Raw genomic sequence first — 72,089 nt, forward strand, 5'->3', positions numbered from 1 at the left:
AGCTGATTGAAAACCTGGGCCAGGCACGATTCCTAACAACCCTGGATCTTACAAAAGGGTATTGGCAGGTTCCCTTGTCTGCAGAATCAAAGGAGAAGACAGCCTTTGCCACCCCGGGAGGTCTTTGGCAGTACCGTATGATGCCCTTTGGTCTGTTTGGAGCTCCCCAAACCCCAGGAGGCAAAACTCTGTGCAATCCAAGACTGGCCAAAACCGGTGACCAAGAAACAGGTGAGATCTTTTTTGGGCCTTGCCAATTATTACCGAAGGTTCATCCCTGACTTCTCTATGATAGCAGCCCCTCTCACAGAACTAACGACCAAGAAACACTCCCGTATGGCGACATGGTCCCCGGCGGCAGAAGAAGCATTTGGCGACCTGAAGAGGGCCTTGTGTTCGAAACCAGTCCTTACTGCCCCCGACTTCAGCAAGGAGTTTGTGGTCCAGGCAGATGCTTCTGAGGTGGGTCTGGGCGCTGTGCTAGCCCAGATAAAGGAAGGTGAGGAACACCCCGTTCTGTATTTGAGTCGGAAGTTGCTGCCAAGAGAGAAGAACTATGCCACAGTGGAGAAAGAGTGCCTAGCCTTAAAATGGGCCCTGGAAACCCTCAAATATTACCTGCTTGGAAGGAGGTTCACTCTGGTGACCGATCATTCACCTTTGCAATGGATGGCAAAAAACAAAGAAACCAACAGCAGGGTAACTAGGTGGTTTTTAAGCTTCCAGCCTTTTAATTTCTCTGTCATTCACAGGCCAGGACGGCGCCATGGAAACGCAGATGCCCTGTCACGCCGTGATGCCTTCTGGTCCTCATTCACCCTGCCGAGGACGTCAGACCCGGGGGGAGGAATATGTGGCATCACAAAGGGACAGGTTGTGGAGGGGCGCTACATCCTCACCCAGGATCAGTGCCCACAACCCAAAATGGCCGCCGGGCTAGAGACTACAGCTCCCAGACTGCCTCATCATGCACCCAGCTGCAGGTGCTTAAGGCCCCTAATTGAGGCAGGGCTGGGAAACTGAATAAAGGGGAGAGCACCACGGCAGAGGAGTTGGGCCCGGAGTAGGAGAGAGGACGCATACCTGGAGGAACAGAGACCAAGGACTTTGCAGGGTGGGAGTACTTTGTTGGATGAAGAAACCCCTTTCTCCTCCGGGACGCTTTATGTTTATTCATGGGCTTTTTTGTTTGAGGTGTGATTTTGGAGTTAAAGGAACTGCCAGTGGGATGGACCAATAAAACCTTTATTTTTGTGTATACGGTCTGATTGTGCCTGTTTTACGCTCTCTTTTGCACTGCCCCACCCTAGGGACAACCCCTGACACTACAATATACACACACACACACAGACAGGACAAGCAGGAGGCACGGCCTGGCCATGACACAAATGCTTTTGGCAACAATAAAGAGAACGACAATATATATAATTAATATCAGATTTCACACTCCATACTGAGTTGTGCGGAGTACAGAAACTGTGTGTGTGTAGGTGTGGTGATGGGACTACCTCATAAAGGACTTTGTAGCAGATGGTTGTCTGCCCGGTCAGGGTGAGAGGTGGTTCTCCCCGCCTTCGTCTCTGACCCAGTCTCATCCTCTTCTTGAACGGTGGGCTGCTGAAGGCCAGTGAGCTCATACTGGACCGTGTCCTTGAAGCAGAACACCAGCAGGCCTTTTCAGACCTGTGAGAACACTCTCCCTCACAGACCCTGTGTCATTACATCAGGCTCAGTTGTGAGGTGTTGACGACGTTAAGATCTATTATAGGCTCTGAGCTCCTGCTCTCATAGTCAGCCTTGTCGAGACTATGTCTTAATTCATCCTCCAGATTTTACATAATTTTGTCACATCACAGATTCAAGGCTTTGTTTCGGGGATGTTGGCCTTAGTGAGGCTGTTTTAAATTAGGCCCACCCTAAGCCATACTATTTATAAATTCTCTAATCAAGATGGTATTCCCCAATATTGTTTCAGAGAAGCATTTCATGGGACACAGACCGTACAGCGGAGACTGATGTTCCACACACCCTGCATCGAGAGAAAGAATTTACCACAGAGCGATCAAATATTTATGATGCGTTTGGAACAAATCCCATCATGTATTCGCCTTTGGAATTTCCTTTGAATGCGGCGCAGAGAGAGGGAAAAAAAGAGGCGCTGCTCTCCCTAGAGATGCCTGTGGACAAACGCGGGGCGATATCAGAACTTCAGTGAGGGAGGTGACAGTGTCGGCCTGCTGAGCTGTGGGGGAGTGCCCAATGCAGGCGGAAAAAATAAATGTTGGAGACTCAGGCAGGTTTCTCTACTGACACCTAATGGTTAAAGCGATGTGAGGTATTCAAATAGACATGACACATACTTCTCAATCCTCACAACATCAAGGGCTGCCCGAATAAATCCACTTTTACAGGGCCTTCGCCTTTTGCCACATTTCTTTTTTCACCTCCTTGCTATAAATAACAAGCAGCCCCTTTTCACGTTTTTCCTCACACCTTTTGTGCACTGCTTTATTTATGGAAAGAAAACCGAGGACTCGTATTTGACCAATTGCTAGTGCTCATTATTTAATCAGTGACTTGTCAAAATCAATTTGCTTTACGCCCTTAATCCTGTTATGTGGTGGTGTAGTAGATGGACCCAAACGCACGCTCACACAGCAGATTAATCCTTCAAGATCTTTATTTTGTATTGATATATCTATATATATAGATCTATATAGCTGCAGACTTAAACAGACAACAATATCCAAACAGACTACGGCACGTGTCCAGTGGCCAAAGCCTGTCCGTTCTCCCTGAGTCGGGAGGGAAACTCAACCGAGGAAGAATGAGGCAGCCTCCGGAGTCGGGAGGGAAACTCAACCTACTCACGGCTGGAAACGGTCCGGGATGAAAACAAGGGAAGCCGACCGGTGAACTCCGTGGTACTACTCGGATCGGCCTCTGCGCACAGGTGAATTCCCGGGGATCGACTCTGCGCGGCAGGAGTGCTGCAGACAGCCAGAAAGGTTAGAAATCACTCGTCATGAAAACACTGCTCCAACTCACGGCGACGAGAACCAGACTGGTAACGGTACGGACTGACAACGTGCCGGAGGACAGCTGGGGGTATTTAAGTCAGTCGGCGCTGATCACCGGAATTCCCCACAGCTGAGCCTGGGGAGAGGGGCGTGGTTGGAGATGGAACTCGGGGGTGGAAACTATAGGCTGACACAAAAACAAAACATAAGCACATGGCCTTCAACCAACAACACTGACAGGGGGAAAAAAAGAGGAGCACACACTAGGTCAGACCGAGATCCTAACAGTACCCCCCCCTCAACGGGAGCCTCTTGGCGAACCGCCCGGCTTACCGGGGTGCTGTCGGTGGTAGGCGCTTATGAGCCCCGGATCAACGATCCTGGACCGTGGCACCCAGCACCGCTCCTCAGGTCCATAACCCTCCCAGTCCACCAGGTACTGAAACCCCCTACCTCGACGGCGGACATCCAGGAGGCGATTGACCGTGTAGACGGGGCCCCCCTCGATGAGACGGGGGGGTGGAGGGGGTGCTGGCGGAGGATTTAGGGGACTGGAGACAACAGGCTTGAGGAGGGAGACATGGAAGACCGAGTGAATCCTCATGGAGCGAGGCAACTGCAGCTTGACCGATACCGGGTTGATGATGGAGATGATGGGAAAAGGGCCGATGTATCTGGGGGAGAGCTTCCTTGACTCGGTGCGTAGGGGGATGTCCCTGGTCGAAAGCCAGACCAAGTCTCCAATCTGGTATGCCGGAGCTGGGACACGACGCCGATCCGCCACTCTCTTATTCTGCTCAGCCGTGCGGAGCAGAGCCACCCGAGCCATTCTCCACACCCGTCTACAACGCCGGGCATTGTGTTGGACTGATGGAACTGCCACCTCGACCTCCTGGCTAGGGAACAGGGGAGGCTGATAGCCCAAGGAGGCCTCAAAAGGGGACAGTCTGGTGGCAGTGGACGTGTGGGAATTGTGGGCGTACTCCACCCACGGGAGGTGATGGCTCCAAGAGGAGGGATTAGTGGCGGTCACACACCTGAGGATGGCCTCGAGCTCCTGGTTCAGCCTCTCCGTCTGGCCGTTAGTTTGCGGATGGAATCCCGAGGAGAGACTGGCCGTGGCGCCGAGGGTGTGACAGAATGCCTTCCATAACTGGGATGAGAACTGCGGGCCACGGTCCGAGACTATGTCCGCAGGAATGCCATGAAGCCGAATGACGTGTTGGACTAGTAGGTCAGCGGTCTCACGGGCCGATGGCAGCTTGGGCAGGGGAATGAAGTGGGCCGCCCTTGAGAACCGGTCCACCACAGTCAGAATGACGGTGTTACCGTTTGACGGGGAGAGACCCGTTACGAAATCCACTGCAATGTGGGACCATGGACGTTGTGGCACCGGGAGTGGCCGTAGTAGCCCCATGGGGGGTCGGTGCGAGGCCTTGTTCCGGGCGCACGTAGTGCAGGCCCGCACATACGTACGGGTCTCCTCCTCGAGGGACGGCCACCAAAAGGTGCGGCGGAGCCAGTCTATAGTCCGCCGGATGCCGGGGTGACCAGAGAGACGCGAGTCGTGGGCCCACCGCAGGACTTGGGAGCGGACGGACGGAGGGACAAACAGACGATTCGGAGGGCCCCCTCCAGGGTCAGGTTGAGCCTGCTGGGCCTCACGTACCACCCTCTCGATCTCCCAGGTGACAGCACCGAGCACGTACGCAGCAGGCAGGATGGTGTCGGGAGTAGAGTTCCCCTCTTCCGGGGCAAACTGACGGGAGAGTGCATCCGGCTTGGTGTTCTTGTGACCCGGCCGATAGGTGATGGTGAAATTGAAGCGGGCGAAGAACAAAGCCCAACGGGCCTGGCGAGAATTGAGGCGTCTCGCCGTGTGGATATACTCCAGATTTCGGTGGTCGGTCCAAACGATGAAGGGGACCACCGATCCCTCCAGCCAGTGCCTCCACTCCTCCAACGCGAACTTGACAGCCAACAGCTCTCGGTTGCCCACGTCATAGTTTCTCTCAGCAGGGGAAAGTCTACGAGAGAAGAAAGCACAAGGATGAAGCTTAGAGTCGGAAACTGACCGCTGAGATAGTACGGCTCCGACTCCGGTGTCGGAGGCATCCACCTCGACGACAAACTGCCGTGTCTCGTCTGGGTGGACCAGGATTGGAGCCGAGGCGAACCGCTCCTTGAGAGCAGAAAAAGCCCTGTCGGCCTCTGGGGTCCATGAAAACAACACCTTGGAGGAGGTGAGTCGCGTCAGCGGTTCTGCCGTTCGGCTGTAGTCCCGGATGAACCGTCTGTAGAAGTTCGCGAACCCCAGAAACTGCTGGAGCTTCCTTCGCGAGGTGGGCACCGGCCACTCCATTACGGCCTTAACCTTCTCGGGGTCTTTTCTCACCTGACCCTCCTCAATGAAGACGCCCAGGAACTGCACAGAGGAGACGTGGAACTCGCACTTCTCAGCCTTAACGAAGAGCTGATTCTCCAACAGTCGTTGCAGCACCTGGCGGACGTGGTTAGTGTGCTCCTGGGGATTCGGGGAGAAGATCAGAATGTCGTCAATATACACAAACACGAAACGGTTGAGGAAGTCGCGGAGGACATCATTAACCAGTGCCTGAAAGACGGCAGGGGCATTGGTCAATCCAAACGGCATCACCAGATATTCAAAGTGTCCCAAAGGTGTGTTAAAGGCCGTCCTCCACTCGTCTCCCTCGCGAATTCGGACCAGATGATACGCGTTGCGTAGGTCCAGCTTGGTGAATATCTTAGCTGAGGCTAAGGAGTCGAAAACAGACGAGATGAGTGGCAAAGGATATTTATTCTTGATGGTAATTTGATTCAAACCTCTGAAATCGATGCAGGGACGGAGGCTCTTGTCCTTCTTGGAGACGAAGAAGAAACCCGCTCCCACAGGCGAGGATGAGGGACGTATGATTCCTGCGGCGACTGACTCAGTTATATATTTCTCCATAGACTCACGTTCTGGCCGGGAGAGATTATATAGCCGACTAGTGGGAAGTGGGGCGCCCGGGAGCAGGTCAATAGCACAATCGTAGGGGCGATGAGGGGGGAGTGAAAGAGCCCGCTCCTTGCTGAATGACTCTCCTAAATCCCAATACTCCCGGGGCACGGCGGAGAGGCTAGGACCGGTCTCAGGACTGCTGGGGGGAGGAGCTTGCCGGGGGACCGCAGATCTGAGGCAGCGAGAGTGACAGGTGGAGCTCCAGCCGGTGATCCTACTCCCAGCCCAATCAATTTGGGGATTATGATCCTTAAGCCAGGGAAGTCCCAGGACCAGGGGTGTCTGAGGGGTAGGAAACACGTAGAACCGGGTCTTCTGGCTGTGATTACCGGACACGAGCAGGGAAATAGGCTGAGTCTGGTGTGTTATCTCTGCCAGTGAACTGCCATCCAGTGCGCTCACTAGCTGAGTGCCCTCCAACGCCTCCACGGGAATCCCATTACGTCTAACAAACTCAGTGTCCAAAAAGTTCTCTTCAGCCCCAGAATCCATGAGTGCCGACAGGTGCACAGGCCCAGAAGCTAAACTCAGGGTGGCAGGAAACAGTGCACGAGGCTTAGAAGGGGGAATTCTCTCTGCATCGCTCACCAGCATCCCCACTCTTACTGGCGAGCGCTCTCTTTTGGTCGAACAGGGCAGACGGCCCTGCGGTGTCCCGACTCACCACAGTACAGACAGCCTCCTGAGCGGATGCGTCGCTCTCTCTCCTCCGGAGAGAGATTAGTCCCCCCGAGCTGCCTTGGCTCCTCCGGCTCGAAAGGGGGAGGGGCCGAGGTAGGAGAATGGGGGCGTGCAGAGCTGTACCGTCCGGACGGGCTCGGGAACTGAAGGCTGGGACGGAAACCCCACTGACGCACCGGATTGGACGACCGGAAGTCCCTCTCCCGGCGGCGTTCCCGGATACGGTTATCCATATTGATGACCAGAGTGTAGAGCTCCTCTAAAGACTCTGGCTCCTCCCGGACTGCGAGCTTATCCTTCAACAGATCCGAAAGGCTGTGGCGATATATCCCCTTAAGCGCCTCCTTGTCCCAACCGGACTCCGTGGCCAGAATCTGGAAGTCCACCGTGTACTCCGCTGCGCTGGTGGAACCCTGACGAAGACTGAGCAGGCGCTGAGCAACGTCCCTGGTGTAAACTGGGTGGTCAAATACCCTCCTGAACTCCTCCGCGAAGAGCTCGTAGGGAACCCGGCTTGGGCTGCGCCTGTTGAGCCAAGCCTCCGCCCAGACCAGCGCCTTGCCGCGCAGCAACCCCACCGTAAAGGCCACCCTTGCATTGTCCGAAGCAAATGTGCGGGGCTGCTGGTTAAAAACAAATCCACACTGGAGCATGAACCCTCTACACTCCCCGGACGCTCCATTATAGGGCACCGGTGAGGGAACAAAGGACTCACGGGTGCTGGATGCGTCCTCAGGGACCGGCTCCGAGGGAGGAGAATGGCGTAGCGTGAAGTCCTGCAGCAGGCCTCCTATCTCCGCTACCTGGGCCCCGATAGATCGCTGCGAGTCCGCTAGGTCCCGCAGAACCTGATGGTGTTGCCCGAGGAGCGCGCCCTGGTTGGCCATCTCCCTCTGCAGCTGATCCACAGAAAGAACATCTGCTGCGGCGGCTGGGTCCGACATGGTCAGTCCGTTCTGTGGTGGTGTAGTAGATGGACCCAAACGCACGCTCACACAGCAGATTAATCCTTCAAGATCTTTATTTTGTATTGATATATCTATATATATCTATATATATAGATCTATATAGCTGCAGACTTAAACAGACAACAATATCCAAACAGACTACGGCACGTGTCCAGTGGCCAAAGCCTGTCCGTTCTCCCTGAGTCGGGAGGGAAACTCAACCGAGGAAGAATGAGGCAGCCTCCGGAGTCGGGAGGGAAACTCAACCTACTCACGGCTGGAAACGGTCCGGGATGAAAACAAGGGAAGCCGACCGGTGAACTCCGTGGTACTACTCGGATCGGCCTCTGCGCACAGGTGAATTCCCGGGGATCGACTCTGCGCGGCAGGAGTGCTGCAGACAGCCAGAAAGGTTAGAAATCACTCGTCATGAAAACACTGCTCCAACTCACGGCGACGAGAACCAGACTGATAACGGTACGGACTGACAACGTGCCGGAGGACAGCTGGGGGTATTTAAGTCAGTCGGCGCTGATCACCGGAATTCCCCACAGCTGAGCCTGGGGAGAGGGGCGTGGTTGGAGATGGAACTCGGGGGTGGAAACTATAGGCTGACACAAAAACAAAACATAAGCACATGGCCTTCAACCAACAACACTGACAGGGGGAAAAAAAGAGGAGCACACACTAGGTCAGACCGAGATCCTAACAAATCCCCCCCAATCTTGCTACTTTTAGAATGTGAAATTAAATAAAGTATGACATTAACATTGTATACATACATATGTAATACATGTATAATCCACAATTAAGCATGTAAAATAAATTCTTAAATATAATGCTGCAGTTCTATTGCACGTCCTAATCTTACACATCAACAACTCCGGGAGTATGAGCCCAAAAAAAATAGAACATGGCGCCTGACTTTTCAAGTCCTCAAAGGTTAATTATTCAAGAATTCCCCTCTTCCCTCTCAAGATGCTCAAGCACAGCAGGATAGCGCAGTGTGCTGCAGCTTCTTCCTTATTCCCTCGTAGAGTGTCAGAAGTTTAAAACCAACTGTTCGACTGTAATTGAAATGCACACGTTGTCTGAAGTCTGGCGCCGTCGAGCAAAAGGAAGACAGCAAAAAACACGGCACAAACATAACCTCAGATGCTCCCTCCCGGTGAACATCGGCAATGTTGTTCTAATCAGCAACAACGCTAATCTGCCCTCTTATTTTCATTATGCATGCATTGTGAGTGTGAATTATGTGTGTAAATTAGTTGGTTTGTCTGATTAAAGATTAGAAAACATACCGGTACTCTATAATGAATGTGATGGCCATGTGAACAACAACACAGCAAGTATAATTAATTAGTACAGTTAAAAAAAAAAAAAAACATAAATTCAAAGCAGTTAAGATTCACATATCTGTTTAAAAAAAAAAGAAAAGATGCATTTGAATAAAAAAGAAATAGGGGCAAACGGGAAACTAAATTTCTTTATCATCTTTTATTCTGCATTCGTGACATTCTCCCAAAGCTTTTCTCATCCTCAACAAAAATATATATAAATATATATATATATATATATATATTTTGACATCACGAAAAGCAAAATTGTAGCACAGACTGTGGTATTAAATGGACCATTGGCAACAACAGAACAACTCACTGAAATGTTTAGGCCCCAAACGGCACATTCATTTGCAATCCAAAATCAACAAAACCAATACAGCATAATTCGTATTTGATTCATTATACATATCCTTTATGAGACAACTAAAGTCTTCACACCAGGTCATGTAGATGACCATTCAACACCATCAGCTAAGCAAGTGAAGAGATTTCAAAATGTGCCTCTTTCTGTTCATCACTAATTAGGAGGTTGAAGCTGTTGACCTTTGTAGTTTTACTGGAAACAGCGAAAACAGTATTGGACAACAATAGTCCAGTAAAGAGTCACCAGTAAAAGAAGAACATAAAGTAGCTACAACACAGGAATAACAGATCACAGTAACACACGGCGGTGGAACAAGTAGGTGAAAGTTGCAATATTACAGTGTAGAAATATTCTGTTACAAGCAGGGGTGAAGGTAGGCTAGATTGAAGTTCTTCGATCTTCATATTTTTCTCGTCCCACCCCCATCTTCATGCGTCACAATCCTGCCCTGCTTTTAACCCCTGTATTGTGTAGAAAGAAATAGAAAACACTTGACATCATGTTATCAGCCAATTATTTTTCTAAAAGCTGTATCTGCCACAGAAAATTTGGCAATGTCAACCAAATTCTCTAAATTACAACAATTGCTTTTGTTTTGAATTAGAAGAAAACTAGAACCAAATTAACAGTAGTTGTAGAGCAAACCATGCAACCAGAGTTAGAAAAGTAATTTGTTGAAATAAAACGGAACATTTTCGGAAGAAACGACATCCGCTGCCAAAACCCCACAGCACTCGATATCAGACAGTCAGCTGCAGCAGAAGTTGACATCCGCCAGCAGAAGCCGAACTGAGCAGTTTTGGAAAGGCAGCAAGCACGGATTAAAAACCTGCAGGTCTGTGCTGGATGCCAACACACCGACGATGGAACAATTCAGAGACAGTTATATGAAAACTCAACACGTTCTCATCCCAACTCGTCACATACCTTCGAGGCTCGGTCAGAACCCTTTGGCGCCACTTTCTAAAGCACTGGGTCGCAGCAAACATGTGGTTAACTTGAATTCAAACTAAAACGCTTGCTTTGGTTTATGCAACAAAAACACTTAGTTAGGTTTCTGAAAAAAATCATGGTTGGGCTTATTAAAATAACTACATTAACTATGTAAAACACAAACAACCTATCAGTACGGAAAACACATCACAAACACCATTAACAACGTAACGTTAGGACACGAACACTGGTCTCGAACACTGGTCTCCTGATTGAAAATCCTGTTTGTGTGACACATCTTTTGTCTTTTTTTCAGTCTTTATACTACAGTATGTCATCACACGGCCACATAAAATGACGTGGCGGGCCGGATCCGGGAATCTTCCACATCAATGGGCCCATAGAACAAGTGCACTAGTGCTTCCTTTAAGCCCGCCTCTTAGCCCTCGGTCCTCTGCCGAACTGAAGGAAATCTTACTTCAGGCCATGTGGAAGAGAGGATTTCACTCAGCGCTGATTGAACAATGCCTCCACTCCTGCTGGGCAACACATCTAAAATACTTAGGGGGATTTAATTCAGAAACATAAAGTGACCTTGTATTTTTGAGCGCACCCTCGATCCATCTTAAATCAGGGAAATCACCTGCTTGTTTTTGGCTTGAACCGTATGAAGGTAGATTTGTGTCTTTATTTCTCAAAAGCTAAAAAAAGTTTCAAAAGCAAAAGAAAGTTTCAAAAGCAAAAATAAAAGTTTTAAAAGCAAAAACAAAAGTTTCAAAAGCAAAAAAAAAAGTTTTAAAAGCAAATATATAAACTGAGAATAATTTATTTGTTAAAAAAATAAAAGCTTTGGTTTTGAATCCAAAAGTTTTGAAACTAAAAGTTTTGAAACTAAAAGTTTTGAAACTAAAAGTTTTGAAACTCAAAGTTTTTAAACTAAAAGTTTTGAAGCCAAAAGTTGTGAAACCAAAAGTTTTGAAGCCAAAAGCTGAGTTGGGTGTAGTGGGCGGGGCATACGCTGCTGCATGTATCAGGAGTTTCTAAACTTTTAGTTTCAAAACTTTTAGTTTCAAAACTTTTAGTTTCAAAACTTTTGGATTCAAAACCAAAGCTTTTATTTTTTTAACAAATAAATTATTCTCAGTTTATATATTTGCTTTTAAAACTTTTGCTTTTGCTTTTGAAACTTTTTTTTGCTTTTGAAAAATAAAGACACAAATCTACCTTCATAGAACCACAGCAGTTTGGATTAAATAAACAAACATAAGACTCGCTTCATATTTCAAAACAGTGACATGATGTGTTTTCTTTTGGCCTAATAAAAACAGGTTCCACCCCTCCATTTCAGAGTATACCAGTGAGCATGTTCTGTAAGAGCATTATGAATGAAAGAGCGTCCAGATATCGAAGGATAAAAATCCACTGCTTGTTCCTCTTTCCTTCACACAGAAAATCTGTCAAGATTGCACAGACAACTTGGGAAAAGTGCCCTTTCTGAAGAAAGTGTTTACTTGCAAAAAGGTCTCCTGGTCCTCATATATTGCAGTATATACTATTATACCAACGTAAATAAATAAAGAAACAAACAAATGACAAATAAAGAAATAAAAATAATGTGTGGAGAAGACATTGGAAAGGAATCTAGACCCTCAAAGAAAGTTGACAGAAAAATGAACTGTTACCTCAACATGAAAATTCAAATACCAGTTCTTGAAAATGTTTTCCAGAATATTATTTGTTTCAATTTATTATTGGCAGATAGTGTTGATGATTCTTCAGAGTGGAACTCATGACCCCAGTATTTCTTGCCCTTATTATAAACACTGGGTACCCTTCACAATTTCCATGGCATATTTTTGATGTCTAAAGACTAATGAACGCTGGTTTAATTAATTGACTTCATAAAACAAGTTCATGAGGTAATTTAATTCGGAAACCGGCTGATGTTGTCTGTCAGACAAAGGCCCGCCTACTGCAATGTTGCATCAGAATCGCAATATCCGGGAACGTCATCAGCCCTTACCCGGCAACTCTGCCTGCTTACAGCACTGCCGAGATTAGCAGAAGGTATCTCTTAAAGTGAGTTCACTTTTCACTTGTTGTGGCTGACCAGGCTGTCGTGGAGAAAATGAGCGAATTGAAGGTGGACGCGAAAAAAAAGGTAATGCTTGCGTTTTGTAACCGGCTACATTTAAGTCATATCAGCGAGCTAATAGCTAGCCTAGCCTGTAGTCAGTGTCATGCTTCCCTTTTTGTCATACAAGCAATGCGGTGCTAACCTGGTGCTAACGTCGCAGCTAGCTAGATAACGTTATTTTGGCTTCACCCAAAAGGAAGCTCAGTTTAATTTTTTGTTTTAATCTGTTTTATCTGCGACATTGCAATTGAGCGAGGCTGGTTGACGAGTTTGGTTTGGCTGATGTAACTTAGCTGTCGCAAGTAACGTTATAGTTCTGGAGAATGCCTTACGCCAAACCCTGCTCATCCTTCTGAGCATTTAATGTGTGACTGCTTTATAGGTTTACACCCATGCTAGGCTTAATTTGACTAGGCTTAACTAGACTTAACTTGCGTTCGTCACTCATTTTCCATTTTTTAATCGGGACCCACCCAATGAACTAATCTGATATCTGATTGACTAAGCTCTCTTCTCTTAAAAAACTGGTCTGTAAATTACGCTCACACATTTCTAATAATAACTCTATTATGTGTTACAATTTTGTGTCGACCTTATACTTGTACTTTTTTAATTGGATCACTTGTATGCTGGATTTTTCTCCAGCACTTTTTGTGTGAGGCCTTGAGCATGATCTATGCTCTGTATTGTAGGCTATGTAACTACCAAAAAGGAAGGGCTCTTTACAATCACACATTTTTTTATAGTGATATATATATATATATGTATAAAAAAATATATATATAAATAAATGTTTGTCTAATGTTAGCAGTTTATGCTACTATTGTTATATCAAGCATAGTGTAGTTGTGCATCTCTCCTGTCTTTTTGTAAACTGTGTGTAGTTTGTGATAACTATGAAACTGTCTAAAGTTGTCTTTCATCAACTTTGTTGATAAAAGTTCTTTAACATTTTCCATAATTTTTGGACAGGGGGGAAGTGAAAGCACTAAAGATGGAGGAAAGATGAAGGCTAAAAGTGCTGTGGGGGAGTCTGGGAGCAGATCTGAGGTGAGTTTCTAACTTAGCATCAGAAGTGTGTAGATGCTAATGGTAGGTTTACAAGAACTGTAGGCCTACTCATAGATATCATTGCATGCTCACATATAAAAGCAGCTACCCATTGGCTTCATGGTTGTTGAGCTAGCTTTTTGATAATATACTAGCATAGTCAAAACATTTAATGTGGTAGAACACTGACCTTTTAAAGCATTGCACCTGGAAATCTGTGCAAACAATGTCATCACGTCGAGATAGACCAAGCTCTGATACAAGTTTGAGTTTCTGAATGGGAAATATTTCTGCAATCTAAAACACAAACTGTAAATGTGAGTTATCATTATATAATTACACAAATTTGAAGATGAGGCAAGCTGAACAGATAAAAAGATGGTGGGTAGACAAAGAAAATACTTAATTTCACAAAAATGTCATCTCAACAGCCTAAAATGCCTTATGGATTATAGTTTGATGTGCAGTAGACTTAGACTTTCAAGTAGCAGTGAAGGTAGGGCTGGTATTAATATCCTTCAGAAACTTTTTTGTAATATTTGTTGAAAGTCTAATTACGTCCTGAGAACAATAAATTAATCAAATGCCGTGATACCAGAAATAATCTGCTATCTGTGGCTGTCGCAAGACTGTAATAAGCCTGTTTAATCATTTCATTCGACCTGAATGAAATGATTGGACGAGCTGCCTGCCTGTCTACCTACCTACATGCTTGTGCATTCTGTGCGTGTGCGCTTATTGTCCTTCACCGTACTCTTCCGCTAGCATGCTAGCTTAACAGCTGTGAGTAGCCATGTTCCTTGTTTATGTTCATAATGATTATTGTGGGGACGGGCTGTCAGTGTTTCCCACTTGTTGACTTTCTTGATCATTTTAACATTGTGCTATTAGCTATTTTCATTGGAAAAGAGTTAGCAGAACTGGGCTGGGTTTTTCGATATGGATAATTAAAAAAAATCAAGTTTACTCTTGCTCGTTTCTCAAGATTACCAACCCGAGCTTTAAGAGTTACGCATATTAGTACCCAATGAAATGTATACACAGTGACAGCATTTTCCACTGTTCTCCATTTACTCACATCTTTTTTTTTTTGGTTTCCGTCTAGCTGACGCCAGCACCCGAGTACATCGATGAGCGCCTCACTCTGTACGCTCAGCTGAAAGCGGAGCACGATGCGCTGATGGCGGAGAGGGCTGCGAAGAACAGCCGAGCCATCAAGGTGACTCTGCCCGACGGAAAGGTGGTGGACGCTGAGTCCTGGAAGACCACACCATACCAGGTGGCCAGTGGAATCAGGTCAGTGCGATTATGGGATCGCTGTAGCTGTTGACCCCCCCCCCCCCCTCGCTTTCATGTAGCACAGAAAAATGAAAGAAAACCTCAAGGGTGTTACATGAATTTAATTCCCAAAGATTAGCTGTCAAGTTTATTTGTGCAGCCTGTAATCATCGCTACAGTCTCGAAAGGCTTCACAATGTCCACACTATGAAAACAGTCATTTGAAATGACTCCCGCCAACCTCAGACCGTTCACAAAGACATAAGAAATGCTGTGGAAACTTTTGGATAGTCTGAGAATTATCTCCCCACCAACATGGTCCAATATACAAGACTGTGTTAACAGAGATTAAATGTCTGACTGCACAGTAAATGCAGGGGAATTCAAGCAGCTCTAGCACCATCATTATAAGAGTGGGTGGTGCTTTACTTCCCTTACCTTCTAGGGTACCTTGTAAGACCAGTCAAGCTACATCTATCATAGGTCTGGTGGTGACAGTACATGGTGGCAAAACGCCGCTGATTTTATCTATATATCATTTATTGCCTGTCATTATACCGTAATTGTATTGTGGGATTTTTAAAATCTTGTTAATAAATAATCTTGACTTAATTCAAATACAGAGCAGTTACTATCTCAGGTTTCTCTTAATCATTTCGGAAAATAATTCAAATTGAACGCTCCGGTTTGGCTCGCTATTATCATGTAGCCATGCACACGAGTTTGTGTAGCAACAATTAGATAGTTAGCATTGGAAGGTCTTATGGTTCTTGTGATATTTATTTATGTCAGACCTAATCTAATGCCGTGTTATAATATTTTAGCTGTAGGGGATGTTACAGAAGATGTTTTTGGCCCATTTATCTGTTCAAATTGATGCCAAACTATCGCTGACGTTTTTGTGAATCTGCACATTCATTTGATGTGGAATATCATACTGTCTTTTTCGTCCAGTCAAGGCCTTGCCGACAACACGGTGATTGCTAAGGTGAACAACGGTGTGTGGGACCTAGACAGACCGTTGGAAGAAGACTGCAGCCTTCAGTTGCTCAAGTTTGATGATGAGGAGGCTCAAGCTGTAAGTCAACCTCAACCCTGGTATGAAACAGTGCTTATTAGGAATGCACGATATATATCAATCTGATATCTAAACGGTCAATAATGGGGTATTCATATTATTGTTTTGATCATTATATTTAAGCCAATAAATAGAGCTGATGAAGCAGGCTAAATTGATTGTGTGCTCGTCGTCAGTAACTCAGTGAATTACAGTACACGCTATATATATATATATATATATATATATATATATATATATATATATATATATATATATATATATATATATATATATATATATAAATAATCTTTTTTTTTTTTGTCACGGGAAAGTCTGTTAAATTCACTGAACACTGCCAAAGTCCAAAGACGGTGGTTACTCAACGGCACATAACATCTTGCAGAGTTCATTCAGCCTTATTAGTATGTAGTTAGGGCCGGCAAGGTCAAAGTGATGAATGAGGCGTTTACTATCAATAGTAAAGTGCCAAGCTCTGTGATTTACTAAGTGTCGGAGACACGGAGAGGAGACGTGAGAACGTAAAACACTGCTGCAATCACGTCCTGTCATAAGTGTCAGCGACTGGTCCCTGAGAGAATAACGAGCCTTGTTCCCAAATTAAAAGCCCAATTTCAGCTTCATTGTCGATACAATGTGCTGAATGTTTTCACCTGAAGAAGAGGTCAGTTGAAGTGAATGAATCCAAAGTCTCATAGGTCTGCACAGACCCGAAGGTCAACAATCTTAATTTCCCATCACAGTCAGGGACTGCACTGGTATTTTGACTAATTGGGGCGATTTATATATTTTTGTGTATGTTTTAGGTTTACTGGCACTCCAGCGCCCACATCTTGGGTGAAGCCATGGAGAGGGTGTACGGAGGCTGCCTCTGCTACGGCCCCCCCATCGAGAGCGGCTTCTACTACGACATGTTCCTGGAGAGCAACGAGTGAGCCACGGCGGATTTTTGTTCAGATTCATCTGTATAGTTATTGTTGTTAGTCAGCTCTCAGTGTTGTTGTGGTGTGTTCTTCAAGTTTAACGACCGTCTGTCTGATTCACCTTCTGAAACCGGTATCAAAACCGGTTTATTGTAACGACACGAATGCGGTCGAGCCGGATTTTTCTCGGGTGTGGCTTTGAGATCACGTCTTCCCATATTTGCCCACAGGATTGGAAACCTAAAATCTATTCATAACACAGAACTACAGATTACTTCTGGGAAGCTTTGAGAGCGTGTTGAGACACCCTCGGAACATTTTTGAACACTTCCTCTCCGTAAACAACTTTTTCACTTGACCTTTCCCTGAAACGGATGCATTTCTCCCGCTTCAGGCTGCAGGAGAGCGTGAGCAGTGCTGTCTAATTAATTCTACAATCTCCTTAATGAAGTCAATTTATGCTAATGACATTCTCGGAGACCAAGGATATTTTGAATTTGCGCAAGCCCTGAAGCCAAGGACCTTTAACTGTTTGCCCGTGCTCCGCTGAGGTTATCAGTTTCTGCAAGTCTAAGAATTACATTGGTGAACAAAAGGTCCAACCACGCAGTTTGCACATCCATGATGCCCTCTAAATACACTGGCAGCCTAAATTTAGCGTTGAGTGCACTTTGCATATTAATGTTGGACTGAGGAAGGTTTTTCACCTGATGTAATGTTGTGTTTTCTGACAGGGGCGTATCGAGCAACGATTATCCGTGTCTGGAGACCTTGTGCAAGAAAATTATCAAGGAGAAGCAGCCGTTCGAGAGGTTGGAGATAAAGAAGGAAACTTTGTTGGAAATGTTCAAGGTATTTGAAAACACAAACAAACCCCCACCCCCACCCCCCCCCCCCCAAAAAAAACAACCCCACCTACAATGAAAAACATTAAAGGAGTAACAGAACTGTAAAACCACATCTTCTTTACAGTACAACAAGTTCAAGTGCCGCATTCTGAATGAGAAGGTCACCACTCCCACCACCACCGTGTACAGGTGAGTCCTGGCGCCCTGCATGTAAAAGTTTTCATCGTCAGATTATAATTCTGTTGATAATGGTATTCTATATTTTTGCAGCAATCAACAAATTCCATTAAATTACCAAAACCAGAAATTCATTGATGCAGCTGACGAGTATTATCCTGATAAAGCATATTCCCTCGTGTGATAGGCCTCCTCCATTACCATGAACATGGGCATTGTATTATGCTATGATTCAATCCCGTCATGATGTAATAAAAACAAAACACACTAACTCACCAAATTTGCAACTGTAAATAGCCCCCAACAAGTTCACTTTTTACTTCTATTTGGGCAATGTTTGTCAAAAACGAGTTCCCAGCTGTACGAAGAAAATGAGCAAACCTTGTTAAAGCATTAAATCATGTATTTGTGACTTGTTTTTTAAGATTTACGTCTTCAGTAGTGTCACAAACCGGTTCGGGGAAACGTTAAGTACTGAGGGAGTAATGTGTCTTTGATTTTGCTCTTTTTATAGGATTTGATAACAAGGACGGAAATATAGTATTTATAGAGTATTGCTAGCTTTATCCTAAACACAACTCGTGTCCTCTCAGTCTTTTTAATAAATGCTCAACACTTCTAAACGTTCTGCATTTCAGGTGTGGTCCCCTAATTGACTTGTGTCGCGGTCCCCATGTGAGACATACAGGAAAAATCAAGGCCCTTAAGATCCACAAGGTGAGCAGTTTGTTTTCCCGCCATGCGTCAAGTACAGCAAACCTGCTGTTGGTGAGGATTTCTTGTCGATTTAACCAGGAAGCATTTCAAGTCCTGTAGTCTGTGCCCCGAAAGTCTGCCGGTACCCACGATTGTACGGAAGCCCCGAGAGCGCAATGCCATAAAGAATCAAATTCACCAATTTCACAACTAATGCGCATCATTTAGAAAGAGTGCTGGAAGAAGCAGCAAATTACGTTGTCAAATTTGACACTTTAAAGTTGATTTGAATATTTATCAGTTCGTCTTCCAAGTATTTATCAGTTAGGCTGCTTTCCAAAATCCACATGAGCCACTCTTCACATCGGCATTAAATATATTCACAGCTCTTATTTGAAAAAAAGGAAATTGTGTCACTTTTAAAGCTGGTTCGCCTGCTACTCCTTTTGTTTCCACCTTCCAAAACGGTGGTGAAGAACACCAGGAGCTGAGAGCTTCTTCAATAAGGAGTGGTGTGTTAACGGCATGGCAAATTGATCAGAGGACACATTGCCTCTTCCTAAGTTAACATATAACCTGTTGCTGACGATCGATGTAGCAGATAAAAGACTTATTTGAATGGAGTCAGGCAGCAGTGAGCAGTCCACATACAACGCACCGGGGCTACATTACATCACTTCCAGCAAACATCACAGAACAATGAGCGCAAACCAGCATCAGCGTCTGTTTTAACCCAATATTATTTGGACTATTTGGACTTGGCTAAAAACACTGAATCCCTCATCACATTAGCATATCGTCATACCGCCAATGTTATCTTCCCTTCACCTCTCTCTCCTCCGCTCTGTGTATTTGTGCAGACGCTAAGCACCGCCTCTTGGTAAAGCGTGAGAGCAGAGAATATATTGATGATCGTGTGAAATTTTAGCAGCGGCGCTCATAATTCTGCAGTATAGGCTCTGCTATGTTTTATTCTCCAGGGATTCGATGGACCCAAAAGACTGATGAAAGCTCACATATTCCTTTTTTGTATTTGCTGTCTGGGTCCGCTAGAATTCGTCAACATACTGGGAGGGTAAGGCGGACATGGAAACCCTCCAGAGGATCTACGGAATCTCCTTCCCTGACCCCAAAATGCTGAAAGAGTGGGAGACGTTTCAGGAGGAAGCCAAGAACAGAGATCACCGCAAACTGGGCCGGGTATGAGCTGAAAAGTGAAGAAGCTTTCGCTGACAAAAAGCAAGTTTGTCTCCATAGTGATTGTAAAACGGTCTCCTACAGGTTCTGCTCGTACAAAGGAAGGTTATTCCCCCCCCCCCCCCCCCCAAAAAAAAGGTTTTATTATATCAAGATGCAGCCATAAACTGGCTACTTATTAGTAGAATACAACTAGCAGTCATAATGGAGTACAATTATGAAATACAGGTGGAATGCTTCTAAAGCATAAGAGTCTGGGTTTGATGAGTCTGATGTAACCAAGTCACCGCACCTTCTCAACAGAGACGTGATCGTCAAAGCCTTCTCTGAACAGTGTGAAAACATTGCACTCCTGATAGTAACAAGAACCTTTGTCCTCCAAATAGTAAAGCTTTTTTTTTTTTTTTACTGTTTTCACACTTGTTCAGTCACATATTAATCTAGAAAGAAATACTGTGAATAGCAATATTAAACTATAAAATGCATTTCCTGCTGAAAATGCGTTGGAATGCTGAAAGCTGAAATTAATCTCAAAAACATTGCTGAAAATAGATATCCAATTAAAAAATAAATTGCAAAAAGCTGAATAATTCAAAAAGTTGAAAGATTACAAATATGAAGTTATGTCACCCCTCTCCTGAAAGAGCTGAACATTTTGATATTCGAACGGTTTCTGTAGCTTAAAAGAATTCCAGCAGTAGTGAATAAGTACTAGTTGTAGCAGTAGTGCTATTTGTAGTAGCAGTAGTAGTAGAAGTTGTCGTCGAAGTATTTGTAATTAGAAGAAGTAGTAGTATCAGCAGTCGTACTAATAGCTGTATTAGTACTGGTTATTAGTACTGGTAGTAGCAGGAATGGCAGTATTAGCAGTTGTGGTATCAGTAATAATAGTAGTGGTAGTGGTAGTAATAGCAGTAGTGGTAGTAATAATATTTATGGTAGCAGTAATAGCAGTAGCAGTAGTAGTAATAGTAGCAACAGCAAAAGTTGTAGTAGTGGTAATACTAGAAATATTAGCAGTAGTAGTAGTTGTCGCAGTATTAGTAAGAGCATTCATTATTTCAACAAAAAAGCCTAATTTTGAGCTCAACGTTTAAATACAGTTAATCCATGAGGCTTTTATTTTGAAAGGGTGGGACTGGGTGGGGGAGAGGAGACATAATCATCATGTTTGACACATAAACAGAGGTTATTAAATGACAGGCTTCATCACAAGCAGTTCAGTTAGAATTCACTCTCTGGGGCTTTTATTTTGAAATGGGGTGTGGGGGAGAAGGGGAGAGGAGACAGAATCATAATGTTAGATAAACACAAACCGGTTATTAAATGACAGGCTCATCACAAGCATTTCAGTTAGGATTCATTCTGTGGGGCTTTTATTTTAAAATGGCATGTGTGTGTGTGTATGTGTGTGTGGGGGGGGGCGAGGGGGGAAAGACCTCTAAAGATCCCTAAGACCTGAATGACTGTATGAGAGACACAGAGAGAGGGAGAGGAGTGTATGTGCGCGTGTGTCTGTGAGTCTGTGTTTATCAACATCACTAATTGGCTCAATCGCGAACACCTGTGTGCCTGAAGCCATTTCATGGAGATAAAACAGGGAAACACCTCTCAAACAAATCATCAAAACTCCCATAACCGTAGCTCCTATTGCTCCGATATTAATAATTGAGGGGATGAATGAGTTGAATAACTTGAGTTGAAGAACAGATTCTGTAAAAATTGTGTCTGTAGTGTAAAAAATGTGGCTTAACTGGCGATCTAGAAATGGGGTACCGTGTTCTGTGGAAGATGTTTTTGAAGCAAAATTTAACATTGGTCTCTATGGAGCAGAAAGTTGGTTTTCCTCTCAATTAACGGCTTCCGTGTCAAATGTGGAAATCGGTGGGATTCCACAGTACTTTTTCTACGACAAGGACAATATTAGCTACTTCTACATCCAGAAAGTATGCATGAAGAGTGAAGATTGTGGACACAGTGGCAAAATACAAATGTTTTTTTCACAAGAATCTCAAGCTGCTCTTCACTCTAGCGGTGACATCATGCACTCTAAGCTGCGCAATACACACCCATTATAAAGTCAGAAAAGGGCTGAAAAATCATAAAAGTTAAATTGCTGCAGTTCAAAAAGTTTAAAAGATATCAAAAAGCTGAATCATGTTGGCAATAGTTGAGGGTTTTCTCAACATTTGAAAGTTGAAATGGTGTCTGTAGCTGAAAGTATGAGGAAGTTGAAGGATTTGAAAGTTGAAGAAGTTTAAGAGGATTTGTAAATATTCTCCATAGAGATCCCATTAAAAAAATAAGTTGCAAAAAGCTTAATAATTCAAAACGTTTAAGGGTTAGAAATAGAAAAAGTCATAGCAGACATGAGCTGAAGGAGCTGAACATTTTGATAGTAGAACGGTTTCTGTAGCTTAAAAAATGAAGAAGAAGCGTTGCGACGAAACGGGGGACGAAGAAATAGTGGAATAAAGAAACAGGATAACAATAGTTGGAATGCTTAACAGCATTCCAACAATAATACCCATTTTGGGCTTTGAGTGATGGTACAATTAACCCATGTTGTAAAGCAGCATTCAATCAGAATGACCTGAGTCTTTGGAAGAGTTTCACTAGATTGTCAGGCTGCCGTCGTAGCCCAAAAGTAATCTGTGACTCTATTGTGAAACGGGAATTCACAGTTCAGGGTGTGTGTTGTTGCCATTCATTCAGTATTATAATAATAGGTGTGGAAAAGTGATCCGAGCAGGAGACGGTACAGTACAGAGTGGTGGCCATTTTCTTTTGTTTTCCATCACGCTAACAAAGCTTTATTAAATTTTTTGTTAAATTCAGGAGCAGGACCTGTTCTTCTTCCACGACCTGAGTCCAGGGAGCTGCTTCTTCCTGCCTAAGGGGGCCTTCATCTACAACACCCTGATCGAGTTCATCAGAGTAAGACAAACCTGTGTGACCCACGGCGGGTAATCGCTGTGATCTCACGCTGAACTTCAGACGCAAGAAGGAGAGTTTAAATTGGCAGGGAGGCCTGGGGAAAAGGGAAGAACCCATTTAGACCTTTAGTCGACCCGTTCAATATTAGTGGTTTTATATAATACAAGACGTATCGCTGCAGTTTTATATCACTTTAATTAAGTGCTGTATTTCTTTAATATTTCATGTCATGATCTTTAAACTGATTAATGCAGGACTAATGAATCAAGGCTTAGCAACCAGGGGCTCTGCATGTGAAATGTCATAGGTTCACATCTAAAACATGTGCACGCAATAAAATTCATATCTGTATCTTCTCCTCCCACGACAATAATGCTGTCAATAGATATTGAAACATCGAATTCAATTTCTTTTTGCCAGGTAATAGAAACACTTGGTGTCCAATTAAACTCATTTATGAATCTCAGAATATCGTATTATTTGGAGTAAATTGAATCGTTCTGTCAATCACACCTTCAAATGGATATGATTGACAGCGGTGAATAACATCTCAATTGCACCTCGGCCACAAAATCGATTTGACTTTCTTGCACATTGAAATCAATTTCACTTTGATGAGGAGGAGTAATGCGATGTGTTTATGAAACAGATCAGCCTGTACAAGCAACAAAACACTTCCAGATATGTGAAGCGTTTATGACTGCAGGGATTTGAAATATATTAGCCGATTTCGTTTTATCAACATCAGCCTTTTCTTGTATTTAAAAATTGAAATCAGACAAAAAGGCCAACTCAAGGTGCATTAAAGCACTATAAACATGACTAGCTTTCCTTTCAGTTTACCCCAAATCCCTTTCATGTGAACTGTGAATATGCAGCCGTTAAAGCTTTCTCGGAGGAAGACAGCTTGTTCAAAAGCCCAGCGTCCGCTTGCTGAGTTATGCACGTTTCAGAAGATATGCTCTATTTATCAGTTAACAGCTGTTTGTAGTTGTGAGCATGGTGAAGCGGAGTTGCTTGAGATGCTGGTAACTCATTAGTTAGGCTCATGAGTGGAAACTTGTTAGTGAGATGAACCTTGCTCCGTCTTTGGCAGAGCGAGTACAGGAAGAGGGGTTTCCAGGAGGTGGTGACGCCCAACATCTACAACAGCAAGCTGTGGCAGACCTCCGGCCACTGGCAGCACTACAGCGAGAACATGTTCTCCTTCGAAGTCGAGAAGGAGACCTTCGCCCTCAAACCCATGAACTGCCCGGGACACTGGTGAGGCCTCCCTTTTCCTCTCACTCTCCGAGCTGTTTTAAAAGTACGCTTTTTATTTGCGGCGATGAACTAGACAAGAACGAACGTGAAGTGTAGAGAAAAAGTACAACCACCTCTGCAGCACCAGGGCCACACGGCCTGGAGTGAGCAGTGCGTGTGCATAGCGGGACCTCCTGCTTACAGGTTACAGCAGTAAAACAATGGTGCCTTCAATCGGCAGTGTATTTAAATATAAAGAAATTACCAGAGAGTGCTGTGATCTGCGGATAGTTTCCTTACTGCTTACTTAAATGTAGTTTAGATGAAATAAATGTAGTTTAGATCAAATAAATGTAGTATAGATGAGAAACATGAATACGGTTGTTTAAAGATGTTTTCAAAGCAATATATAACAGATATTAACGTCCTTACACTAGTTCTAAGGAGCGTAAAACTGCTAATGACGAGATTTAAATTATCAACAAAATACAATTTCCTAATCATTTGAATTGTGTGTATTTATACAAATCACCACTAAAGATGACTTAAGCAAAGTAGAAGGAAATTGATGATGAATATTTTCGATCACTAGCTACATGCCTATTAGAAGTGTTGTGGTTAATAATCGTGAATACCATGAAACCGTGATATATTGACAATAATCCTGGTATCACAATTTCATATCGTGACATAGTGGGCCTTTGGAGTCAGTAAAAATCTTCAATTTTTAACTCTGGTAACTCAGTTACGCAGAGGTTATACGTTGGTTGACGGCTTATAGAAGAGGAAGATAAGGTTTGTACTATAAGTACTAGCGTTTTCTGAAGCCACTAGCTCCATGGTAACATCCGCTAGCACATTGTCGGGTCTGTAATGTGTCTTTTTCCATCGCAATGCTGCAAGATCCGATTTGCAGCGGTTATGGTGACTTTGGACAGTGTGTGTTTGGGCTCCCTTTGTGAAAAATCCATAAGAAATGAAAGAAAATCGATGATTTCTTTGCAAAGATGAGGATTTTGTGCATGCTGGGATACCAAACACGGCCATGTTTTGTGATGTAGTTTGCGTAAACAAGCTATAGGAATGGAAGGGGAGGGGATCGAGGACGCCGGCATCCTCGCGGAGTTGAACAGGCAAAACCCTTGTCGAATAAATGAGATGATAGAATGTGATGATCAGAAAGACATGTATTTATCATGTGTATGTAAACCTGCATACACAACAAGAAGCCCAACAGGCTTTCCCACAAGCGTTGGCTGTTTCGTCGCTAGGTGTCGCTTTATTTTTGAAGGCTTCAGTGCTTCGTTTGATAGCATTAGCCCACATTCCACACACTGAGCCCTGTGCTCTGCCTCGTTGCCTCCATTCACAAAGCCGTACTTAAGAAAGTCAGAATTGTACTTGCGCACACATTTAGACTTTTGGGGGGGGGTATGGCACCACTGTCATCTTCATTTTTTCTTTTTAAAAACGTATCCATAACTTTCGCTACAGGCTAGCGGCTAGCTGAGTGTCTTCTTCTGCTTAGTGTAGCTTGTTAAACAACTGACTGACTCATTACCACCACCAGGTGATGGGAAGCTATATTGTAACTGAGTGTCTCATGGATAACAGTAATATCTCTGGTGTCTTCAATTGATAACCTATGCGGTCCTGCGGCCCTCACATGCAAAACTGAAAGTTTTTTGAGGCCCTCTAGGTGGCACCCACGATTGGGCCGTGGCCCCATCGTTAAGAATCACTGCACTAGATTTTGTTTTTTTTTGTTATTGGTGTAGGTAAAGCCAACAGGACTGGACTATATAGACTGGTAACGGTTCAGGTTGTCAGGTGCATGATGCAACATTAATGACTAATTAATGACATTAATAATGCAGCTATCTAAAATTTGAACCCGCTCACTCACAAAAATGTTCTTATATGAGACTGTTTTGGATTCAGTCTGGATCCCCGTTGAGCTTGGTGCATTATTCAGTTAACCACAGTGCTGTGGCAAACGGGGACAACCTTCCAGCACTCTGTTACCACACTTAAATAGATTCATAAGAGTTTGGCTTTATGAAATAGCTTCATATTTCAGCACTACAACAGATCGTGGTACCGTTCCGCTCCTCATGTAATGGACTGAAGCTCTGGCCATGTTTTCAGTTGTTTAATGACCCAGTTCAGTTTCCTGCTGAATGCTGCATTGCAGTGTAAAGAGCCAGACTGCAGCTCTTTGTGTTCAAACCTTTTATCAAATTTTTTTACTGTTCCAATCTTTGTGCCGTCCGCGCTGGCAGCCCCTCTGGAGATAGTACAGAAATGGAGAATGCAAACGTATTCTGTCAAAGTGTCTGATGTTAAATCAAACTTGAAAGGCAGTATTGAAGCTGCAGAGTCATTTTCAGTCATTGTGATAACTCAAGGTCGAAGTAGACAGTTATGGTTTTCTTTCTTTTCACAATGCCTGTCTGTTTGGCTGTAGTCTGATGTTCGATCACCGGCCGCGCTCCTGGAGAGAGTTGCCCATTCGCATGGCCGACTTCGGAGTCCTGCACAGGAACGAGCTGTCGGGGGCCCTGACGGGCCTGACCCGGGTCCGCCGCTTCCAGCAGGACGACGCTCACATCTTCTGCACCATGGACCAGGTGAGCGCTGCACTGACGCACCGGCATTACTCGACTCAAGTTCACACATTTTGGTGTCACACAACTCTGATGGGAAAGAACTGCCTGATGGCACTGGATTTGACTTAATGGTAGGGTTGTAACAATACCTGTATTTGTATCGAATCGTTCCGTTCAGTATGAGACATCCTTTCACAACGTCCTGTGACCCAAGCAGCTGTTTGTCTACTGCCCGCACACGCCCAGCTCTGACCCGCAACGTGTTTGCAGCGCACCAGGTGCTGTCTGCTTGTGCAAAGCTATAAAATGCTAGTTTATTTAGCTGGGGTAGCGGGTCAGTCGAGCTCAATGGACCACGACTTGTGTCAAACTGTATGCTGACAGTGTTCAACTGAAGTCTGGTGTGTCTATGGAGACACTTCAAGCATTCCATTCACGACAGCATCTCCAGAATGTGACTATTAGCGGAACGAAGCGTTTGAGGTCAACGTTGTGCTGCCCTGTTTAAACGAGCTACAGCCCAGTGCAAATTGGCCTTCTTTGTATAATCCCTAGACATGTAGACTGTGTTTTTATCGGTGAACTATTTGTGACGGTCACATGATCGCGCCGGCTTCACTACGGTGAGTGTACAATAAGCTTCACTGTCCATTTTCAAAATACATGAACAAACAAAAGTTAATTTTTGCATTTTCCCTATTGTACCCAAAACCGAGATCCGTGCATTCTGTGTACAGTTACACCCCTGCTTAAAGGATAGTTCAACCATCTTTACAACAACTCTTACAGAGTACTACTGTAGTACTAAGTCAATTAGACTTTCTTCATATCGCCCAACACTAAACCATTCCAGTTCTAGTGTAGCAGGTAACATTTTTTAGAGGCTATAATAAGCATACAAAAGAGACTATTATCCAGTAAATCAAACTACCCCAGATATATTTCCAAGATAAAGACTTCAAAGCAAGTTAAACAATGTTTAGATGAAAATGGAGCACCCAGTGGGAGACGATCCCAGTTTACTGACGAGTGGAGAAGAATTTGTGTCTGTTTGAAGACGCCGGTTTGTGAAGGCTCTCTGTAAATCAGTGTCTCGCTGGTACAGTTCATTGAATACATTCAGGTAATGTAGCCGGTGGACAGTCTATCACACTCTCGGGTTAAGTGGGGGGGCTCTCCAGGATGCTGCAGCTTAACTTGCATGTGAAGCCCCCCCCCCCCCCCCCCCCTTCTGTTTTCTCTTTATCAGCAGCGGCAGTGGATTGCATGGTTAGTTTTCTTTTGATTGCATTTTGTACACAAATAATTTCTTCTTCATTTTGACTGCAGCAGCTGCTGGAAAGTACTGCTTGTGCCGTTACAGTCATTTGTGATTTACCAAATTGAAAGCAAACTGCAGGAGGAGAGTCTTTGCTCTCTTCTCGTACTCGCCATGACGTTTATAATCATTTCATGCAGACGGTAGCTCACGGTTTGTTTTCAGTGTCTTCTGTGTTTTTATGTTCCCTGTTGTACCACTTGTATTTTCACATCCAAGCTGCTTGCCTAAAACTTGTGGAAGTGCATGATTGCCCTACTGGGACTCAGTAGAAGTGAATTCCTCAACTACTGGAAATATTCGATCATGACATTAAATCTCCAATAAGATGAGCAGTTTATCCTATTCTTCTGATTGTGTCATATCATTTCATTCTTTGTTAATACCTGAACAAACAACGTTATCGCCACATCGAGGTGAATGATGCTAATTATCTCCCATTTTGTTTTTCACCCCCAGATTGAGGAGGAGATCAAGGGCTGCCTGGACTTCCTGCGCACTGTGTACGAGGTCTTCGGGTTCACTTTCAAACTCAACCTCTCCACCCGGCCGGAGAAGTTCCTGGGGGACCCGGAGGTCTGGGACCAAGCAGAGAAGGTAATCACTAGGCCTCCCGTTTTCCTCACAGAGAGCCAAGATGCTCATCGGTAACATTACCAAGATGGAAATGCTGTCGCCACTTCACAGGCGGCAAATGGAAATTTGATTTATGGACAGAGAGAACATTTATATTTTAATTGATTTTCATTGGGCGGAGCTGCTATCAATTGCGGAGCAGAAAACGCTGGTTCCATCTCCGGAGAATGTACATCAGTGCAGTCACTGTCCGCCTCTGCTTCCAAATCTAATTGCCTCTGTGTGGACCAGCTCTGAGTTTCACATGTCGGGTTCAGCTCTGCGTTTCTCCGTGAGAGAGCAGGTAGTGTTTAAACAAAGTAATAACAAGAGCCAGTGAGTTAAAGCGAGTGATAATGAGTCTTTATTGCTGTGTTGTTTTCTGTATTAGATGAAACTCTGCGTGTTTCTCTCTTGGGACAACTTCCAGTCCAACAGCTGAATCTGTAAAATCACTAATTGACAAGTATACTGTTTATCAGAGTGACGAGCCTCTAACACACAGGTGATCCAATCACCAATATGCACCCAAGCACACAGGTGTTTATATGAGCTCATTAGTGATGTTGATAAACACACAGGCGCTGAGACACACGCACACACACTCCTCTCCGTCTGTCTGTCTGTCTGTGTCTCTCTCTCTCTGTGTCTGTCTGTCTGTCTGTCTGTCTGTGTCTCTCTCTCTCTCTGTGTCTGTCTGTCTGTCTGTCTGTCTGTCTGTGTCTCTCTCTCTCTCTCTCTGTGTCTGTCTGTCTGTCTGTCTATTAAAAGCCCCACAGAATGAATTCTAACTGGAATGCGTGTGATGACTCCTCTCATTTTAGTGTCAAACATTATCATTCGGTCTCCTCTCCCCCTCGCTCACTCACCCAGTCCCACCCTTTCAAAATAAAAGCCCCACAAATACAAAATTCAATCCAAGAGAATGAATCTAAAATGCAGAAAAAAAAGAGTAGCACTATCTCAATTGTACCTGAATGACGCTACCGGTAACATTGGCGTGTATATATTGCGACAGGAAGTAGAAGCCACACTGTCAAAATTTCTTCCGGAATTTTAGAGTTATGATTAAGCCCGATGGATAGTATACAGTGTGCTTTGGCACAGGCAGTTTTACTGCCTTGTGCCACAAAGCCACACTGAACTAGGAAGTGCTGCGATGGTCCATGGACAGAGGGGGTCTGATGCTGTACCCATTGTAAAACCCTTAGAGGCAAATTTTAGATTTTGGGCTTTAAAATAAATTGAAAATGAATTGTAATCTGGTGCCAGATCATGTAGGTAATAATCCAAGTTAAACATGTATTCTTAAGGTAATGCAGTGATGTCACAGAAGCTCTTAGATTTCGTTGATAATCAAGAATAAAGTGATGCTTTTAATGCCTAGCTGCCTAACCATGTATCTCCCCTTTATTGATTGTTTATTTTTTTATCATATTGATTACGTTACTCTTTTTTGTGACAACACAGAAAATGCTTCATCTTGTATTTGGTCTCAGGGTCCAACACATCACATACACACAGAGGACTGTATGCACATTCCCACTTTGATAGATGATGATAAGTGGTCACATGTGAGCCAGATATCATGCAGGTACTAACTAACTGCTACGTACTAACTAAGTACTAACGCTTAAGGAGAGCTCTTCGTTTCCCTCTCTGGTTAACTGTCATTGTGTAAAGTCCTCAGTGATCGATCCTAACTGCAGGAACATTACTGATGATAGAAGTTATTTTTAACATGTTGTTTTATGAACAGTCAATCTGGTGTTTAAATATTAAATGCTGTAGTGTGCTGATGGGCAGAATAGAGCAGAGACACCGTGCTGCTGCAGACTCTCTGCATGTGTTTATCTGGAGCTGTGGATCGTTGTGGGAGCTTGTAAGTGCTACAGCTGTTTTGGTTGACCTATCGGGGCGCTTCTCTCTGAGGAAAAACATTTCCTAAATTCAGCACTGACTTATTATGATTTATGTTTGCGCGCACAAAGGTGGAAAATGATACACACACAGAAAAACAACGTGACTAGAACATAACTCGCTGCGTGCTTCCCTCACCTCGTTAACTCCCTCAAGCAACCGTAAAGTATTATTGAGAGGTTAACATTTCTCAGTTCAGTGATTAGTTCCAGATGAAGCAAATGTCAGGTCTGAATACACTGCTTTGCTGCAACTCCGCTGTTCACCCGCGTGTTGGTGAGCCGTTGATATTGTAACAAAGCAGTAAATTGTTTTTTTCCTCCTTTTTTTTTTTAACAGCAACTGGAGAACAGCTTGATTGCCTTCGGGGAGAAATGGGTCCTCAACCCCGGTGACGGAGCGTTTTACGGGCCGAAGGTGAGCCGCGGTAACGCTGCACTTTAACTGTGAGACGGCGCGAGGGCCACCGCTGATCGCTTTGTGTCGTTTCCTTCCGCAGATCGACATCGAGATCAAGGACGCCATCGGCCGCTACCATCAGTGCGCTACGATCCAGCTAGACTTCCAGCTCCCGATCCGCTTCAACCTCTCCTTTGTCAGGTAGCTCTTCCACTGCGATCATGCACGTTGTAAAGGAACGGGGGAGAGAAGCAGAATATAATTTGTGATGTTGCAAATGCACTACGCTCATTGAATTAAATGTATTGTAATAAAGTTAACATCGAAGAGAGAAGTTTCGTATAGGAATCAGTCAATGTTATTGCCTTCTGGAGAACATTGAGTGCTGATGTGAAAGCAGAAAATAGGATTGTCTTGAATGGAACTATATGATGTGCATTTCTGGTGAAGTAGCTGCAGCTGCCCCAGAGGCTTTAGAAGTTTGGGTTTAATCTTGCTGCTAAGCTGTTTATTTTTTTTACTGCGTTAGAAAAAAACAATTAATCCAAAAAAGGAGATGACACAAACGATCCCTGTTGTTTTTGTGAGAGTTAAAAAAATTCCCCCTCTTATGATTTCGTAGCCAAGATGGCGACGACAAGAAGAGACCAGTGATCATCCACAGGGCCATCCTGGGATCAGTAGAGAGGATGATCGCTATTCTGACTGAGAACTATGGAGGCAAATGGTTCGTAAACAATCCGGTTGAAAACATAGAGGAGTTTGTTTCAGTGCTCCTCCTGAGCACTGTTACTGGTCTTCAGATCATTAACTTTATTTTAACTTTAACTAGCTTCCCTGCTAACCAGCCCAACGTGTTGTTTCAGGCCGCTGTGGCTCTCTCCTCAGCAGGTGATGGTTGTACCCGTGGGACCGACCTGTGAAGAATACGCTCAGAAGGTAACCGCCGACCACAGCTGCTTTTTGTTCATATTCTCACCCAAACATGAGATTAGATTCATCTTTATAGTCAATGCACACAGAGTCCAGGTACTGAGACAACGGAATGCAGGTTAGCATCTAACCAGAGTGCTGTAGTGATGTACATACTGTACACAGTGGTAATATGCTACATGTATACAGCATTAGCAGTGTGTAATGAACATGTGCAGCACAAACTACAGTTCATGTTTCTAAAAGGTTTCATTTCTGTTGATGGCGTTGTACTCAAAGTGATTGCTGAGATCTCACAACGGAGCTGCCATACAGGTTGTGATCGAGCTCTAGATGGATTTCTTTTTCATTTTATATTCACCTTTGTTTTTCGCTTCAAACACATTTGACTAATCTGTTTGCTTGTTTACAGCCTTCCTAACTGCTTTATTATAAATGTCATTTATATTTATGTTAACGATCCACAGTCAAAAGCCAGTACTCTGTTTATGTAGTAGTGTACGTCGCTGCATTTACAACACCGTCCTGGAAATATTTCAAATGGTGGGATTCTTTCCATGGAAAGATGCCAGAGAGCTTTTATTTTGAAATAGGAAGTGTGAGATAAAAAAACTTTTTTTTCCATGTCTGTGGCATGTTCTACAGTGATGTTGATGGTGTGATAAATATACTGGCAAAATAATATTCTTCACCTCGGGAAAAATAGGAGAGACCTTGAATCTCTAGAGGAGACTCAACTGAGCGTGTGCAGGGTGGCCCAAAAAAAATGTACTAGTCCACATTTGAAAACCATCGACTTTTTTAAATTAACTTACCGTTATACGTCTCTCCGGTTAATGCGGCAGGTCCAGCAGGAGTTCCACAACAACGGCTTCATGACCGACGTGGACCTGGACCCCAGCTGCACTCTGAACAAGAAGATCAGAAACGCACAGCTGGCGCAGTACAACTTCATCCTGGGTCAGTGGCAACACACTGTTCTGTCACTCCGTCTGTTCCCTCTCTTTACCTCACCTTATCTCTTCCTCGCTGTCCATCGAGATATTGATTTCTGTTTTGTTTTTTTATGTTCTCCTTGCATGTTTATCTGCTTGTGAAAAGTGGTGGGGGAGAAGGAGAAGACCAGCAACACTGTGAACGTACGTACCCGGGACAACAAAGTCCACGGCGAGCGCACCGTGGAGGAGTGGGTGGAACGTCTGAAGCAACTCAAGACCTGCAAGAGTCGCAACACTGAGGAGGACTTCTGAGCTCTCACACTCTGTGTCTACAGTACCTCCGATCTGGTAACTTTTAAAATGGGCCATGTGGTTGAAATTAGTTTGTTGGTGAGGGGTGGAACTACTTTCACATTTGTGCCTAGTCGCTCCCTTTTGTCCTCATGGAAATCACATTATTTTACATTAGATTATTGTCGTCTTATTTTTCTGGTGTCCTGAGTCGCTATGTTTTTGGTTACCAAGTCTCTGTTCTTCATGGAATGAAGTATAATTGTTCTTGAATACAACCACTGTGATCAGGTCTTTGAACAGCTGATGGATGAACTGATTAAAACAGGGGAAATGGTTTTGCTACATCGTCTAACAGTTTGTATCTTGAAATTCTTTCTTCAGGGAATTGTACGAGTTACAATTTTGATAAATAAATGGTCTATTCTTAATTTGTGTTGCTTTTTATTTAAGATTCACCTTTTCTTTTCCGTGGCCAAACTTTAGCTGTAATTTTCTTACGGTTCAAAATTGCGTCTTCTTAATTAAACGGCAGCGAACAAGTGTGTCCATCAGTGAACTCTGTCAGGATGTGGAGGAAAATAAGGCGTTAATACGAGCATTAAAACACAAGATAATTACGACATACGGTTATAGTTCTTCAGCACTGAAATGTGTTTTTCAAGTCACAACTCATTTTACTAGTTAAACTGTGAATCACTTGATAGTCTGAGGATGGAACCATTTCATTTTCCACAAGAGAGGTGGAGGTTTGGAGCGATGAGCGTCAGAAAGGTAGAAATGGATCCATATCAGCTTCCACAAGCGCATCATCACTTAGGATGGAAACCGGTGATGTGCTGGAGGGTGAAACACCTCATTATTAAAATGTTTGCTGAAGTCAGAGACCATCTATTAACTCTGCACTGGCACACCAAGGTAGGAGATATAGTTTACATTCCAATACTCGTATATTTAAAACTGCCTTATCAAGTAAAAGTGTTAACAATTAACAGGCTGAACGAAACATGCAAAATAAATCACAAATAACTGCAAATTACTGCTAATCCCTCCGATCAGCTCATCATTCCTGCTCCAACCAGCAACATACCTGACCTCAGGTCAGTATTCACGCCACTAGTGGGAGCTGTACAGCTGGAGCAGACAAGTGAGGGCAGTGTGTTTCTGCAGTTTTAACAGGGGAAAATGGCCAAAGATACTAAAACTTTTTCGTCACTCTTAAGTACTCGACGGGTATACGATTTTGGAAACTCCTGCCCCGACGCAGGCTGTAAGACGTACTGCTGACTGTTTTCAGTTTTATTTGGAAATTACCTAGTTAAATCCCGCAAACCTCTCCTGGTAATTTACTGTAAGTAGGAACATTAGCACTAAGGGTTAAAGTTGGAGTGAAATATGTACTTGCATTAGCAGGAGGGGCCGCTGGGCGCCAGTGAAAACATTGATTTTGGCTCCTCTAGGCTGCAAATAATTAAAAACAAGTTAGAGGCCATCAGTTATTTTAGCCAGTTTGAACTTTTCAGCACCAAATGAAATGTGTTCGCAGGTTTGGTTTCTGGAGTCTGTCTGGTATTCAAAGTTATTGGTTGGATGTAAAGTTTCTGATAGCAAATACACTTAAAAACTAACAGTGTCCAGCTTACTAATCATATTGATTCTAAATTCTTAATATTTAAGTTTGGTGGGGGGAGGAGTTTTATTTGCCAGAACACAGAAATCCGATAAGTTTGTTTTAAGGGCACTCTAATATCAATTCTGACCACAAGGTGGAACAGCTGAACCAGGTTCTTTAGATTTGGGGCGGGGGCGGGGGGTGAAAAGGAGTGGGGCTAATGTCAGTGGAGTGTGGGAGAGACAAACATTTTGATAAGCGGTTAATGAAAAAGTCAATGGAGTAGGAGAGAGTCAACAGACAGCCAGAGCTCTCTGGGGAAGCGGCCTCTCTGTGAATCGGGGCTCCCTCTTGCCCCGCTGGATCCTTCCTGCACACTTCACTGACAGCCTGGGCATGAAGGGTCACGACGCTTCAGTGAACTGAGCAAACGTTTATTTTCTCTCGCTCCACACATGCGTTTTTGAAGTATCATAGATTAACATGTTAAACTGCTGAGGCTCTTTACTGGGATAAGTCATGGTATGAATGAGCTCTCTCTTTATGATGAAAAGGCTTAGTACATAGAGTATTTTCTTGTTGTCATACCAGTCTTTTTATGCTATGTGATTTGTTCTTAAGTACTTTCAAAAATCACATTTCCAAATTGAATTATTAATAAAGCTAGTAGAGATTAACTACATCCCTGACTAACCAGCTTCTGCTTCATAACGTTACGCAAAGATCTCGTGACGCCCGGGTGTTAAATAACCGAGCTAATGGTAAATGCTAGTTTTTGGATAAATTGCTTTAGGACAATGGGTTTGAACCACGGCTGAGACCTGTTTCTGAATATAAGCGGCAGGTGTAATGTTTTGACCAGGCGCTAACCTCCGGGTCTGAAAAGTGACGCCTATGCAGGAGTGCCTAAAAATTGGGTTCTAAAACCTTTTTCGACATACTATACTGTGGGTACATTCCAAGTCTCTTAATTGCATCCACGTTTCCCTCACTTGTGTCTTAGTCCCTCCCACCAGGGATGCTTGGAAAGCTGCGAGGAGAGAGGGAACAAGAAAGGGTGTTATTACAGAAATGAGATGTCCTTTCCTTATGAAGCGTCAAGTTAAGCGAAGTCTGGTTCTGATGACTGCGGCTGACGATCACAGCTGGATCAGCTGTTAGTCGGCTTTAAGAGCTGGAGAGACTTTTGATGTTGTGTGCTTGACTCTGAACGGTACCAATGAAACTGAAGACGCACAGTTATCTTTACTGCCGGAGTAGAGGTGTTTGCTTTCTGTAGCCTGTTACCTGTTGAACAAACTGCATTCTGTATTTATACTGTGTTCCTTGTCCTGTTATAAGCACAGGATATATTTCTATTGTTAGAATGCATTTGTCATATTATCATTTGTTTGCATCTGTATTTAATGATATTCTGATTGTGAAGTCATTATTAAATAACTCAGAATATGATTGTAGTTTCTTTTGAACCTGGAAAGTTTGTATTCAGCTAAATGTTTCAGGGAAACTTAAAATGATGTAACTCATTTCAAACCCGACGCTCAGGATGATCAACCTAACATTACTGAATGGAAATGACTACAAACGAAGAAATAAATATGTGTTCCTTGCTGACAGACAGACTCTCTCTGACTTTAATTGTATCCATAAAAAAAGTTATTGGGTGAAATAACGTATGAAAAGACAAATCTTTCTAATAAATGAAAACAGTCATTTTGTGGTCCTTTTGTTGTTCAAACCTAAAATTAACATATATTTTAACCAGATGGTGAATCAGAAAACAAATAAAATATAGAACTTGGGTTAAAAGACTTCTGTGAAGGCAGTTCCTCATGTATCCTCGCTCATGGCTCCTCAGAGATCTTTCCTAGCTCCTACCTCCTCAGACCACAAATAAGACGGCCTTCAAGATGGTGGACCAGAACAGCTTCCGCTTCAGGCGAGGATCGAGGAAATGAAAAATAAGAGACTTGGGTACCATGTGAGCTATTTTTTTCTTTCTTTCTTCAACAAACTATACCATGGGATTTTTCTAAATAATATAGTATAACCTTTTTATGACTTTTTTTAAAGTACTATACTATGACTGGTTTCAACATACTATAGTCATGTTTTGGACATACTCTACTGTGACTTTTTATTATTATTAACAATGTATTCTTTTTTTAACATACTACTTTTTCATGACTTTTCGACATACTATACTACAGTGGTGGGCTGTCACGGCCTGCAAGGCCTTCTCTGCTGGCCTAAACAGAATCACAAAGTTATAGCTGTTTTATAATTTAAATTTATTTCTCAAATACACATGTATTGTAATTTATAAAAATATTTTCCCATTATCTTATTTTCTCATTGCACAGCTACTGTCTTCCTCAGTTGCTCTGCTTCCAGTGCAGCTTGTTTTAAGTAGAGCTTTTATCCAATCAGATTTCACCTCTGTGTCTCTAGGTAAGAAGAGAGGCCCGAGGCCTGCAGGCTCTCAAGTGAATCCCTTTGCAGTTTAAGTGAATGGGAACGATATTGTTGATTGTCATAGTGTTCAACCAATCAGATCTTTAGTTTGACATGTTGGGCGTATTATTTGACGTGCCCGAGCCTGCTAGCTGGCCTACGTCAGCATTATGTGCTCAGTTTCCATGTGCAGCTCTGCAGTGAGGTACAGCGTGTGCTGTGATTGGTCAGTGGGCGAGCACGTGACTATCGTGAAACGATCACGTGATGCAGCTCAGCATATGGGCATTCTGACAAGTTTCCTGACTCGAGTGAGATGTACACACACCGTGACACAGGGGGCTGAGATGAGGAAAGACATAGCAGAGCAGTACATTTAATATGTTAGTTGTGAGAGTAAAATCATAAGACGGACTCCAAAAGAAAATAATGTGTTGTGGCTTGTCATTGAGTAGTGATGGTGGACTACAACTGGTTCTCAGACCAGTTGAGAACCACTGTCCTACATCAGCGCAGAAAACAATATATTTCTCACGATTTATGCTTCTGCATTTTCCAAATGCACTGGTATTATTTGAACGTATTGTTCGGTTTGTAAGCTTCATACCGAACGGTTTAATACGAATATGCAAATAGTTACAGCTCTAGAAACAAATAATAGCTGTGGCATCATCATGAGGTTATAAGGTGGTAATTCAGCTGCAGGATAGCAGTGAAGGCCCAGGTATAAAATGCACGGCCCGCCGCTGCTATACTATGACTTTACTTTTTAAACTACGTCTAGCAAACTATGATATGACTTTTTTCTATACTATTCTATGACTTTTTAATGACCTTTTTCAACAAAGTAGACCAGGGGTAACTAATAGGCGGACCGCGGTCCGAGTCCAGTACCAGACTGTGGACCCTGGAACTATAACTGACAGATTGAGAATTATAAAAATTTTCCGGAGCGCTTCTATTTTAACTGGCGCAGCTTTTCTAGCCGGTACGTTACGCGTTCAGCGGCCCAGGAAACACCAACCAATTACATGCGCTGTACATCATCTCAGGTGATGCTACTCAGCCAATCAAATATGTGTATTCCGATAAACTTTGCCCTCGACTCGAGTGAGATTTACACACGGGAGAGATCCAACAGTCGGAGAGGTACGTGAGTCAAAGATGCTTTTTCACATGATGAAAAAGAGAAAGGTGGACAGCTAAACCAGAGCCTTTAACCAAGAGTGGACCGACTCTTAAATGTTTATTCTGACCACGGCCAGTTTAAAACCAGTAGGTCTCATATGTTCAGAGACCGTGACGATTATTAAAAGCAGTAATATGAAGCTCCACTAGAGACAAAGCACAACTCTTTTGAGCAAATGTACCCACTCACATCCGAAATTAAGTCACAGAAAATAAATCTACGAGTCCAATATTATCAGAATCCTAACATGTTAATTCACTGACCAACAATGATGTTAACGGAGAGGAATAGAGCTGAAACAAGTGGTTTAATAACCACAGATAAAGTCCATGCACACACATTTTTCTTATTCGAAGATGACAAGAATATAATGTTTTATTGGGGTGACATAATTTAACACCTGAATGAACTGAATTTAAATCTGCAGGACAATTCAGTTGAGTTCATTTTTCTAAAATGAAGTACTTTATTTTCACAGTGATATTTTTTTTTTGTTAAAGCTTTCTGTTATGTATTTGATTTTTGAATCCAGTCCTTGCTTTACATGAAATGAGAGATAATTTATTCATTATTAGAGTATGTTATTTATAATTCATCCTGTTCAATTTGAAAACTGACAATAAATATTGTTGAGACGTTACTCATTGAACGTTCTTTATTTGATCGGTTGTACATACAACAGGTCGATACAACTGTTGGCTATTTCAATTTATATGGCACTAAATCGTTGCGCAAGTTAGACATTGTAAAGTTCCGGACCTTTGCATTAAAAAAAACTCTGAGTGGACCTCTGTGAATTTGTGAACTAAATACCCCTGTTCTATACTGTGACTTTTTTCAACATTTTATTCCATGATATTTTTTAATCTCTTTTTTCGACATGCTATACCAGTGGTTCTCAACTGGTCTGGCTGCGGGACCCACCATCACCCCTTAATGACAAGCCGCGACCCACGACCCAAATTTTATATATATATATATAATTTGGGTATATCTATATTCAAGAAGTCTAGTAGTAGGAACGTCCCTGTGTAGTAAACAACTGCCAAATCAAATAAAGAAAGTACACATCAATTATATTTTAACAAACATTATTCTCATTTTTCAAATTCAACTGGATGGATGATAAATAATACATATAAATACATAAATAAATGTTCTTCTCATTTCAAATAAAATAACAGCTGGATTGAAAAATAAATTACGTAACGAAATTCATTTTAGAAAAATAATTTTCACTGAATTGCCCTGCCGCTTTAAATTTAGTTCATTCAGGGTGAAGTGAAAAAGCCACGAAATTATATTTTTCTCATCTTCCAGAAAGAGAAATTAGTGTTGTCAGAATTCACCTAAATGAGTCTGTCCAGTCAGAGTCTAATGACTCTGGTCTCTTATGAAGGTATATTTGTGTCTTAATTACGTAAAAATTTCTCGCACTGCAATCAAAAATCAAGTTTGTATGTGAAAATATATAAAATGAGAATAATTTATTTGTTAGTTTTGCTGTTGAAACTAGAATTTTTGGTCAAACAAATTAAATCTTTGGTTGAAAAAAATATATCTTTGGTTGAAAAAAAAGCTTTGGTTTCAAAACAAAAAGCTTTGGTTTGGAAACCAAAAACTTTGGTTTTGAAACCAAAAGCTTTGAAACCAAACGTTTTGAAACCAAAAGCTTTGAAACCAAAAGTTTTGAAACCAAAAGCTGAGTTGGGTGTAGTGGGCGAGGCATACACTGCTGATGTACCATGAGTTTCTATTGGTCGGTTTGACTTAATCCAAACATGCTCCTTTACGTTCCCAACATATTGGTGCCCCCTGTGAGGCTGTTATTCCCAACACATTTACACAGTCTTACAACCGGCCCTTTGAGGCGACCGTGATGCTGATGTGGCCCAGAGTGAAAATGAGTTTGAGACCCCTGTTCTAGATCATTGACATCTCCAGTTAACTCACACAGAACTGTATGCAATCCCTCGTCCCTCAGAGTTTGTTGATGTATAAATGATGTGAGTATCTGTCCGACCTTCCTTGTGATACGCTCCCATGTGAGGGTCGAAGCAGCAAAATAGCAAGAGAGTAGTCATCACATAGACCACCCGTGCACTTCTTATAATCAGGCCTTCAGATTTGAACTAATGTATTGGATAAACTTTAAAAACAAAGCGTGTGCACCACTTTAAAATGAACATGTATTGTTGGTTGCGCTACATACCGGTCTACTCACTGTGTCCGTTGGTCCGCGAAGAGTAGCTCTCGTGCTCGACGCAGAAATCCAACAAAGTCCAAATGATCAGCTGTTGAATCCAGGCCATGAATGACGATCCACACCGAGATCCAATGAACACCGTCTTTTAATTGTAGTGACTTTTAACAAGCATTGTTTTATCTCCATTCAGCGTTCAATGAGTCGAAGTGTCTCACAGCAACTACTGTAGCTTTTCTATTATTATTTAGGACTGTATATATATATATATATATATATATATATATATATATATATATATATAACTAGTGGTGGGCAAGTTAACGCGTTATTATCGCATTAACGCATTCGTTAATTGATGCCGACAATTACTTTATAGCGCGTTAACGCATTTTTTTTATTTTGAAAGTCCATGGAGGAAGTATAGAAAAACAAAAGCAAGACAAGCTAACAGATGCTACAGAGAAGTGGATACACACTGCAGCCGGTTAGAATACACTGCGTTACAACGTGCACCAGCTGTTGCTCTCCCTGGAGACTACTGGACATCACTGCGGTCAACTCAGCAGACACTTACATTTTAGTGCACCTATATGCTGAAATTCACGGTAAACGCATTCAAACGTCACAGGTCGGGAGCGAGCGATGGACTTTGAAAGTTAGCGGAAAGATTAACGTGAGACAACTTCCGGTTTCTTCAGACAAACATCCGGTTTTCAAAGTATGAATTATATTCACATTAAGTACAAAAAATACTACCTGCATCTCGTGAGTTAAAGGGAAAATATGCATATGATATAAGAATGATATAATATAAGAAATATGACCACTACTGTGTAAAGGGAATACTGCTGTTATAAAGCACCTTATGTGTTTAAAGTGTTTGCAAACCAAACGGTATTGCCCTTTTGTACATATAGCAGTACTTTTACAATAAAAGTGCGCAATACACTACTTTTAATTCATTATTGAACTTTGCCATAACAATGCAATTAATTGCGATTAATCGCAAAAAATCCATGCGATTAATCACGATTAAATATTTTAATCGTTCCCCAGCACTAATATATACTGTATATATGTGTGTGTGTGTGTGTGTCAAACTTTTTTTATCCATGTTTTATTATATAGTATACTATGACTTATTATGAGATTTTTGTGACATATTACACTATGACTTCTTCATGTTATTTGTTAGGAAATTCTTCATATTATACTATGATTTTATTACTACACTATGACATTTAATTTTTATTTATTTATCCATATTATGTCTTTTTATTACATTTTTATGACAAAGTATCATTTAACAGAGAAATAATGGCACAATAAATGCATCAAACGCATCACTCATGAATATTTTAAAATTAAGTTCATGAATGCGACTTTGATTGCAATATTATCCACAGGGCTTTAAAATAATGGATCATTGAAATGGCGAACAACCTAAACTATAAAATTCCTAAAGAAATTTTGACAGTGTGGCTTCTACTGCCCGTCTCAATATATACACGCCAATCTTACCGGTAGCATCATTCAGGTTCGATTGAGATGGTGCTACTCTTTTTTCTGCATTTTAGATTCATACTCTTGGATTGAATTTTGTATTTGTGGGGCTTTTATTTTGAAAGGGTGGTACTGGGTAAGTGAGAGAGGGGGAGAGGAGACCGAATGATAATGTTTGACACAAAAATGAGAGGCGTCATCACACGCATTCCAGTTAGAATTCATTCTGTGGGGCTTTTAATTTGAAATGGGGGAAGGGGGGGGGGGAGTCCTCTAAAAATATCTAAGACCTGAATGACTGTGTGATAGAGAGAGACACAGAAAGATAGACAGAGGAGAGAGAGACAGAGCGAGTGAGTGAGTGAGACAGGCAGACAGACCTGAATGACTGTATGAGAGAGAGACACACACACAGAGAGAGAGAAAGACAGACAGACAGATAGAGGGAGATGAGTGTGTGTGCGTGTGTCTCAGTGCCTCTGTGTGTTTATCAACATCACTAATGAGCTCATATAAACACCTGTGTGCTTGGGTGTGTTAGATCCTGGGGTACTACTGGCCCGATACGGGGCTACTTACTGACTCAGCTCTCTATTAAAAGATTGTCGAGCTGGTGTTCTTGCGAGGGAACTCGCCTGGCTCTTCTAACTGCCGTTACTCCCGACGTCTACCCTGCTTCCTCCGGTCTGAGTGCGCTCGGTCGAGGGGCCACCCTGACCCCGGGCGCTCCTACCAGTCGCGTCGGTTATGGCAGCTTCCCTCTTCTGGATCCGTGCTCTTGGTAAATGCCAGGTTAGGTTTTAACGGCTAGGATTACTTCTAAAACCGTAAGGGATTGTTAAGTGGATTCGGTCTCTAGGATAACCTTACAGAACTCAGTTGTTAGACATACAATGGATTTAACTTTTTACTGCCACGAGGAACTTTTTACTACTTGAACAAATGAATGCACTTGAGAATTTTACTTTAAATGCAGATTAGATATTTATTGCAGGTTATATTTAGTTAGTTAGCAAGGGTTAAGCTACAGCTCACATAAAATGTTACTACACTTGATTCGTTAATTTAATTTTCTTCTTCAGATTATACTCATTAGTTTTAGATGCCGAGACGGCTCGGTTGGAGCTGGATCTTCAATGGTGCGATGAAAAGGTTCTTTTGGAGTTGTTAGGAGTGAGGGTCCGGCCGGCTCTGCAGCAGAGTCCGTTCAACTCAAAACTCCTCAAAACTCAGTACAAAGTCTTTCTAGGGCTGCTGCGTCTTCTCCGTTGTTCAGTTGTTAAAGGCGAGCAGTGGGGAGAGGAAAATCTCCGTCTTTCAATTCTTTGTCCACGAACTGCGGTCTTCTTTCCGTGAACAGAGACGAAGTCCTCGAAAACTTCAGCTACGATCGTCCATATCTTCTTCTCAGAGCACTTGGACGGCTCTCGTGTAGAAATCCCAGTTTGGGGCTTGCAAGCGTCTCCCTTTATCCTTGATTTGGGCTATCTGTTCTCCCCCCCCACCTTTCCTGAACGCATGATCTTTTTGTGTGTGCGTTTGTCTCCGGAAAGCACCCGACTTTCTTCTGGCCTGTATGACTCATCTCTTGCAACAGTTTTCCATGTCTTATGACTGATTTCCGACCCACACCCAAAAACATCTGTTCCTGTCTCACTCAGTCTGCTGACACACCATGACTTAACACTTTTTTCCACATCTCAGCTCCAGTACACAGAACATATCATAATCAGTTTTTACATTTGTTAAATCACTCTATGCATTAAACATTCGTTATATAATGACCACAATCCTTATCTTTCGATTATACTTTAACTATTGATTTCTGAATATATGCTTTGTGCTTTTATATCCTGACTTTCCCCTGAACGTGTATGGAGGCAGCTCTTGTGATCTCAACTCTTCTGACAGGTGCATATTGCTGATTGGATCACCTGTGTGTTCGAGGCTAATTAAAAGAGATTAGAGTGAACAGTGATTTTCAACAAAACTACCTGTCAAACATATGCCCTTCATACCAAAACCATGAGACAAATCAATAAAATATGGATACCATGAGAGAGATAAGACTCTGTCAAACGCGCTGATGTGTTTTTTATGTTTGTGGTGTTAATAATGTGAGCTCAAGCGCAACAGACAAAACTGGTACCGTCTGCGTTCTTTGAGAAATTAGTGGTGAGATTTAACATAGAGTCTAATGGAGCAGTTGATTCGAGTTCATGTCGCTCTGTGGCTCTTTGAGCCAAATGTGTAAGTCCATTGGATTCCACAGACACTTTACTGCGACCAGCACATTTCCAAGCTTTTTGGCCAAAATGGTGTTTCAAGAGTAAAAATTGTGGAAGCTGGAGCAATTTGTTTGGAAAAATCACAGAAGATTTTCCTGCTCCGCTCCACTCTAACGGTTATGCTCTCACTCTAGCTCTTAACGAGCACCGCAATACACACCCATTATAAAATCTGAAACAGACCCAAACGTTTCCTGAAACTTGCTCAGTTTTTGAGGATTTTCGGGAAAACGGCTTGGCAAATCTCTCCGAAAAATAGATAGCACACTATTCCCGATCAGGCCGCACGTCTTGATGTATTTTACACGCCGCTGTTGGCAACGCTGTGTGAGGAGAAGCGCGGCAAACCTCATTTTGCTCCGTTTTCCGGGATTTTCGGGAAAACCGCTGGGCGAATCTCTCCGAAAAATAGTTTCCGCGCTATTCCCGATCAAGCCGCACGTTTTGATGTATTGTTCACGCCGCTGTTGGTAACGCTGTGTGAGGAGAGGTGCGCTAAACTTTGGATAAAGCTGATTATTATTAAGCCCGATGGATAATATACAGTGTGCTTTGGCACAGGCAGTTTTACTGCCTTGTGCCACAAAGCCACACTGAATAACATCTCGTACCTTATCATTCCTCCTGCAGCTATCTGTTTTTTGTGCATAGTCATCGTTTATACATCTGGTCCCTGGTTTCCTACGTCACCTTTTATCAAAGTTCAAAGTTCATTGTGCGTGTGTGTTATAGATGTATAGATTGTGTTTCTGCCGTAGCTCTCGTGATATAACTCTATCTAATAAACTTTGCATTGGGTTGCTCATTCAATATTCTCCTGTGCTTCGTTCACGCCCTGTCTACCTGAATCATGTTGCATCGATACAGTGGTTCAGGGGTTATTACAATATTAGACTGTTTAGTTGTGCTATGTTACGATCAATGTATCGTGAATTATTAAAGCTTGTCGCTGATGTAACAGGTTAGAACCTGAAGTTGTGATGACATCTTAAAATGTATAGAGAGGGTCTTAAAAAAGGTCTTAAGAAGTATTCAAGTCAACTACAGGATTCCGGCACACACCCCGACTACATGTAAAGCTGCAACCAACAGCCTGTTAGCTTAGCTTAGCAGTTTTTAAGCTAACCGGCTTCCGTTTTTAACTTTATGTTTTAAAAACAGTTATGAGAGTGGTGTCAAACTTCTCATCTAACTCTCAAGAAAGCAAATTAAGTGTACTTCCCAAAATGTCAAACTTTCTCTTTAAACGCTGACATTTCACAGCCCTTCTGGCTTTTTTCTTTCTCAGAAAAAAAACTTTGTTGTCCTTGTTTTGTGTTTATTTCCCTCTGTCAACATGACGACTGACGGTAGTCCCTGCCGTTGTGTAATCGGTCTGTATGACGTATGTTAAAAGTTTTTTTAAAAGCTAAAAAGCCCACGAGTGTGTCACAGAGGAGGATAGGATCTGCCTATCCTAGATAGGCAGATCCTAGGATCCTATCCTAGGATAGGATCTGCCTATCCTATACACAGAGGAGGATAGGATCTGCCTACCCTCTCCGCCCTTTCATCCTCCAGTCGTGTTGCTTCTGGACTGCAGAGATGCATATTTCAATGCTTACCAAACAATATTCTCCTCCAGAATTTTTTTTCTTCTCTCTGTCTCTGCAGCAACTCCTCTCCCATACCACACACACACACACACGCACACAACCTCCTCCTGCACCATTACCGCTCTGCATAAATGCAACACAACCCCAAATTATGGTCAGCCGCTTGTGAAGTTAGTTTTGCTTGGGAAAACCAAGCTGCCATCTTTAATATCATAATGTTACCAAATTACATGGTTCTAATCGGGAACTGTTTGATCACGCTGCTGGCATCTGGAGAGCTTGCATGTGACCTGAACAGTTTTGTTTTTTCCTCATCTCTAAAGTATGACCTCTGCTTCTGACCCGGCATTAATCAAGTAAACCACTTAACACCAAGGAGAGGCCTTCACCACCAGTCGCACCCTGCACGTAGACGCACAACACCAACAGCTCACTGTGAGCATCTGTGGTGTCGGTCTGGAGCATCTGCAAGGCGAACCGAGCAGCAGTACAGTAGTATAGTTGAGAGTGATGATCAGAACCAGAACTACAGGGAACAGATTTGTAGCAGTAGTTGACGGGTTCCTCTTTTACTCAGTTTGTGTCGCAGAAGTCTGGTCTGAATTGATAACTACGCCAACTCAAATCATCACCATTTCTGTCTGCTGTACCGTTTTTTTTATGTGAACCGTTGCTATTTCGACGGCTGTCGCTAGCTAACTTCCACATGAACTAAACTGACTTAAGGCAAGTCACATACTCAGTCAGGAGAGGTATTGCAGTAACGACTAAAACAAGCAGTGGAGTAGCATAGTGCAGTGTAGAGCGTAGTAACGTTGTGTAGCGTAGAGTCAGAGTAAACGAGTCAACTTTAACCACTTACTTCATCCACACACTCTTGTCACAGCGTAGGGAAGCACATTGCTATCGCCAGATGAGTGACAACTTTGTTGCGCTCATTTTCTGAAACCATTGTAGCATTAAAGCATGGTGGGCAATTAGCAAGCCAGCTAGCTTGCTAATTGCCCACCGCGCCGGAGAAGGACAAGCTACTTTTCTCTTTTGTACTCCTTTATTTCTAAGGTGAATTCATTACTTACAGCTAATTATTTCAAAGGTTAACCATTATATTCAGCTAATTATTACACCTGTTTATCAATTAATTTCAGCAAACTATTTCGCCTGTACATCCATACATTTTCACTTATCATTTCAATGTTTTATTAATTACTTTTAGCTAACGTTAATAACTTCAACTGTTTAGCCATTATCGTTATTTAACCGTTAAAGCAGGGGTCTTCAACGTTTTTCAGGCCAAGGACCCCCAAACTGATAGTGAGATGGAGCAGGGACCCAGACTATATATATTGTATAAAAATGTGTTTTATATTAAACTAGGCCTAGACCGTGTATACCTCTTTATTGTGCATTCAATCCGAAGCTATTCAAATAATACACAGGTTCATATATTCATGTTTTCATTTTAAACATGTGCAAGGTACAGTGAGTAGGGTGGCCGTGCCACTGCCATTTATAAACATACCTTGTCAGCTGATACCAATGCCAATATCAACATTGTCTGTCAATTGCATACAAGCTATTCAAATTGGTGTTTCAATTTTTAAACGTGGAAATAAAAAATGAGTGATGGCCTATTAGTACCACTGCCATGCATAAAGATACCTGTTATACAACACTGAACTATTAAAATAATGGACAGATTCATGTTTAGAGAAAAACTTTTTTTTTGAATTGTCTAATCAACCAAACATTCCGCGGACCCCCTGTTGAAGACCTCTGCATTAAAGTATGAATTTTAGCTAAACATTTGAACAATGTATGCATACATTTTAAGCTAACGCTCTGGACTCCTCTGCTCGCTTGCTTACTAGATTGCGTGCAACCTCGATGGTGACACGTGGCTTTAAGATGTTGTAACTGACACACTGGAAAGTGCCTTGTGGATATATATTTTTTAATAAAATCACAATTTTCCAAAATCTTTCCCCTCACCCCTCTAACAACTGCAGGAGTACCTCCTCGGCTATAAATTTGGAATCACTTATCAAGACCACTGCATCGGCTTCCTTTCAGGCCCATCCAACAGGACGTTTCCCACAAACTCACCGTGACAAGTATGATTCCAACAGATGTTTAATAAAGTTTCCAAAGTGTAGTAAAATCAATTAGCCCCTGACACTTTAAAACCCCAATGTCTTCACCACAAATCAACATTTTAATCTTGTATGCGGCGCCCTCGGCATCACGGTAGCAGCCCATGTGCTTCCTTTTTTTTTGCCGCTAATATGCTCCTTATGGTAAAGAACTACATACTGTAAATCACCCATATGCAGTCCAGCTCCCTTTCATGACTTTGTTTGTTGAAACTGGCCCCGCAGCACCAGTCCGACATGAATCTAGCAGCTTCATTACGACCAAGCAGAAGCCTGTTACTCTGCTCTGCCTACGGGGAATAACACCTTTTTTTCTTCATTAACCGGCGAATAAGAGCTGTTACCCACAGTTTCCATCACTTTATGCCCTACGACCTGACACTTTCCCCGTTTAACGCGTCCTGTCCTCACGCACAATATCCTAGCGTTAAGCAAGGTCCCAACTGTTAGCTGGCTCGGCTCTTCGAGCCGTTAATTCCTTTCTCACCTTGCTTTAACTCGAACACACATCTTTTCCTTACATGCAGCCAGCCAGATGTTTCGGCTGGAAGTTGTCCACAGAGGTGGTATGCACGGTTGGTATTTATCCAAGTTTTATTTTTCTCTTCAACGGCATCTTTGTTTGTTGAAACTGGCCCCGCAGCACCAGTCCGACATGAATCTAGCAGCTTCATTACGACCAAGCCGAAGCCTGTTACTCTGCTCTGCCGACGGGGAATAACACCTTTTTTTCTTCATTAACCGGCGAATAAGAGCTGTTACCCACAGTTTCCATCACTTTATGCACTACGACCTGACACTTTCCCCGTTTAACGCGTCCTGTCCTCACGCACAATATCCTAGCGTTAAGCGAGGTCCCAACTGTTAGCTGGCTCGGCTCTTCGAGCCGTTAATTCCTTTCTCACCTCGCTTTAACTCGAACACACATCTTTTCCTTACATGCAGCCAGCCAGATGTTTCGGCTGGAAGTTGTCCACAGAGGTGGTATGCACGGTTGGTATTTATCCAAGTTTTATTTTTCTCTTCAACGGCATCTTTTTTTCTTTTCATTTCTCCTTCTTTCTGCTCTCAGTGGATGGTTTACTTTACCCCCAAAAGTAGACGTTGCAGAGAGGGAAAGGCTTTGCCAGCATACCAACAATTCACCGGTGGGTTGACGGAGCTGATTAAGTTGAAGTTGACAGCTGCATAAATCACTGGCTTGTGGTGCTAATAGGTGGCAGTATAAAATCAAGTGCAGGACCACCCATGCTGTGGGGCAGAAAATAGGAGCATCAAGTCATATCTACCGTGCAGCGCTGTACAGCCACCCGAAACACTTAACCCCCCCCCCCCCCCCACTGGCCTACTCCGGTTCAAGGGGCTCTCTTAGCAACACAGGAAAGGCCTGTCTGGCATCCGCAGCACAGTGATTCATATTTGGCACTTTCATAAAGGTTCCAAACTACAGGGTTTTTTTTCTTTTCGAGGGCCCTATTGTCGAACGTTTCACTCCTCAATCGCCTCTCTCGGAAAAAACCTATTACATTTCAATGGCAATAAACGAACAGGAGCTCGTGCTTTTTCCTCTTTCATATGAAGATCTCAGTAAGTCGTCGGATATTTTTTTTAATTTTTTCAAAAATTTTCTCTTCACGGTGAGGAGAAAACGCTGCATTAACCCAGATTAGTTAGTTTTTCGTCACAGTATTTCCATGTGTGAATGGTAGGGTGCTTGAGCTCATTCAGTAGAGCCGCTAAGAGAGGTGTGAAGGTGGCTGTTTGCGGGGGCCTCTTCCTTTGTGAGGGGGGAGATAAAACACGAGCAGAGCATAAGGGGGGCGGAGCCCTGTCGCACAAAGCTGTGCATATAGAGTGGTCTCACCGACGTCACGATCTCCTTAGTTACGAGGTCTGTCCGCCATGTTGGAGTACATACAGATCCTACATGGCGGCGAGTAAACAAGGAAGTGCGGCGAAAATACCATACTTTGAATCACTGGATAGTGCATCAAAGGTTCGCTACCTGGCCAAATTGAAGGTTATTGGTAACTTGGATCCCTATACGATGAGTGCAGATCGTTTCAGTGCCGATCCTACTTATCTTCCATCGGTAAACTACGCCAACATCTACGCGTATCTCGTGAACACCCCCAGTCCTTACACAAGTACAATATGGGATGTGTGGTTCTATAAAATGGTATAGAATTTGCAGGGTTGAGAAGTCCAGCAGTCCAGTATAATATCTCACCTTTTCATCATTATTTTCGAAAAATTCTGAATCAAACATGGATCGTTCATCAGAAAGTTCCTTTTTCAAATTCAGATTTTCCGAGAGTAGGCGCTGCATCTCAGCTTGCATTGCTGCAATCGTGGCCCCACAGAGGTCTGTCTGATTGGCTTGGTTATTCTTATCCTCGTCCTCATCCTCTGCTGCTGGTGGGCTGTCATATGCATGATCTGACGTTAAAGTCATATCAAGCAATGCTGAGGCTGCATCTATGTGTTTCGCCTGTTGTACACGCTCGACACGTCTCTGGTACCGACTGCTGTCACGGGCCGATGAAGCTTCGGTAACCTTCTCATGTCCAAGTTTTAGAGACGGAGACCAGTCTGGATTATCGGCATCTTGGAGAGTAGATGGTTTACCTGAAACAGTTTGTAATAAACATTGAAATACAAGTTTACCGGAGTAGTCTTATCGGATTAATTTATATTTCCTTCATTAAATACTGTTCACAAACTAATTTGTTAATAAAATCACTTACCACTTATAAAGTGATCCGCACATACTCTAGTGTACGCCAAATTCCATTCCTTTATATCTCGAGAGATGCGTGACAGCCATTTCTCGCGACGTCGCTTGGATAGCTCCTTCGTGTCATTTCCTTGATGTGTAATGACCGCTGGCAAACGAAAGAATGATTTCTTGTCTTTATCAGCTCTGCTGCCACAACCAAAGACAGCACAAAAGTTCACCATGATCGACAGGTTATGCGACTCAGCCGTGCATGCCAGTGGCTTTGGGTGTACTCCAACATGGCCGACAGCTAAAACTGTGACGTCACACGAGACCACTCTATTGCTCAACAACAAGGCCTGGATCCCCGGGCGTAGCACAACAAAACTCTAACCTCGGGTGAAGGGCCCCCTTCTACCATCGGGCTTGGCCGTGCATGTGTCCCGCGACTATCACACTGTGTGCTCGAGGATACTCAGGAGTGAAATGGTACGATAACAAACACATCCATACAACCAGAATATCTTTCTGAATATAAAATCTTCTGCTAAATGCTCCACTAGGTTCACCCGCTAGTCGCTAAACTGGAGCTGGGTCGGTAGCCTACTGTGGGTTCGTTATGTTTTCAGAGCTTTTTTCTTTTTTGCTGAAAACAGCTGATTGCTGCCGCTGGAAAACTTGTGGTGGTCGAGAAGCAAAGCAGTAAAGTTGGAGAACAAAAAACGATGAGCTGAAAAACGCTGAAATGTTCCGCAGAGCTGAGAACAGTCAGATGCTCTGTGGGTTCATCACTACGAGTAACACTTCCTACATACAGTTAGGAACTTGATCCATTGCTATTGTTAAATAGCAGCTTTAAAGATGTTAAATGTTGCATGTGTTCAACAGATACATTAGAAATGATAGAATATCAATCAGTTTATCGTTTGAGTCATTTGTCAAGCAAAAATGTAAAAAAATGGGCTTGTTGCTACTCCATGTTCTCTTTTTCTGTTTTATATTATTGAAAACTGAATACATCTTTATTTTATTTGATACTCTTCATCGGACAGAACATTTGAGGACATCACCTTGATCTATGGGAGACTGTGAATGGCATTTATTGGCAGACCAATCTATATAGATAATAGAGTTGCAGCTCTAGAAACAAGCTTTCACATTCTTGGATCTATTTAATGCCAATAACAAATCCCCAGCAGAGACTGTAAACAACAATGAATTGGTGATAAAAAAAGAAAATAAGGCCAACCTTCATGCTCCAAAGGCACACTTGGCCCACATTTCAGTCAACTCATTCAAGGGTTTTCCAAATTTTGTTCATAAGCTCGAGCCCGCCAAACCACACTATTAAACGATTCACAGAATTAAACGATAAAGGGAAGGACAAACCGGTCACACCTGGAATTCACTTCGCCCACAGCAGCGTCGGCTGACCGTACACTTCAACCTCTGACTCTGATGCACTTAAGCTGCCACAGGGTGTCCTTTACTGCCTCGAAATGGCTTGAGGTCATCTCTCATCAACCAACACAAATGACTCCTGGCCGTGTTCGCCCCCAGGCGATAAACGCTGAGTGTTTATGGCAGCTACCTATACTTCCCTCTCACTCGCTGCCCAGGTGGGCCGGCATGGGGGAAAAGTCAATAAATGATGTAGATGTTTGTGACGCTGCAGGAGGATAAGCCCGGTCTGTGGCTCATTCTGTTGGTTCTTGTCAGCAATGAAGTTGATGATTTTGACAACGTACCAGCTGCTGTAAAAAACTAAACAAAGTGCTTTGCTTAACTATAGCCCTATGCCTCCTAGCCCTATTTTTTAGGCCTCTGCTCGAAAACTGCATTCCCATACTCAAGAGAGTCCCCAGCTCTAACTACAAGGTCTATTTTAATAATTTTGATGCCAGAATACAGGTAACACTTGTAATTATTGTGTATATGTTACTGGTTAACAAACTGATACACTTATGGCACAGCTCAAACTGAAAAAGTTTCATGTTCGCCTGAAAAAAAGCACCTCCATTGAACTTTTTTTTTGTTGAAATAATTCCTAATGAACCCTAAAATCACTCCAGTCATAGCACAACAGGTTTGTGGTCTGTCCAAGCTAATTTTACTTAACTGGCCAGCATAAAATGAGGTCTGAGTACAGAATTTCAGACAAACATTATGATTTTCGGAAGCAGATTTTGCCCTGCTCTAATCTAATTTTATAGACTATATAACTACATATTAACTATATATTCACTTTCTTTATCACTAAGAGTGTTCAATACATCGTAATAAAGCAGTTTGCAATAATTTTCAGTCATGTTCAGTTATTTCCAGATGTCAGATGTCTCATCCTTGAAAGAAATCTACTGCGACTCAGTGTCTATGTGGGATTTTTAAGGCCTGTGATTGGTGGATTTAGTCGTATGACACGTTGTTAGGTCCGGAATAGTCCATTGAAACTGTCAGGGGTGTTATTTGGAACGTTGAGGGCGATTAGTCAGTAAAAATCTTGATAAAGTGGGCTCGACCCCCATGCGAAAAATAAGTTGGTGCAGTCGAAAGATCCGCCCTGTTCCCACATGGAACGTCTCAGCGCATTCATTTCAATGCAGGCACACGAACCAGGAAATGGCGCAGAGAGCGGTACCAACTTTCAATGGATTAACTGTTTTTTTCCGGACGAAAATCGCCAAAAGGTATGGAGATTTTCAATTTTATTTCTACAGAGCAGTATGAGCTTTCTTGGGCTTTGTGCTATAAGTTTTGAATGCTTTGTCGGAGGTCAGTTTGGACACGCTGGCTTGACGCCGTTTCGAGCGCCCATGCGGAATGATGTATCCTTCCGCCTTGGTTGAAGCCAGATTTGTGATGAAAGATGAATTTCGGGTGTATAGCTGGCGGATTTTTTGGCCAAAAATCCTGATATTGTGATAAATCTTCTAGTGTATTGAATTAGTTTGTGTATAACCATGTAAAATGACTTGCATGGTGATTTTGCCCGGACTATTTTTTTTTTTCAATGTTTAACATGTATGGACCAATTTTCATATTTCTTGATGATAAGTCCATTCGGAACCTCGGAAACGGTACCAGTGCCCCATTTGGGGCACTCTCGGGCTTAGAAGGTTTGCTTCAATAATTAGTGCAAAGTTCTCTTTGTTTTTGGGGGATTTGCAGTTTGGGTGGATTTTATGAATACTGATCTCCGGTGTTCAATAAGTATCAGTGGGTTCTTTGTTTCGCTATTTAAAAAAAAAATGTATCCTTGAAAACTTTCAATGGTAATTTTCAACTTTAAATATTGGTCTTCAGCTAGCACAGCAGCTCAATGTGCAGATGTTCACTAATAACATGTTTTTAATGGTTTAAGGGACTAGCAGATGGAATAAAATCATATCAGTATATTTATTTGAGAGCCTTAGAGTGGTATTTGTCTTTGTCATTTCCATATTGCACTCATCATAGACCAAGTGTGATTAATGTTGGACATATGAATGACCCTGGGGACACGCATGAGTTTGTGGTGTGTGATCTGTCGGGAGGGAAAGCAGAGCTTCAGTCGGTGGTCAGACAGTTCTCACGCAGACGAGGCCGAGTCGGGGCTGTTAGGCTGACCGATGACCACAGCTTACAGAGTGGTTAGTGTGGGCCATCTATCCACCGCCATGTATCTGTGGATTCACTTTATGCACATATTCATACCAAGTTGACAAGACTTTTATATTTAAAATGTTATGTTTTATCTCATAAAGTTGATTTCCCATTGAATCCCGCTAATACAATAATAATAATTATTATTATCATTTTACCTATTTACTTATTGGCTTAACTTTGCTGAAATTTGCACTTGGTTAGGACTTTCTAAGGACTTCTAAAGCCAACTGAAAAGGTGACAAAATTAGTTAATTTTGAAATGTTTACTTACAAGGATTAAGGATACCGCTCTCTTCCTGGGAAAACTCAGTTTGCTATGATAAAATTGTATTTTAAAAACAGAATTGCGAGTAATTCATCGTAAAATGTTGCTCTCTGATTGAGATTGGTTGCAAAGTTAAAGTTAAAAACAAGGTGAACTCTAAAATAAGCTACCACTGCATTAGCATAGAATAAATTGGACAACCCCATTGCAACTAAGAAGTTGATCCCATTATATTACATAAAATGTCCCTTTGAAGTCAGCATTTAGTAGTGGTGTGGATATTGTTAGTGAGGTTCAGAGATGGTCTCTTTGTTTGGCTACATGAGATGGGAGCAGACATCCTGTCAGGATCCAGGATCCCTGTCTGACCCGTTGTGTGTTACCTCTGTTTCCCCTGATCTCCTCTCCTCATGTGTTCCCCTGTTTGTTATTGTGTGCCATGTGTTCTGTGTTTGTCCTCTGCCTCCAGACACCTCCCATGGCCACACCCTTGATTGTGCACAGCTGAGGACACTCCAGCCAATCACCTCCTGCAGCCTGACACACCAGACTCGGGTCCCACTAATGATTCCCCTGGCACTATATAAACTCTGGTCCTGCAGTCTGGGGTGGTCAGGTCGTACCGTCTTTCACCCCCTTATTGTCGTCTGCCTCGTCAGGCCGGCCGGTTACCAGTCTGGTCACGTAAGTCTGAACACCGATTCAGTGAAGATCGTTACCGGTTTGTTTTCTGTTCCTTCAGTTTTGAAGTTTGAGCTTCCCTCCCGACTCCGGTGGAGATAATAGGAGTGACTTTAATTTGCTGGACAGTTGGTCTTTGTTTTTTGTTTGTTCATTCTGTGAATCCTCCTGAACAAGTTAAATAGAGTCTTGGCTGGAGTGAACTTGCTGTGTGCTTGCGTTTGGGTCCACTAACTACACTACCACATAACACATCCACACAAGCACACCTGGGCCCCGTGCCACGTAAGTGGTTCAGCAAAGTCTATCAAATGTCCTATTAGCCAGCCTACATTAACGAGATGATTGATGTCAGGCTATCTCGGTTCCTGCAAGGCTGATCCACTCTCAAACAGTCTCGTTAATTCGAACCAGACGATCGGGATCAGGATGATTGTGCATGCTCGTCCCACTTCAAAAGGGGGAAGCGTCGATCACCGAAACATGATCTTCTAACAGTACAATGTTAAATAAAGTCAAAGAAAGAGCCGCTTTTTACTCCGCTGACGCGCAGGAGATGATCATGAACGCATATGAGGATTTCAAGACCATAATCACGGCAAAATATAACACCGTCACCGCTGCGAGGGCTAGACAGGAAGCACGGCAAAATATCACAGACAAGTTAAATGCGTAAGTGTTGGGAAAATGTATCAGCACATTTTAATGCCTCATCACCCCAATCAATCAGATATGTCTTTAAATGTGCCTGCTGGCAGTAGACTTCATGGAATGCATCATCGAATGAGATCTTATAGCGAAAATAATTATCTCAACTCTTTCAGAATAAGTAGATAAAAACAAGCCCAAAGAGTATCTAACTGATACGACTTAATATGAGGATATATGTACTGTATGCCCTTATGTATCATGTAGCCTACTATATATGTGTATATACATGTATGTGTAGATTACCATATATAACTAGTTTGAATATATGTGTGTGTGAGAATCTGTTTATGGGCGGATCAGTATGTGTATTATTCATAATCAGACATTCAATCAATTGAAGCAGTGAAAAGAAAGTGTGTGATTCTCTCTATTCTTATCATGAGTCCACCTTAATCATTTTCTACAGTAATGATCTGCTGGTGTACTAATAACACTGTCATATCATTGTGAGTGCTTTAACCCCATGTATGCAACCAGCCATCAAGAGGACATGGGAGCAAGTAAACACTAAGCACACACACAATTCAGAATGGTTAGTCAATACAATATGTGCCATAATGTAATGAACACATCCATAAGTTTATTGAGCGCCAAATGAACTTTACGAACAGCACGGCATGCAGCGGCTTTCCCCATGTTCTCCGCATCGCCAACACTGTACAACAACGTAGCACTCGCAGAACAGCGCAAGGCTGCATCCAGTCTGTGGGGCAGTCGATGCTCGGCTGCGGCGTGTGGTGTTCAATGTATGGCTCAAGAAGGTCTTATAAATACATGATTTCTTGTCGGCAGAATCGATAGCGCTCGTATAGGAAGTCATCATGATGTGATAACGGATATTGGCGATGTGGAAGAACTCTCTCCCTATAAAATGCTCATCTAACTAATATCCTCCTTCATCAGTGGATCTATGAGGAAGGGAGCTGTACATTAATGCAATAGAGGCTTCTTAGTTTGCTCAGCTGGTTTTAATGGATCACCGTGTGTCTCACTTTACATGCATTTCATGAACTCCCGTATAATCCCCAGTATATGCGCAAGCGCATTAGATTACCGTATATGACAGGAGCTGCCATTTTTTCCGGGGGAGTGACAGTTTATCCAGCTACCTTCACTGAGCCTGCGCTGGAGCAGGTTCAAGCTTTTGGATGTGTTGCCATGGTGATTTTGCCGAACTTGCTTCGTGGAACCGAAAAGCCTGATCTACGTCATCTTATCCTGAAAAGTATCCAGCTAACTAAATTAGACACGTACGTGGAACGGGGCCCTGGTATAATAAAAAATCCCAGGTTGCATGAATGTCCAGAAAATAAATCTGAACCTTGAATGAAACCAGGTTCAAAATTCTTGACATATGCGAGTCAAAGGTTTTTCAAACAGGGAATTTTGGATATCTCTTTGTATCACTCCATAAATAAGAAAACACTTTCAACAGCCTTAAAAAAAACCTGTAGAAATCTACAGCTCAAATAGAAAGTAATAAAATAAAAACATAAATACGATGTTTTCGTTCCACTATGTTAAAGAAAATAGCGCACAACCTCAAAATTGACCAGTGCATGAAAACCTATGTCTCCCTATGCAATGTGTATTTTACACAAAATAATGTTAACATAAATAATGTTACACAAAAACATAATTCACTCGCAGTAAAGCAGTCACAGTAGCTCAGTGTCCTGTCTGCACTCCGGGTTATTGCTGTCGACAGAATGGCACCTGTAGCTGTGTGCTCAGACCCGTCTCTGTAACCGCGACGCCCACCTGCTTGTGTTGACGTTTCCACTGTTGGCAAAATATTCAGTTGCTGTGTTTAAATAACTCCTTTTTAGTGTTGAGTAATCCGCAGCTTCTAAATGGATGACACGCCGCTAATTGCTCTGCAGTCAACGGCAGTGGTGTATAAAGTACTCAAAAGCCATACTTGAGTAAAAGTAAAGATACCTTACTGGAAAACTACTCAAGTAAAAGTAAAAAGTCACCTATTAGAATACTACTTGAGTAAAAGTCTTAAAGTATCGGATATTTATTGTACTTAAGTATAAAAGTACTTCAGTATCAAAAGTAATTTTCTGATATTAAATGTACATCACAAGCTGAACATTAAATGAACATCATAACCTGTTCATTGAAAGTAAAAGTACAAGTAAATGCTGTTCATAAAAAAGCAAAGGGTCAGAATTTTGAGAATTATGAAGTTTATTCTTTTAAGTGCTGTGGCCACCATGACCAAAGACATGGAGCTGTGTTGAAAATAATTGGGTTGGCTGTGATCCATCCAGGAGCAACAATGTTCAACATAACCTATTGTACATAAGTATACTTTTGCATCTACGATGAACTTATCATCATAATTCTCCGAAAAGCAATATGACACTATGAAGGAGTTGTAACAGTGCGTTTATAAGTATGCTCATTCCGACTAGAGGATGTAGAGGGCAAATGCATAATATTGTGTTCAATACATCCACATGATGCAATCCACATGATGCATCAGGTCAGTGTTTAGAGAAAGGACACCTGCCTTGTGAACTCCTATGGGCCTGATTTGAACACAATAGACAAAGGTTTTGCTCAAGCTGAATCTGCAATTGGGCGACTGCTACCATCATAACTCCATCTGATCATCCACAACATGACTCAAATATCAAAACATGATCAATACTAAAGCAGCACCGAAAGTAACAACCCAGTCATTACTTGAAACTGAAAAATGTCATCTGTTCATCTTCAAAAGAAGTTGGTTTTCAAAATTGCGAGAATTCAGTCTCGCTCTGCTTGGGCTGAAGACTAGTCCTGCGATGCTAAATAGCCTTTCACAGGCCGCTGAGGCAGGTAGAGGTGTGTTCAGCGTCACAGACAGCTTGCGCACTGCTGCGAAGGATTTCCCTAATGCTAATGCTAATGCTAATGCTGCGCTGTCTCGGCTCCCATCAATCCTATGGTGTGGTGGCTAGCTACAGCTAACGTTAGCCAACTAGTGCTGCACAACTGTCAACACTTCCTCAGCTCACTAACTCGCTAGCGATCCACGGGTGTTGGTCTTCGTCACCACCGTCGTTTGTTGCGGGAGTAGCAGGTGCTTCCATTTCTGCTTCCATCATGAAATCAGTCATCGTAGAGTGGAATTATACTCATAGTCGCCCGCTAGCTTGTAGCATCCTGGGTATCACTGGGAATCAAAACGCCGCGGCTTTGAGAGCACTCGTTTGCAATTGCGCATTAACGTGATTAACCCATGATTTAACTTGCTGCTAGGACCACTGATTCACCAAACCTGCTGGCTTGCAGTCTGTGTTCCACCACAGTCCCCGACGCTGCTCTCATGATTCATTTTGTTTCTAAAGATAGATTTGATTTTGTAGCGAGTAACGAAGGTTGCATGGGAAATGTATCGGAGTAAAAGTATCAGTTTTCTTTGCAAAATTTAGTGAAGTAAAAGTAAAAGTAAACAGAAATATAAGTAGTAAAGTAAAGTACATATATCCAAAAAAAGTACTTAAGTACAGTAACGAAGTATTTCTACTTCGTTACTATACACCACTGGTCAACGGGACGTCCTTCTAATGCTGCATGATGCGGCGTCCCACCCAAGAGTGACATCATTGCCAACGGAAGACATGTGACCTCATCGGGGCCCGTGGACCCATCGGGCTGCTGGTGATTTTCGGAGCCTGCTTTTTTTAATGTCATGGGAGAGGTGACTGCGAGAGCCAAACAAAAGGCCCCTTTGTCCACCTCTGTCCGGAATCACCTCCCCTAATTACCAACGTTGGTTTTTCGGAATTGATGGCATAAATATCAAACTGTCAAACCCTGTCTGTTGGCAACACCTTCCAGCGTGAGTCATTGACTGCCGAGGTCGAGAAGGGGAAAACAGTCTCTTTCTCTGTGCTGAGCTGCAGGGCCGGTCAGTGAGCGCCTCAGCATTCATTGCTCCTGGTGCCTGTCGTATGCGTTTTTCTTCTTTGCCATTAAAATCAGAACAGATATAACCTCACACCATTAGTGTTTTTTTTTTAACAAAACCCAGGCCAAACTAAATGTACTCAGGGCTGTATGTTCTATCTGAACTCTATCAACAGAACAGCATATTAAACAGCCAGACCGTTTGTGAAATAGATTTAATGATGTTCTTCAGAGTGAGATGAAAAGATTGAAACCACTCTCATGTCTGTTTGTTTGATATGAAGCTCGAGCAAGCAGTTAGATAGCTAGACTTTATTAATCCCACAAGGGGACATTTCTTCGCTACAGCAGTATTAATAGGTACAGGTAAAGCAATACAAAATAAGTAAAGAATATTAAAAAATATTAAATATTTACACAATCGTGCAAAGATTTAACCAAACAATCAACAACAACAACAGTGTTATAGTTGTGTGATTGATCTGGCCAGAGGTGATTTATTATAAAGTCTTACTGCAGTGGGAAGGAATGTTCTCCTGTCCTTGTGACAGCGGAGCTGGATGAGTCTGTTGGAGAAAGTGCTCCGCTGTCCCTGCAGTAGGTGGTGGAGAGGGCGGTCAGAGTTATCCAGTATGGATAATCGTTTCTTCAGTGTCCTCTCCACCACCTTTTCCAGAGTGTCCAGTTTGCGGCCAATGATGGAGCCGGCCTTCTTAACTATGGAGAAGTAGAGTGCACTGGCCACAACAGACTGGTAGAACATATCCAACATCTTGCTGCACATGTTGAAGGATCCAAGTTTACTCAAGAAAAAGAGTAGACTCATCCACTTATTGTACACAGCGTTGATGTTGGTCTCCCAGTTCAGTCTGTTGTCGATGGAGACACCCAGGATACGGATTTGTTTTTCAAGAATTATGACAAAAGAATTTTGAAAAAAAAGAAGAATTGTCAGTATCCTCTGGTGGGCAAACTATGTGATGGTTCAACGTACTCTCATACAACGGTACCAGTGGCGGGCCGTGCATTTTATACCTGGGCCTTCAGTGCTGTCCTACTACAGTTGAACCACCTCCTAATAACCTCATTATGACGCCACAGCGTCAGTACGAGGCTTACGAACCGAGAATAATACTATTGCATTTGGAAAATGCAGAAGCTTAAATTGTGGGAGATATGTTTTCGGTTTACTACGTTCAACCTGGCAACATGCTGTCTGACACGCCTACCCTGGAACCACAACATTGTACTCTGGTGAGGCGCGTGTGTTCTGGGAGGCACAATATGCTAAACTAGCTTAGCAGGAAAACAACAGCAGCACACAAGCTACACTCTCTCCGCAGCGTTTAGCTGTTCCCTACTGATTCAAACAGGGCTAACACAATCCCCATTTCTCCAGACCATAATTCTTGCTTTGTTAAAGAAAACAGCCTAAACAGAGAATCAAATGTCCGACCCTAACCCCGTGCATGACGGGATGCTTCGTCATTGACGGACAATGCATATAGTCAAAATCAATGTAATTAACACAATGACAAGAACAAACTCACAAGAACCAGTCACGTCTATCTTTCAACTTGAACTCTTACTACTAGTAACTTCTGCTAGCTAGCTTTCTGCTTCACAACAGACCACTGACCAATCACGGTGCACATTAATGCTGGTGTAGTTGTAGACTACCTCGATAGCTCTGACATGTCAAAGAATACGTACAACATGTCAAACTAAAGATCTGATTGGTTGAAGACTATGACAATCAACATCGTCCCCATATACTTTAATCTGCAAAGTCTACCTAGAGGGCCTCGGGCCTGTTCTTACCTAGATACTGTAGGAAGTTTGGGTTTCGAACTGTTTTAAGAAATTACAATAGAAGTGTTTAATGATTCATAATTAAGAAATCATAATTAGAAGTGTTTTGGAATACATAATTAGAAGATTAATAATTGTAGAAGTGTTTTAGAATTTGTAGTTAGAAGTGATTTGTAGTTAGAAGTATCTTAGTAGAATTTGTAGCACCTATGCTTGTGAAACTTGTGAAGTTTTTGCCAAAAGTTACAAACCCTTATCTTTATATAGAATGATTATCATGAAGTGTTAAGCTATATAAGACATATAAGTCATTGACTGTATTAAACTGAAGAATAGGCGTAGGGTCAGACAGCCATTTTCAGACAGGCATTTACAGATCACACCCGTGCGAGGGTCCTGCGAGAAGGAGGAGCCAGCTGGATTTAGCCAACGGACATTATGGGACGCTTTTTGGACTATGTAAGGCGGGAGAGAAAGAACTTCCGCACTCTTGCTCCTGTTCCACTGTGTGGGTGGTGACGCTTTCTGGGGTGAGGCGCGAGTCATATTCTATGTAACTGTAAATAATGTACTTCACTATGCAATGGTTTTAGCTTCAGAAGTATGAAATGCTTTTGTTTATAATTGATACCGGCTGTCTTTGTAGCAGAGGCCGGACCATGCGGTCTCTCCCACAGTCTAGGTTCCTTGAACCTAACAATACACGGGTGAAATCTGATTGGATAAAAGCTCTACAAGCTGCACTGGAAGCAGAGCAACTGAGGAAGACAGTAGCTGTGCAATGAGAAAAAAATGAGAATACATGTAGTGTATTCATGAAAAATTATTAAATTATAAAATAGCTATAATTTTGTGATTCTGTTTAGGCCAGCAGGGAAGGCTTTGCTGGCCCTGATGGCCCACCACTGAATGGTACCTATCTCACAAATAGTTACTCCTCCATTTTTCGTTTCTCAGTTAGGTTTAGACAACAAACTTACTTATGTTAATTACTTAGGTTCAGGAATAGATTGTGAAATGCCTAGTTAGGTTTAGGCCACAAACCACTTTGTTAAGCTAAAGGGGCGACCGTGGCTTACTGGCCACGGTCGTCACTTACGTGGAGAGTTGTCCGCCAACCGAAAGGTCACCGGTTCGATCCTCGGCTGCACCGTGTCCTGTGTCAAAGTGTCTCTGAGCAACACACTGTACCCCTAACTGCTCCCCGGGCGCCTGTAATTGGCAGCCCACTGCTCCCTATATATACACAGGGATGGGTCAAATGCAGAGAATAATTTCCCCACTGTGGGACTAATAAAGGAATGTTTCTTCTTCTTCTTCTTCTAAATATCGTCATTTGGGTTAAAATAACCACAGAAGTGTCGTAACTACATTACGCAAGTTACTCAACATTGACTTCACGTTTCACATGGGGAATGAACAGACTGATTGCTTTGTATAAGATTGCTTTTTGATGGACCCATCCACCTTTTTCTGTCTTCATATTTACATATTTACTCGTTTATGATTTCGTGGATAATTACGTGGATAAGCACATTCTTTTTCGTAGGTATAGCTTCGACTGCTGGATGAGACCAGCCTGGATGGTTATAGTAATTTCTGTACAACAATTCCTTTTTACTTATTGGCCAGCACATACACATTACTTTTCTGTGGCTTTTCTACTATCTGCTATAAGCATAAATGCGATGGTATATTGGGGCATACATACTCACCTTTACAGAAAATGAGCATATTGAGAACTGAAAAAACTCCATGCAATGTTTGCACTCAGCTTTTAGACGTTCTTCCTCTTGCCTTGCTTTGTGTTGAAAAGAAAGGGAAAGTGAGGCAGGCTCTCAGCAGCACAAAGATGTTTTCTTTGCTGCTGTTTTGGGTGAAACACCCCGCAATCATTCTCCAGACAAAGCCTGGGATTGCGGCTGAGGAAATGTTCTGCCTGCAAGTCTATCGCTGATGATCTTTTCAGATGTACGATGAGACGGAGGAGCATCGCTGTACTGACTGGCGTAAGACCTAAACAAACTACACTGACAAGATGGAGAGCTGTGCAAACAGGAGATTAGAGGGGAGATGAAAGAAAGAGGAAGTCGGCTTCAGTCGGTCGCTGCCAGCAGACTGTGGCTTTTCTACTACTGTATCCAGTGAAGTGTTCTGAAATCTGAATCAAATGAAATACTGTGTTTACCAAGATCAATTAAAATACAGCCATTTCTTACAGATTACATAAGTGTTTGTATTGTTCTCAAGAGTAGTAGAAGCACAGTATCATGTATTATCAGTTTGCTATGAATTGGCCTTTTTCTAATGGGAGGGAATAGTGGAAGGGTTATGCTTGGTCTTTGTCATGATTTAAAATGACAATTAAAAAAAAAGTAGATCTGAAATAATTAGTTATTTAATTAAATTAATTAAACCACAAAATACATGATTTGTTCTCTCAAGCGTTTTTGTGATATGGCTAAAATTATTGCTAATCACTGTTGAAAAATAAATGCGTTCCATGACGTGACAATGGTGTGACAACAAGGTTTAGTTAGGTTTAGGTATATTACCGTGGTTTGGGTTAAAATAAGCATTTAGTTAAGGTTAGGTAAATGGTCTGGGCTAAAATAACTACTTTGTTAAGGTAAGGGGAGCTTTGTCGGGAAGTTTACAATAATACAAATGTGGTTAGGAACCAATTAAGACAATGTTTATGTCAGCATATCCTCATACAACGGCTCGTATGATATCTTACGAAAAGTTACTACTCATTTTTCGAAAAAGAAAAAAACACGTTGAATTTCTGCTCGTTACATGCAAACATTCTTTTCAAAATAAACTTCCGTCTTCACAGGAAACTCACAATTTAGTTAGGTTTAGGAAAAGATCATCTTCTAAATAAATATGGAAGTGCTTTTACTGAAGTATATAAGTTACGTAAATCAATGTTGACTTGATGTGGGGCACGAACATCGGTCAAAATAATTTCGTGGGATATTTACAAATCACGGAGCATTATTCATTTTTTACGTTTCGTCGATCCACCCGTCCACCACGACCTCCGTACTCGAGCTTTGCTCTTTAACAACCTGAATTGACAGAGAGCTTCGTCAGCATATATGTTGTTTTTGGGGCACTGGCTGAACCAACAGTCTCTATTAGTCACATCAGGATGTGCATCCGCAACCATTATGATAATTGATCAATTGTTTTGCACAGAAGTACCAAATATTCACCGTTTATAACAACCTCAATGGCTTCTTTGCACGCTTCGAAGCACAGAACAACACACCTGCGCAGAAAACCACCCCCCCCACCGACGACCAGGCTCTGTGCCTGTCCCCAGCCAGTGTGAGGAGCACACTGCTGAGGATTAATACCCGCAAGGCTGCGGGACCTGACAACATTCCTGGTCGTGTGCTGAGGGACTGCGCAGAGGAGCTCACGGATGTCCTCACCGACATCTTTAACACCTCCCTGAGCCAGGCTGTTGTTCCCACGTGCTTCAAGGAAACCACCATCATTCCTGTGCCGAAGAAGTCATCTCCAGCCTGCTTCAACGACTACCGCCCCGTCGCATTGACTTCTACCATCATGAAGTGTTTCGAAAGGCTGGTCATGAAGCAGATCAAATCCACCCTTCCTCCCTCCCTGGACCCGTTTCAGTTTGCTTACCGAACTAAACGGTCCACAGAGGATGCAATCTCCTCCGCTCTACACCCAGCCCTCACACACCTGGACACTAAGAACTCCTACATCAGAATGCTGTTCATAGATTTCAGCTCAGCATTCAATACAATCATCCCCCAGCAGCTTGTGTGTAAACTTACAGACCTGGGCCTCAGCCCCTCTCTCTGCAACTGGTTGTTGGACTTCCTCACAGAGAGACCACAAGCTGTTCGGGTCAACAACAACACTTCGAACACACTAACACTGAGTACGGGGGCCCCCCAAGGTTGTGTGCTCAGCCCCCTTCTCTTCACCCTGCTGACCCATGACTGTAAACCCAACTACAGCTCCAACCACATCGTGAAGTTCGCTGACGACACTACCGTGGTAGGTCTCATCAGCCACAACGATGAGACTAACTACAGGAAGGAAGTGAACCAGCTGGTCCGTTGGTGCCAAAATAACAATCTCTTCCTCAATGTGGGGAAAACAAAGGAGATTGTTGTTGACTTCAGGAGAACCCACTCCCAACCCCCCCTCCCTCTGACCATCAATGGTGCTGCTGTGGAACAGGTGAGCAGCACCAAATTCCTGGGTGTGACAATCACAGATGACCTCACCTGGAACAGCAACACCACTGCACTGGCAAAGAAGGCCCAGCAACGCCTGTACTTCATCAGGAAGCTCAAGCGAGCAGGAGCCCCCCCCCCCCATCATGCTCTCATTCTACCGAGGCGCCACTGAGAGCATCCTCAGCAGCTGCATCACGCTGTGGTTCGGAAGCTGCACCGCCTCCAACCGCAAGAGCCTGCAGCGCATTGTGAACTCTGCCCAGAGGATCATCGGAGTCTCACTCCCTACACTACAGGACATTTACAACACCCGCCTCACCCGCAAAGCACTCGGCATTGCGGGTGACCCCACCCACCCCTCCAACAGCCTCTTCAGCCTCCTGCCTTCAGGGAGAAGGTTCCGCAGTCTCCGTTCGAGCTCTACCCGGCTGAGGAACAGCTTCTTCCACCAGGCGGTCAGGATGCTGAACTCTCTCCCTCCCTCTCTCCTCTCGCTCCCCCTCTCTCCCCCCCTGCCATCTCTCCCCTGACCTCTCTACCCTCCCCCTCACCCACCTTTCCCCACTGCCTCAAATGGAACATACCAGGACATCTACTCCCCCTCACACCCCTTCCCTCATCCAGCACCAGTCACTTTTTCTATTTATTTATTTTAATTTTTTTATTCTCTGCTGCTACGAACAAATACCCCCCTCACACACCCTTCCCTCATCCAGCACCAGTCACTTTTTATTCTCTGCTGCTACTTGTTAATCCTTTATCTATGCCCTTATGTTCTTAACTTTATTCTATTTTATTCTATTATATGTTATATGTTCATGTCTATATTACACTGTGGGACTGCGAGAAACGGCATTTCGAATTTTCTGTATGCATAACACATGTGGAAACTTTGACAATAAAGTGAACTTTGAACTTGAACTTTGAAGTTTGTGAGTTCTCAAACATGAATGTTTGCTCATTTCCTAGTCGTCCATAACAGTGGTTCCCAATCAGTGGTCCTAACCAATGCCGGGCCTCAGGATAATTCTTACTGTGCCGCTAGGACACGATATCAATATAGCGATAATAACTTTACGGCTGTCATAGGCAATTTTGCGCTAAGGACTTTGAACTTGGCAAGCAATTTGAAGATGCCATCTTGGCCTCAGGAAAATTGCCATCGGCATTTTTTCTTTTGACAGTTGGTAGACCCAACAAACCATTGTTAAATGAATCAATAATACAATTAGGAACAGCTGAAAGAATAAAAAAGAAACTTCAAAGAAATTCAACAAAGAAGCTTTTTAGTTCAACTCAACAACGAAACATTGAACCATTGAGAAAATACGAGTAACCTTTTCATGACACTTGTAAAGGAACTCTACATTGTTCTCGTGGGTGTACGAGTTGTTCTTCCCATGACTCGGAGGCCTGAAAGGACACACAGTGGGCTCTTCTGATAGCTCCTCCTCTTTAGTGAGCCATTGTGTTGTTTGGATCGTTTTGCAGAAGGACAAGGAGAGGTAGCGTCAGATAAAAGCCCACAGAAGACAGAAACTTTATTTGGAGCTTGATAAAAAAAAAATATATATATAATAATATTGTGCAACAGTGGAAAAGGACAGAAAATAAACACCCTGACCACCAAATGTGGTCTAAACTCCAGGCTAAAGACACAGCTATGAGGAGAGGGCGAGTTGCATTTGTCACACATCTCAGGCTTGAGATTATTCTCAGCACATCGGGGAGTCAGGCAGGATTTCAGATTTATAGATTTCTTCCCTAACTTCCTATTGCCCACTGGGCAAAACATAAAAAACCTGATTTAAATGTATTTATTCCAGTGTTGTACGAATGCTGTTTGTGCAAATACAACCACAACAAGGTAGGCCACAAGATTAAAAAAAATAAAAGCCTGAGTCAGTGGGATACAAGCTGCACTAAATCCGTCCGTACCTGTTGAAACTTGTAATCTCCTGAAGAGTGTCACATTACACAGTGACCCTCCTCAGGATGTCAGGTGTGCCTCGGAGTCAAGGGCCCAACGCAATAAAGGAAATGTATACATTAAATCAATAAATAAAATTACCTTTCCTCAAATGACAGCCTCGCGGCACCCGTTAAAGGAAAAGTGAATCGATACCTGGAATGCGTGTTTCCGATATCCTTTGGCAAAACAGCTCCCCGGCCCGGTCAAGTCATGTTGTGGTATTTATTGGTTGGATTCTCCAGATTTGCTGTATTTCATCCACTTTAGACGCCTAACATTCACGTGTAAGTGAATTGCTGCTTTTAATGAATGCATGTGCTCCTGTGTCGTCACTTTATTGTCCCTGCTCCCCTATATTTATTCACTGTGATATCTGAATTTGATATGAATAATAATAAGACTAGAAAATTCCCAAAGAAATTTTGACAGTGTGGCTTCTACTGACGGAAGAAATCGCAATATATACACACGCCAATGTTACCGGTAGTGTCATTCAGGTTCAATTGAGATAGCGCTACTTTCTTTTCTGCATTTTAGATTCATACTACAGAATCATAATATTTGATACTAAAATGAGAGGCTTCGTCACAAGCATTCCAGTTAGAATTCATTCTGTGGGGCTTTTAATTTGAAATGGTGGGGGAGACAGAGCGAGAGAGAGAGCCTGCGTATGTGTGTAACTGGTTGCCATGGTGAGGACGCACCTGGTGTTCGAGGCAGACTGATTAAGAAACATTACAGTAAACAGTGAGTTTGAACAAAACTAGCAGGAGTCTGAGTGCCAAAATATGGGTACCGTGAGAAAGATTAGAATCTGGCAAACGTGGTAATGTGTTTTTTATGTTTATGGTGTTAAAAATGTGCGCTCCAGAGCAATATGCAAAACTGGTACCATCTGCTTTCTTTGAGAAATGAGTGGTCAGGTTTAACATGGAGTCTAATGGAGCAGTTGGTTGGAGTTCATGTCGCTCTGCGGCTCTTTGAGCAAAATGAAAGCCCCAGAGAGTGAATTCTAACTGGAATGCTTGTGATGAAGCCTGTCACTTAATAACCTCTGTGTTTGTGTGTCAAACATTATGAATATGTCTCCTCTCCCTCTCTCTCCCCCACCCAGTCCCACCCTTTCAAAATAAAAGGGTCTCTCTCTGTCTCCCCTACCATTTCAAATTAAAATTGTATCTTAACATGAAGCTCAGAATGAGGCTCGTACAGAAATGATGGGAGCGTGAGCTCCCATCATTTCCAAAGGCTTCTCAAACAAAGATGTACATGTCCAGTGCAGAAATGACGGGAGCCACATGGACTGTCCATCACAAATACAAGATTCAATCCAAGAGTATGAATCTAAAATGCAGAAAAGAGAAAAGCGATATATCAATCGAACCTCAACGATACTACCAGTAACATCGGTGTGTGTAGCTATATATTGCGACGTCTTCGGGCAGTAGAAGCCACACTGTCAAAATTTCTTGCGGAATTTTCTAGTTATTATTATTAAGCCCGCAGGATTACAATCAGTGTGCTTTGGCACAGGCAGTTTTACTGCCTTTGTGCCACAAAGCCACACTGAACAACAGAAAGTCTGTTATTCTGGATGTTTTCTGACAAAGGTGACAAAAGTCCCTTTTTTCTACTAAATTTGGTTTTAGTAGTAAATAATGTCACGCTAAACACTTGTAATGCACAATTCAGTGGAGATTGGTCCGCAAGGAGTCTGAGATACTTTGTGTGAAACATGGATTGATTAATTATGGAGTGCCTCTCCGATCAGAGTCCTTTTAATACTAAGCGTAAAGTCGCAGGCCTCCATTAATAAATAAATCTGTGCTCATTTTTTTTAAAAACAGTGGAAAAGGAGATACGCAAGGTCTTTACAGTTGAGATAAAAAGGAAAATGCCTTATTTAAAACACGCTTAGATCACATCCCCGGTCATATAAACAAAACAATACATGCACACACAAAAATCCAGCCCAAAAAAGCAGGAAATGTGCTTACGTTAGCTAGTACCAGCCGATTCCAACCAATATTATCATGACATCCAGCCATCAATCAATTTGCAACTTTTAACGCAAAAGGGAGGTGTGTATCACGCTATAAGCCCGCCTTCTTTTTAGCGGTGCAATACCTCTTGTAACTGTGCACCGCTCAAATATTCCGTTTCAGCGGGGAAGCACAGAAGTCAAAGAACTTCCGTTTCACCGGGACTTTAACTTTTCTCAACATCTCATCTGTGAAGTCTGAGCGGTTGTTTTAGGAAATGGCATTGTGAAAGAATGCCCAAAGATTCTCCGTTTCTTCTATTTAGGATCAGATCAGTCGAGAGCCCTCTCTGGACGTCCCTGCCTCTCATGTGTGCGCCCCTGGACAAATGGGCCAGTAAAATGAGTTTTAAATGAGCACCAGACAGGTGTCTGTAAAAGACAAATCTGTCCACGCCATTCAATTCTTTCCCTGCAAAGTGCAGAAGGAAAGTGGCTGGGGCGGACAGGGAGAAAGATAGAGATGGATGGAGAGAGAGAGAGAGAGAGGGGGAGGGAATGAGGGAGGTACATGCTGAAGGGAAATGTGTACCTACATACTGTATATACTTTCTCTTTTTCATTCTGTCTTTTCTCTTTTCTTCTAGGGACTGTTTGGGGATGTGCTATTGACCAAGAGTATAGATGTTATTATAATCAATCTTACTGCTCCATGGTATTGAATATTACTGTACAAGGAGTGTTTTATGGCTGCAAAAAGAAAAATGTCCAAGAGAAACTCACGCACCACCTATAACATCACGACTGTAGGTTGAATGAATGCCATAAGGGGTGGAGAGTTTGAAACTTTATGTCCTAAAGAAATGCCCCTTTCTTCTGGTTCCACCAGAGACTGGAGACCCCTGCACAAGTTTAAGCCTGCTGCTTGGTGCTCAGGCCCCAAGGAGAGAAAACGGGCCGATAATTTGAGGTGGAAGGAATGGATGGAGGGAGTCACGTTCCTGCATTGAGTCCAAAACAAAACTCCTGCTGAATATCCAGACTTGTCTCTCCTGTCACGGACATTTAGGGAACTGAAACCAAGAGAGTTAGAGGGTAACCTCTCACAGATCTTAAGTATCTTTATATATATTTATTTTTCACAAGAAAAAAGCACCATAACGGCCATAACAGACCTGGGGCGTGACAAATAAACTGCATGAAAATGCAAAATACTCGCCTGCAAATATTCAGCATCAAAACTATTCATACAAATTTAGATTCATGGAGGCATAGGGACCAGCTGCCAGGATCATATTGCCGTAGAGCAGAGTCTATCAGTCTGTCTGAGCTTAACCAGCCTGAGCTACTCTAAGCTATTTAATTGAGTTTACTTTTAAAACGTTTTCCTCAAGTAAACTGTTATGCAGTGTATATGTCTTGGGCTTTTATTGTGAAAGGTAAGAACAGAAGTGGATCTGGTATGCGCTGCCTTTGTCAAGGCTTTATAAATTTTGGGTCTGGACGATAACCATTCAGATTTCAATGTAATCTTAATTCAGTCTCCATCTATGTCCAGCTGCCTTTGACACAAGTGTATACTGCCCTACAGAAACAGTAGCCGGTATTTGATGTTGAGAGAAAAGATAATGCCCGAAAAAATCTGTACCAAAAGACCTACCAAACAAAAAAATGAATACTGAACTCCTCGGATTTGTGGGTAAGACACAGGATCAAAATGCGCATTTCTCCTTTTTACCATGTGTCGTCTTTGAGGTCAAAAATGACCCGCCACTATGTTTAACAGTATAGGAAACCCCCTTAATGGTCTTTTTTCAAATTCTGCAATTTAAAGATTATTATTATACCCAATTGCATGAATTAGACCAGAATCAAAAGCTGAGGTGGCAGTTACTGATATTCTGCTAAGCTAGCTTTAGCAGGTGTTTATTTGGTCTTTTTTCCCCACTAGCCTCTTCTTCATTTTGTGATATGGAATAAAGGACTGAATTATTTTTCATGACAGTGGATTTCTTTTTAATTTGCAAGAGCGAGGGAAAAATGACTACGTACGCTCGATTTTAGCATTAGCTAAGGCTAGCTGTGACAGGTATCTTAGTTGTTTATAATTACACATCTGATTTGATCCAGAACAGGAAAGATTTTTGTGAAGTGAATTTAAAAAAGTAACTGAGCACTAGTGATGTGAAAGTCAAGTGATGCAGCACAGCGAGGGCAGCCCCCTGGGTCACAGTCATTTTTACCAGAACGAGTGAAAGGTCATTAGTCAAACAGC

At 42.7% G+C, this 72,089-nt stretch overlaps 1 protein-coding gene across 1 annotated transcript; it reads left to right on the forward strand.

Moving 5' to 3' along the window:
• Window positions 1-12,323: 12,323 nt before the first annotated feature.
• tars1 (threonyl-tRNA synthetase 1) lies at window positions 12,324-33,327 on the forward strand. Its single transcript, XM_079269607.1, has 19 exons — window positions 12,324-12,471; window positions 13,420-13,497; window positions 14,603-14,793; window positions 15,730-15,853; window positions 16,660-16,784; window positions 17,511-17,628; window positions 17,749-17,813; window positions 18,440-18,518; window positions 19,551-19,697; window positions 22,533-22,631; window positions 23,728-23,894; window positions 26,341-26,503; window positions 28,260-28,397; window positions 30,675-30,752; window positions 30,835-30,935; window positions 31,357-31,461; window positions 31,601-31,673; window positions 32,513-32,627; window positions 32,769-33,327. Exons 1-19 carry the CDS (start codon window positions 12,439-12,441, stop codon window positions 32,915-32,917), a joined length of 2,148 nt encoding a protein of 715 aa, XP_079125733.1. The 5' UTR covers window positions 12,324-12,438; the 3' UTR covers window positions 32,918-33,327.
• The last annotated feature ends 38,762 nt before the right edge of the window (window positions 33,328-72,089 follow it).

The sequence above is a fragment of the Melanostigma gelatinosum genome, assembly GCF_949748355.1.
Source record: "Melanostigma gelatinosum genome assembly, chromosome: 6".
Classification (NCBI taxonomy): Eukaryota; Metazoa; Chordata; class Actinopteri; order Perciformes; family Zoarcidae; genus Melanostigma; species Melanostigma gelatinosum.

Excerpts from the sequence above, each read along its gene's own strand:
- tars1 (XM_079269607.1), top strand. The coding sequence starts at position 12,439 with ATGAGCGAATTGAAGGTGGACGCGAAAAAAAAG. Across the intron at positions 13,498-14,602 it reads AGTCTGGGAGCAGATCTGAG|CTGACGCCAGCACCCGAGTA; the intron begins GTGAGTTTCTAA and ends GTTTCCGTCTAG. Across the intron at positions 16,785-17,510 it reads ATGTTCCTGGAGAGCAACGA|GGGCGTATCGAGCAACGATT; the intron begins GTGAGCCACGGC and ends GTTTTCTGACAG.